Below are 72089 nucleotides of genomic sequence, written 5' to 3' on the forward strand. Positions count from 1 at the left end.
ATATCATATTAATTGTTACTTACTTATCTTGTAGTTTATTTATTTCCTTGTTTCCTTTCCTCACTAAGCTATTTTTCCCTGTTGGAGCTCTTTTGCTTATAGAATCCTGCCTTTTCCAACTGGGGTTGTAGCACGGCAACTAATAATGATACTATTAATAGGTGGACTTAACACAAAGAAGCAGTAAGACAAGGTTGAATATGATAGATTTAATAATTAAAAAAAAAGGACATCCAAATACGTAGGGTACGGACATGCATAAGGTACCATGTAAATCGCATTGCTAACTCTCTTAACTTTGGTATTTTCTTGTCATTTAAAATGAATTCTAAGAACAAATGACATCCATTGTCATGAGGAGGTGAACTACTGGACATTAAATATCACCCCCAAAAGACTTAAAATTTCAAACTCCTCCTGTATATCAGTAGACCTAGACATTTTTAAATACCTGTATGATTAAAAATGTGAATGATTTAGGAAGGTTGATGGCTGAACTTTACATTGAACAAGAGAACACTATCTGTTGATGAATCTACTTAACGTTATACCTAAAGCTTGTGTGAATCATAGCAGAAAATTTTGCACACACCAGCATTGAACGATGGTTTGAAGGCTACTGTTCTTTAAAGGTTGCTCATGAATGGCAGAGGCAAGGGACAGTGACAATGCCCTAGAGACTGACCTTATATACCTATGATCAGTGTCCAAGCCCCCTCTCTACCCAAAGGACAGGGGAGGGCCAGACAATGGCTGCTGATAACACAGCAGGCAGACCTATAGACACCCCTCAAACCATATATACTTACCTCACAAGGGTAGCGAGGTTGCAGACACTACAAAAAACTATCGAGGTTGAGCGGGTCTCAAACCCCAGTCCAACACATTACGAAGACAGGTTTGTTTTCAATAGGTACCGTTGAAGAAAATGTCTAATGACGTGAAAAACTGCTATGCTTTACTTTACGTAGGAAGATGACATAGTTTAAATTAAATAGCCATGCTAACAAATGCAAGCCTTGACTTGCACTACAGAAGGATGGCAATGTAACACCAGAAAATTTTATGGTGCCTTTTTGCAACTTGCTCTAGGCTTCATTTGCACAAGAAGAATTGCGTACCTGAAGGTAGTAGGCTGGCCAAGGCACCAGCCACCCACTGAGAAACTACCGTTGGAGAGTTATTGGGTCCTTTGACTGGCCAGATAGTGTTAAAATAGATTCCTTTCTGGTTATGGGTCAATTTTCTTTGCCTACACATACACTGAATAGTCTGGCCTATTCTTTACATATTCTCCTCTCTCCTCACACACCTGACAACACTAAGATAACCAAATAATTCTTCTTCACTCAAGGGGTTAACTACTGTACTGTAGTTGTTCAGTAGCTACTTTCCTTTTGGTAAGGGTAGAAGAGACTCTTTAGCTATGAGAAGGATACCTAAAATTAAACTAATGTATTGTTTTCTAGTCTTGGGTAGTGCTATAGCCTCTGTACCATGGTCTTCCACTGTATTGGGTTAGAGTTCTCTAGTTTCAGGGTACGCCCACGCACACTGTTCTATCAGTTTCCTTATTTCCTTTTCTCACTGGGATATTTCCCTTGTTGGAGCCCTTGAACCTACAGCATCCCACTTTTACAACTAGAGTTCTAGCTTAGCTATATATAAATGTACATGTTCCCAATTATTGGCAATTAGTTGTCAGGAAATTTATGACAAGAATTAGACAACAAAGATTGGTAGTCAAATCAGAATGCAGAGGACCATGATCACTCAATTTAGGCCTTACAGAAAGATCCCAACAAAATATACAAAGCATTTTATCAATTCCAGGATCTTTGCATTAAATACATCTATAACATAAAAAGCATTTCTTGCTAAACAAAATAAAAAACAGTTAACGCTACTTTAACATTACATAATTTACCAATAAACTAAAGGGACAACTTTACCACAAAGTTTATCAATTAAGAATAATAACTTTTGTCTTAAGAAACCATAGAAACTTGAGGTATTTCCATGAACCTTAGTGAAGTGGAACACGAGAATAAGCATCAGATGGGTTAACTGAAAATATCCCATCCCTCCCTTTGATTGCATCTCAGGACACAGGAGTACGAAGATATAAAAAGGGTAACATCACTCGAGAACAATTTTGGCTCTGAAACTCAGTAACAGTGGAATCATGACATCCTTATATTGAAGACCACTTGGACTGAGGCAACATAAAACTAACCTACTCTTCAAGCTGATGCTGAGACCAATATAAAGTGTGTCAATGTCTTAAAGGAGATCTTTTCTATAGCTTCAAATTAAGGAGGGAATATTTTCCAACTAGAAATGAATGACGACCGATTATGCCACAGTTCTGATAGGCACCGCTGCTATCTCGGGTCACCTTGGTTGGCGTTGAGGCAGCGGCAGTACGGGAATCAGCATATGAAGCTACATTTGCAATGGAAAACAGGGAAGGGTGGGTTGTAGCACCTTAAGTCTACCAACCAAACTCAGCTAAGTCCCTTATAAGGCTACCTCCCAAAATTGGGGAATATGCCATGGTAGATAGAATTGATTTTACAAAATAAATCTTGGCAAATAGGTGCATCACATATCTATATTTCACTATTACTGAAAAATTCCATCCACTGCCCTAACTTGAGGAAGTTGAGCTAGAGAAATAGATGGTATTTTCTTTCTCACCAAGTTACAAACATGTCTATCAATCGCCATCTCTGACCTTTCCTTATGTTCAGATTCTTCAGTTCCAAAAATTAATGCATTCAGGACTTGATCATCTTATCCAAACAGGTAGATGCTCTGAGAATGGCTGACAAATCCTGTATAAAAGATATAATATTCCCAGAACATACAATAAGCTCTGCATAAGAACAGTCAAAGAGTTTTTTAAACATCTATTTTCCTCTGCATTGGAGTAAACAATATTAAATGACAATCATGAGATTTGACTGCAATTCATGTGACAATTGCTAATAACAAGAAAAGAAACCATCTGCATTATATGTCTGTGGTAGTTTTCTTTAAATCGACGCAGACAGATAGATTAGACAGTGGGCCAACCCACGCCGTCTAATTGTCTCTATACTAGAGACTTGAAGCTTAAAAGGTCTCTGGTTTGAGTTCCAGATTTATCAGAATAGATGCTCACCTGAACGTCAGGCAGGCAAGCCCTAACCCCCAAACTGTGGTGCCCAACCACAGCAGTGGCCTCTCAAGTAAATAGCTTAAACTCCCGGTCCCGGGCGGGGATCCATCTGCCGCCAAGCGAATGCTAGGTAAACTCGCTACCACTGTACTAGCCAGGAAGCTATTAAGCCTATTAAAAGGAAAGAAAACAGGGAAATTTTCTAGCTTTTGGGGTAAGCATCAACGTAAGGAAGCAAACAAGATTTTGAAGTATATGTGAACATCAGGTGAAGTTTGGAAAAATAAAAAAAGAGAAAATGCTTAAAATTTACATTAATTTAGGATGGAAATAAATAAAATTAACTTATTCAATTTAAACAAAATTTATATATAGATTTGATACTGTTGATTGAGGCATAAAACATCTGTTCAAGAAGTGTTATTCATTCAGCGCAAAGGAAAATTCCCCAGTGAAAGAGACACTCATATTACACAATAACTGAAATTTTACATTTAATAGAAGACTGGCATGAGAAAATATTTCTTTCTATCTCTATATACCAAGGCACTTCCCCCAATTTTGGGGGGTAGCCGACACCAACAATGAAACAAAACAAAAAGGGGACCTCTACTCTCTATGTTCCTTCAGCCTAATCAGGGACCCAACCGAGTTCAGCCGGTACTGCTAGGGTGCCACAGCCCAACCTCCCACATTTCCACCACAGATGAAGCTTCATAATGCTGACTCCCCTACTGCTGCTACCTCCGCGGTCATCTAAGGCCCCGGAGGAAGCAGCAGGGCCTACTGGAACTGTGTCACAATCGCTTGCCATTCATTCCTATTTCTAGCACGCTCTCTTGCCTCTCTCACATCTATCCTCCTATCACCCAGAGCTTTCTTCACACCATCCATCCACCCAAACCTTGGCCTTCCTCTTGTACTTCTCCCATCAACTCTTGCATTCATCACCTTCTTTAGCAGACAACCATTTTCCATTCTCTCAACATGGCCAAACCACCTCAACACATTCATATCCACTCTAACCGCTAACTCATTTCTTACACCCGTTCTCTCCCTCACCAATTCGTTCCTAACCCTATCTACTCGAGATACACCAGCCATACTCCTCAGACACTTCATCTCAAACACATTCAATTTCTGTCTCTCCATCACTTTCATTCCCCACGACTCCGATCCATACATCACAGTTGGTACAATCACTTTCTCATATAGAACTCTCTTTACATTCATGCCCAACCCTCTATTTTTTACTACTCCCTTAACTGCCCCCAACACTTTGCAACCTTCATTCACTCTCTGACGTACATCTGCTTCCACTCCACCATTTGCTGCAACAATAGACCCCAAGTACTTAAACTGATCCACCTCCTCAAGTAACTCTCCATTCAACATGACATTCAACCTTGCACCACCTTCCCTTCTCGTACATCTCATAACCTTACTCTTACCCACATTAACTCTCAACTTCCTTATCTCACACACCCTTCCAAATTTTGTCACTAGTCGGTCAAGCTTCTCTTCTGTGTCTGCTACCAGTACAGTATCATCCGCGAACAACAACTGATTTACCTCCCATTCATGGTCATTCTCGCCTACCAGTTTTAATCCTCGTCTAAGCACTCGAGCATTCACCTCTCTCACCACTCCATCAACATACAAGTTAAACAACCACGGCGACATCACACATCCCTGTCTCCGCCCCACTCTCACCGGAAACCAATCACTCACTTCATTTCCTATTCTAACACATGCTTTACTACCTTTGTATAAACTTTTCACTGCTTGCAACAACCTTCCACCAACTCCATATAACCTCATCACATCCCACATTGCTTCCCTATCAACTCTATCATATGCTTTCTCCAGATCCATAAACGCAACATACACCTCCTTACCTTTTGCTAAATATTTCTCGCATATCTGTCTAACTGCAAAAATCTGATTCATACAACCCCTACCTCTTCTAAAACCACCCTGTACTTCCAAGATTGCATTCTCTGTTTTATCCTTAATCCTATTAATCAGTACTCTACCATACACTTTTCCAACTACACTCAACAAACTAATACCTCTTGAATTACAACACTCATGCACATCTCCCTTACCCTTATATAGTGGTACAATACATGCACAAACCCAATCTACTGGTACCATTGACAACACAAAACACATATTAAACAATCTCACCAACCATTCAAGTACAGTCACACCCCCTTCCTTCAACATCTCAGCTTTCACACCGTCCATACCAGATGCTTTTCCTACTCTCGTTTCATCTAGTGCTCTCCTCACTTCCTCTATTGTTATCTCTCTCTCATTCTCACCTCCCATCACTGGCACCTCAACACCTGGAACAGCAATTATATCTGCCTCCCTATTATCCTCAACATTCAGCAAACTTTCAAAATATTCTGCCCACCTTTTCCTTGCCTCCTCTCCTTTTAACAACCTTCCATTTCCATCTTTCACTGTCTCTTCAATTCTTGCGCCAGCCTTCCTTACTCTCTTCACTTCTTTCCAAAACTTCTTCTTATTCTCTTCATATGACTGACCCAATCCCTGACCCCACCTCAGGTCAGCTGCCCTCTTTGCCTCACGTACCTTGCGCTTTACTTCCACCTTTTTCTCTCTATATTTTTCATACTTCTCTATACTATTACTCTGCAGCCATTCTTCAAAAGCCCTCTTTTTATCTTCCACTTTCACCTTCACTCCTTCATTCCACCATTCACTGCCCTTCCTCATGCTGCCTCCAACAACCTTCTTGCCACATACATCACTTGCAATCCCAACAAAATTTTCTTTTACTAACTTCCATTCCTCCTCTAAATTACCAGTTTCTCTTACTCTCACCTCATCATATGCCATTTTCAACCTTTCCTGATATTTACTTTTTACCCCCGGTTTTATTAGCTCTTCAATCCTCACTACCTCCCTTTTACATCCACCTACTCTATTCCCCCACTCTTTTGCTACAACTAATTTTCCTTCCACCAAAAAATGATCAGACATACCGTTAGCCATACCCCTAAACACGTGCACGTCTTTCAATCTTCCAAACATTCTTTTAGTTACCAACACATAATCCATTAATGCCCTTTCTACTACTCTTCCATTTGCCACTCTTACCCACGTATACTTATTCTTATCTTTCTTTTTAAAGAAGCTAGCACCTATTACCATCTCTTGTTCAACACACATGTCTACCAGTCTCTCACCACTCTCATTTTCACCTGGTACGCCATACTTACCAATGACACCTTCTACCTCTCCAGCGCCCACTCTAGCATTTAAGTCACCCATAACAACTACATAATTCCTTCTACCCAGTCCTTCTACACACCTAGTTAAATCATTCCAGAACTCATTCCGATCTTCTTCACTTTTCTCACTACCTGGCCCATACGCACTGACAAACGCCCAACATTCCCTACCCAACCTAACCCTTACCCACATTAACCTAGATGATATCTCCTTCCATTCCACTACTTTACCTGTCATCCATTCACTCAGCAATAACGCCACACCCTCTCTCGCTCTTCCCCTTTCAATCCCAGACACTCTACCAGACATTTCACCAAACATCACTTCACCCTTTCCTTTCATCTTTGTCTCACACAAGGCCAATACATCCATCCTTCTACTTCTAAACATACTTCCAATCTCACATCTTTTACTCTCTATCGCACTACATCCACGCACATTCAAACACCCCAAAACTAGAGTGCGGGGAGCAGTCACTCTCCCCCCAGCTCCATCTCCTTGTCGATGTCTCGCAGGAATTTTTTACAGGAGAGGGGGTTCCCAGCCCCCTCGTCCCGTCCCTTTCAGTCGCCTCTTACGACACGCAGGGATAACGTTGGCGCTATTCTAATTTTTATATGCCCCCGCGGCATAATAGAAGACTGGCATGAGAAAATATTTCTTACTAATGAATATTCTTCTATAAAGGTCTCAGGGCTTAATACATTCTACCTCAAGTTAAAAAACATCCATACTTGTTTTAAATATTATAAAAGAGCTGTTTAGTTAAAAGATTCTCCCTCTTCAGGTCATTATACCAATCGAGATAGTCAATGACCCCTTTAATATCAAGATTTTGAACATAGCTGATCAGTGTACACATAAGCCTAAAATGCAAATATGATTGATAAATATATATATAAAAAACTCAAAACATTTAATATGGGTAAGCAATAATTATAATAAGTAAAAAGTAAACTTTTTGTTTCTTTTTTAAATGCTTGAAAAATACATTCGACTTTAATTGGGATTTGAAACTCCATATGAAAGGACATCCAAATAATTGAATCTCTCATAAATGAAGTAGTAGCACTATCAATGCATTACTTGGTGTTGTACAGTATCTTTTTGGCCACTAGCTGCCCTTTCATTTTAATCTTCACCTATATATGGGTGATGAATGAACTCCCAGGACCCATTGCTTGAGCCTTATATCCAAAATTCTTGTGGTTCCGTAACCAAAATACAAACCACGCTATTTAATATGGGTATTACTTTCGGCGTAGCTGAAATGACGAGCCATTAGAATTTTAACGAGGGTTTACTAGGGTAGGGAGGGGTAGCTAGCTACCCCTCCCCCCCTCACACCTGTGACTAGCTCACTTTGCTTTTGGCTCGGGTGATGAACAAACGTGTCTGCTCCCACCCTCGCTTATTGACAGCCTTGATCTTGTTTTGCTTTTTCTTTTCAGTGTGCTTGGAAGTTGATTTTAGTTTTGAGGCAGATACCAAGGTCTGACATCTGAAAGTATAAACAATATTAGACAAAGGAATTTAAAAAGAAAACAAACTGAATATCAATCTCGCTTCAACCAATCTAAAATCATTAATGAAATACCACCACAAGAGGCTCTGGCACCCTAGCAGTACCAGCTGAACTCGGTTGAGTCCCTTGTCAGGCTGGGAGGAACGTAGAGAGTAGAGGTCCCCTTTTTTGTTTTGTTTCATTTGTTGATGTCGGCTAGCCCCCAAAATTGGGGGAAGTGCCTTGGTATATGTATGTATGTATCACAAGAGGTAGTTATTTAAGCAAGTGTCAAAGTAGTCCTTTCTCTCCTGTTTTGATTGAAATTCTAAAACTTTATTAGGAAATCTTATCTAAAAGTATTTTATAAAGCTTTCTCAATTCCTACTTTTTGCTTTTTATTCAGAATTGATCCAAGCTACCAAAAACTTTTCAAACTCTAATTATTCTTTTTAACCTACTGTAGTTTAATTTATAAAAAAAACTTCTCAGTGTAATTCTAAAAGCAAATAAAACTAGAACTCTGGAAATAACCAATTCACTGAATTATGTAGAAAAATTTTGAGCAGCAGAACTACCAAGCATGGAATATCTATTGATTAAATTATTGATATTTAGGATAATATAAAAACTAACAACAGGCAGAAATTAAACAATTTTGTCATCCATGGAGGTCCGGAAATAGTAAATATATTGACTAAGGTCATTAATGAAAATGAATAAAAATATATCGACACAATCAAATATTTTTGGAGGCACATTTCAAATTCATTTATGGTGAAGGAAAATCTTATCAACAAACTATAGTCCATTTCTTTTAGCGAGGCAGATTTGCACCGACTCGAAGGAACGCCCTTTTAGCTCAGAAAAGTTTCCTGATCGCTGATTGGTTGGACGAGATAATTCTAACCAATCAGTGATCAGGAAACTTTTCCGAGCTAAAAGGGCACCGCTGCGAGTCGGTGCAAATCTGCCTCGCTAAAAGAAATGGACTATAGGACAACTGTAATCTCACTCCTCTTTTACTGAACCCTATTATTATCATTACTTGCTAAGCTACAACCCTAGTTGGATAAGCAAGATGGTAATTTATAAGCCCAAGGGCTCCGATAGGGAAAATAGCCCAGAGCGGAAAAGAAATAAGGAAATAAATAAACTACAAGAGTAGTAATTAACAACTAACATAAAATATTTTAAGAACATTATCAACATCAAAATAAATCTTTCATATATAAACTATGAAAACTTATAAAAAAAGGGGGGGAAGAGAAATAGGATAGAATAGTGTGCCCGAGTGTACCCTTAAGCAAGAGAACTCTAACCTAGGATAGTGGAAGGCCTTGGTACAGAGGCTATGGCACTACTCAAGACTATTTCGGAGTGTACTTCTCCTAAGAGAGCAGCTTACCACGGCTAAAGAGTCTCTTCTACCCTTACCAAGAGGAGAGTAGCCACTGCACAAATACAGTGCAGTAGTTAACCCATTGAGCAAAGAAGAATAGTTTTTAAAAATTTCTAGAAAGCCTAAAGGCTTAATTACTAGTTCTAATTATTACCAAGATTGAATTTAAAATAAAAAACTTTCCAGATTAAAAATTATAAAAATTAGCTACTGAAGAACAGCGACTTTCAGAAGGTCCTCAAAGACATCTGGTGATACAAACAAATCCAAAATACATACATACATATACCAAGGCACTTCCCCAAATTTTAGGGGGTAGCCAACATCAACAAATGAAACAAAACAAAAAGGGGACCTCTACTCTCTACGTTCCTCCCAGCCTAACCAGGGACTCAACCGAGTTCAGGTGGTACTGCTAGGGTGCCACAGCCCACCCTCCCCCGTTATCCACTACAGATGAAGCTTCATAATGCTGAATCCCCTACTGCTGCTACCTCCGCGGTCATCTAAGGCACCGGAGGAAGCAGCAGGGCCTACCGGAACTGCGTCACAATCGTTCGCCATTCATTCCTATTTCTAGCACGCTCTCTTGCCTCTCTCACAACTATCCTCAAATCCAAAATGAAATCATAAAATCTCAGTTATTGTATCAAAACCTCATAATGAAGTACTGTAATCAAACAATACAGTAAGCAAGACAACATTTGAAGTATGAAATTTGACTATTTGTTGACCTTTGCTGCTGAAAATTGTAGGCACGCAAGTTAACCCTTTTACCCCCAAAAGGACGTACTGGTACGTTTCACAAAACACATCCCTTTACCCCCATGGACGTACCGGTACGTCCTTGCAAAAAAAGTGCTATTTACAATTTTTTTTTTTTCTTTATAATTTTTTGAGAAATTTCAGGCATTTTCCAAGACCAACCTGACCTCTCTATGACAAAAATTAAGGCTGTTAGAGCAATTTGAAAAATATATACAGTACTGCAAAATGTGCTTGAATAAAAAATAACCAGAGGGGGTTAAGGGATGGAAAGTTCCAAATAGCCTGGGGGTAAAAGGGTTAAGAAGATGGTTGGAAAAGATGAGTAACTGACAGCGAAATCTAAGATTGACCTCTCCCGATGGCCACCTTGCCGAGACAACCTTATTCTGCACATTGGTTGAGTGAACCATCACCTTGCTATCTACAAGCGAGCGGATATTCCAATCTTCTGGTCTCCAAAGCCACATGACCCTGGACAAGTTTGGGAAAGAAATGATGAGGGTGTTTGGAGCCAGTGTGGTCATGCGGGCCAGTACTTCCCCCTGACCTGATAGATACAGTTGAGAAAACTACAGATATGGAACAGTGTGATGAGGACATTGATGAAGGACAGTATAGCCAGGATGGTGATTATGAAGAACATTGCAGCGATTATGATTATATCAAATTATGAACATAGTTTTGGGAGTCATCATGAAGCTTCAATAATAATCAGTTGTGAGTCTGTGCATTATATTAACCCTTTTACCCCAAGGCTCTTTGGAAATTTCCAACCCTTAACCCACAAGGGGTTATTTTTTCCCCAGCACATTTTGCAGTATATTTTTTTTTAAATTGCTCTAACAGCCTTAATTTTTGTCATAGAGAGGTCAGGTTGGTCTCATTCTCTTGGAAAATGCCTGAATTTTCTCAAAAAATTATCAAAAATATGAAAAAAAAAAAAAAAAAATTTATAGCATTTTTCTGCAAAGACGTACCGGTACGTCCATGGGGGTAAAGGGATGAGTTTTGTGAAACGTACCAGTACGTCCTTTGGGGGTAAAAGGGTTAACTTGTATCACTGGCATCTGCATGTAATATATATTCACATCAATTAGTTATTGGAATGATTGGAAGATAAAGTACCAAAGGAATATTACTTGACTTTATTCCAGGAATCTTTGGAATATGTAAAGTCTTTTTATCATTACAAAAATACTTTTTTGGCATCTGCAAACGACTGTCCTCTTTTCTTATGAGCCCAAAAAGCAGTTTGTCTTGGATTGTAATTCATTCAACCAATACTTACAGATTTTAAAATAATGAATCTGCATCTGTCAAATGTATGAGAAGCTGAAAGAGAATATGCAACTTGCTGCCTTCGATTTCAAAAATATCATTCTGTGGAAGACTTGAAGCAGCTTTAACTAAGGTAAAGTATTAACCCTTTTACCCCCAAAGGACGCACTGGTACGTTTCACAAAACCCATCCCTTTACCCACATGAACGTACCGGTACGTCCTTGCAAAAAAAATGCTATAAAAATTTTTTTTTCATATTTTTGATAATTTTTTGAAAAAATTCAGGCATTTTCCAAGAGAATGAGACCAACCTGACCTCTCTATGACAAAAATTAAGGCTGTTAGAGCAATTTAAAAAAAATATACTGCAAAATGTGCTGGGAAAAAAATAACCCCTAGGGGGTTGAGGGTTGGAAATTTCCAAAGAACCTGGGGGTAAAAGGGTTAAAAATACTGGAGGTTTTCAAAGACAGTAAGACCTCTATTTTCTTTTTTCAATTTTTCTTAGGACGCAAAAGTTATGGGTAGGGATAATAGAAAGCACCTTTTCATATAGAAAGAAATTAATCACAGGTGCAAATTAGGAATTACTAGAAAGGTTATTGCCTGTACAATCACAAGAACTCTTTAAATATTCAACTAGGGTATCCACGACATCAAATCAGAGGCCCAAGGGTAAAAAATTAGCCCATTTTTCATTATCTATAACTAACCGTATTAGTTTCAAGTTTGCAGGGAAGAAACTGTACATATATGGGCTGTTTTTGAAACTACAGGTACCATGAATTATAAAATGTTATTTTTATTAATAAAATAAATTTTTGAATATACTTACCCGGTGATCATATAAGCTGTCAGCTCTGCTGCCCGACAGAAAAACCTAAGGACAAAATACGCCAGCGATCGCTATACAGGTAGGGGTGTACATCAACAGCGCCATCTGTCGAGCAGGTACTCAAGTAAGGTAGTAGGTTGGCCAAGGCACCAGCCGCCCGTTGAAATACTACCGCCAGAGAGTTATGGGGTCCTTTGACTGGCCAGACAGTACTACGTTGGATCCTTCTCTTTGGTTACGGTTCTTTCTCTTTGCCTACACATACGCCGAATAGTCTGGCCTATTCTTAACAGATTCTCCTCTGTCCTCACACACCTGACAACACTGAGGTTACTAAACAATTCTTCTTCGCTCAAGGGGTTAACTACTGCACTGTATTTGTTCTGTGGCTACTTTCCTCTTAGTAAGGGTAGAAGAGACTCTTTAGCTATGGTAAGCAGCTCTTCTAGGAGAAGGACACTCCAAAATCAAACCATTGTTCTCTAGTCTTGGGTAGTGCCATAGCCTCTGTACCATGGTCTTCCACTGTCTTGGGTTAGAGTTCTCTTGCTTGAGGGTACAATCAGGCACACTATTCTATTTAATTTCTCTTCCTCTTGTTTTGTTAAAGTTTTCATAGTTTATATAGGAAATATTTATTTTAATGTTACTCTTCTTAAAATATTTTATTTTTCCTTCTTTCCTTTCCTTACTGGGCTATTTTCCCTGTTGGGGCCCCTGGGCTTATAGCATTTTGCTTTTCCAGCTAGGGTTGTAGCTTAGCAAATAATAATAATAATAATAATAATAATGTAAACACAGAACCAATTTTCTCCTCGGTCCACTGGGTCTCTATGGGGAGGAAGGGAGGGTCCTTTAATATGTTATTTTTATTAATAAAATAAATTTTTGAATATACTTACCCGGTGATCATATAAGCTGTCAGCTCTGCTGCCCGACAGAAAAACCTAAGGACAAAATACGCCAGCGATCGCTATACAGGTAGGGGTGTACATCAACAGCGCCATCTGTCGAGCAGGTACTCAAGTACTCCATGTAAACACAGAACCAATTTTCTCCTCGGTCCACTGGGTCTCTATGGGGAGGAAGGGAGGGTCCTTTAATATATGATCACCGGGTAAGTATATTCAAAAATTTATTTTATTAATAAAAATAACATTTTTCAATATTAAACTTAGCCGGTGATCATATAAGCTGATTCACGCCCAGGGGGGTGGGTAGAGACCAGCATTACATGTTTACATTATTAAGAGCTAAGTATTTTGTATTTCATTTTAGCAGTTATTCAAAATAACAAACATAAAATAAATAAGTACCTGGTAAGGAAGTCGACTTGAACAATTACTCTGCCTTTTTAAGTACGTCTTCCTTACTGAGCCTCGCGATCCTCATAGGATGCTGAGCGACTCCTAGGAGCTGAAGTATCAAGAGTTGCAACCCATACTAAAGGACCTCATCAAAACCTCTAATCTAGGCGCTTCTCAAGAAAAGAATTTGACCACCCGCCAAATCAACCAGGATGCGAAAGGCTTCTTAGCCTTCCGGACAACCCAAAAACAACAATAAAAAACATTTCAAGAGAAAGATTAAAAAAGGTTATGGAATTAGGGGAATGTAGTGGTTGAGCCCTCACCCACTACTGCACTCGCTGCTACGAATGGTCCCAAGGTGTAGCAGTTCTCGTAAAGAGACTGGACATCTTTAAGATAAAAAGACGCGAACACTGACTTGCTTCTCCAATAGGTTGCGTCCATTATACTCTGCAGAGATTTGTTTTGTTTGAAGGCCACTGAAGTTGCGACAGCTCTAACTTCATGTGTCCTTACCTTCAGCAAAGCATGGTCTTCCTCATTCAGATGGGAATGAGCTTCTCGTATCAACAGTCTAATATAATAGGAAACTACATTCTTCGACATAGGTAAAGAAGGTTTCTTTATAGCACACCATAAAGCTTCTGACTGTCCTCGTAAAGGTTTAGTTCGTTTCAAATAGAACTTAAGAGCTCTAACAGGGCACAAGACTCTTTCTAGTTCATTTCCAACCAAGTTAGAAAGGCTTGGAATATCGAACGATTTCGGCCAAGGACGCGAAGGTAGTTTGTTTTTGGCTAGAAAACCAAGCTGCAAAGAACATGTAGCCGTTTCAGATGAAAATCCGATGTTCCTGCTGAAGGCGTGTATCTCACTGACTCTTTTAGCTGTAGCTAAGCAGACGAGGAAAAGAGTCTTTAAAGTGAGATCTTTAAAGGAGGCTGATTGAAGTGGCTCGAACCTTTCTGACATAAGGAATCTTAGTACCACGTCTAAATTCCAACCTGGTGTGGCCAAACGACGCTCCTTCGAGGTCTCAAAAGACTTAAGGAGGTCCTGTAGATCTTTGTTGTTGGAAAGATCTAAGCCTCTGTGACGGAAGACTGCTGCCAACATGCTTCTGTAACCCTTGATCGTGGGAGCTGAAAGAGATCTTTCCTTCCTCAGGTATAAAAGGAAGTCAGCTATTTGAGTTACAGAGGTACTGGTTGAGGATACTGATACCGACTTGCACCAGCTTCGGAAGACTTCCCACTTCGACTGGTAGACTCTAAGAGTGGATGTCCTCCTTGCTCTAGCAATCACCCTGGCTGCCTCCTTCGAAAAGCCTCTAGCTCTCGAGAGTCTTTCGATAGTCTGAAGGCAGTCAGACGAAGAGCGTGGAGGCTTGGGTGTACCTTCTTTACGTGTGGCTGACGTAGAAGGTCCACTCTTAGTGGAAGAGTTCTGGGAACGTCCACCAGCCATTGCAGTACCTTGGTGAACCATTCTCTCGCGGGCCAGAGGGGAGCAACCAACGTCAACCTTGTCCCTTCGTGAGAGGCGAACTTCTGCAGTACCTTGTTGACAATCTTGAACGGGGGGAATGCATAAAGGTCTAGATGGGACCAATCCAGTAGAAAGGCATCTATATGAACTGCTGCTGGGTCCGGGATCGGCGAGCAATAATTTGGGAGCCTCTTGGTCATTGAGGTTGCAAAGAGATCTATGGTAGGTTGGCCCCATGTGGCCCAAAGTCTCTTGCATACATTCTTGTGAAGGGTCCATTCTGTTGGGATGATTTGACCCTTCCGACTGAGGCGGTCCGCCATGACATTCATGTTGCCTTGAATGAACCTCGTTACTAGAGACAGGTTTAGATCTCTTGACCAGGTGAGGAGGTCCCTTGCGATCTCGTACAACTTCATAGAATGGGTCCCTCCTTGCTTGGAGATGTACGCCAAGGCCGTGGTGTTGTCGGAGTTCACCTCCACCACCTTGCCTAGAAGGAGGGACTTGAAGCTTTTCAAGGCCAGATGAACTGCCAGTAGCTCCTTGCAGTTGATATGTAACGCTCTTTGCTCCGAGTTCCAGGTGCCCGAGCATTCCCGACCGTCTAATGTCGCACCCCAGCCCGTATCCGATACGTCCGAGAAGAGAACGTGGTTGGGGGTCTGAACAGTCAGGGGTAGACCCTCTCTGAGGTTGATGTTGTGCTTCCACCAGGTCAGTGATGACTTCATCTTCTCGGAAATAGGGATCGAGACCGCTTCTAGCGTCTTGTCCTTTCTCCAGTGAACAGCCAGGTGAAATTGAAGGGGACGGAGGTGCAGTCTCCCTAACGCAATGAACTGGTCCAGTGATGAAAGCGTCCCTATCAGACTCATCCACTGTCTGACTGAACATCGGTCCTTCATTAGCATGTTCTGGATGCATCCTTGGGCTTGACTTATTCTGGGGGCCGACGGAAAAGCCCGAAAAGCTTGACTGTGAATCTCCATCCCTAGGTACACTATAGTTTGGGATGGGACCAGTTGGGACTTTTCCATATTGACCAGGAGACCCAATTCCTTGGTCAGATCTAGAGTCCACTTTAGATTCTCCAGACAGCGACGACTGGACGAAGCTCTTAAAAGCCAGTCGTCCAAATAGAGGGAGGCTCTGATGTCTGCTAAATGCAGGAATTTGGCAATATTCCTCATCAGTTTCGTAAAGACAAGAGGCGCCGTGCTTAGGCCAAAGCACAGGGCTTGAAATTGGTAGACAACCTTCCCGTAAACGAACCTTAGAAAAGGTTGGGAATCTGGGTGGATGGGGACGTGAAAGTAAGCGTCCCTTAGGTCTAAAGAGACCATCCAGTCTTCCTTCCTGACCGCTGCTAGAACAGACTTTGTCGTCTCCATGGTGAACGTCTGCTTGGTGACAAAGACATTCAGAGCACTGACGTCTAGCACCAGTCTCCACCCTCCTGTCTTCTTTACCACTAAGAAGAGACGGTTGTAGAAGCCCGGGGATTGATGGTCCCGGACTTTGACTACCGCTCCCTTTTCTAGTAAGAGAGACACCTCTTGCTTCAAAGCTAGTCTCTTGTCCTCCTCTCTGTACCTGGGAGAGAGGTCGATGGGAGTCGTTGCTAGAGGGGGCTTGCGCAAGAATGGGATCTTGTACCCTTCTCTGAGCAACTTCACAGATTGTGCATCTGCGCCCCTGTTCTCCCAGGACTGCCAGTAGTTCTTGAGTCTGGCTCCCAATGCTGTCTGAAGAAGGTGGCAGTCAGACTCTGCCTCTAAAGGACTTGGTACCTTTCTTCTTGCTCCCACGTATCCCTTCGGCACGAGCACCTCCTCTGCTGGAGGCTCTGCCACGAAAGGGCGGAATGAATCTTGACGCTGGAGTATCCATCCTGGGTCTAGACACGGAAGGCAAAGGGGTGGTTTTGCGTGCAGATGACGCAACTAGGTCATGCGTGTCTTTTTGAATCAAGGAGGCAGCAATCTCCTTGATCAACTCCTCTGGGAAAAGGCACTTCGAGAGAGGAGCAAACATAAGCTCCGACCTCTGACATTGTGTTACTCCAGCTGACAAGAAGGAGCAAAGGTTTTCTCGTTTCTTGAGGACCCCGGAAACGAACGAAGCCGCAAGCTCACTGGAACCGTCCCGTATGGCCTTGTCCATGCAGGACATAATGAGCATGGAAGTTTCCTTGTCAGAAGGGGAGGTCTTCCTGCTCAACGCTCCCAAACACCAATCCAAAAAGTTAAACACTTCGAACGCTCTGAACACTCCTTTCATCAGATGATCTAAATCTGAAGGAGTCCAACAAATCTTGGAGCGTCTCATGGCCAGCCTGCGGGGAGAGTCTACTAGACTTGAGAAGTCGCCCTGGGCAGAGGCAGGAACTCCCAAGCCGAGAACTTCTCCCGTGGCATACCAGACGCTCGATCTGGAAGCGAGTTTCGCAGGGGGAAACAAGAAAGCTGTCTTCCCCAGGTGCTTTTTGGACTGCATCCAATCTCCCAACACCCTTAAAGCTCTCTTGGACGAGCGGGCGAGGACGAGCTTCGTAAAGGCAGGCGCGGATGACTGCGTGCCTAAAGCGAACTCAGATGGAGGTGAGCGTGGGGCCGCAGAAACAAACTGATCGGGATACATATCCTTGAACAGTGCAAGTACTTTCCTAAAGTCTAAGGAGGGAGGCGTGGTCTTGGGTTCGTCGATGTCCGTGTGCGGGTCGTCAAGGTGTGCAGCGTCGTCATCATCAGAGAGTCCATTGTCTGAATGCTGAGGAGGAAGCGGCAAAGGAGTAGGCATTGGCTGGTCAGCTGAGTCCGGCAGCACGGGTGCATACGTGACTGCACTGGACGCAACGTCATGGAACTGTTGGTCAGTCTGTGAGCTGGCAACAACCATAGCTGCGCGGGGGCGCAAAGCGTCTACTCCCGACTGTCTAGTCTGCTGTGGGCGAGTAGGGGTAACCACAGTGGGTTGCGGAGGTTGACGCACCGCGTCAAAACAAAACAACTTAGGTTGTTGTTGTTGTAACTCGCGGACGTCAACGGAGGGTTCCGTGCGTCGGCGAACGTCAACATGCGGCTGGCAGGGTACAGTGCGCATGGGTGGCGGGACTCTCACAGCTGGAGTGCGGGAGAAGGTAGCCTCAGCGTCAACTGGATGCACAACCGTGGTTGGTTGTAGGTTAACGGGTGCAGCGTCAACCTTCTCCGCACGAAAGTCCTGCATTAAAGATGACAACTGTGTCTGCATGGTCTGCAGCAAAGCCCACTTAGGGTCTACAGTAGCAGGTGCGGCAACAGACGGTGTTACTGCCTGTTGCGGTACCGCTTTGCCTCTCTTGGGAGGTGTGCAGTCATCGGAAGACTGCAGCGAGTCCGAACTGACCCAGTGGCTACAACTGGGCCGTTGGACTTGCGCGGAAGGGACCTTGCGTTTGAGAGGTCGTGAGACCTTGGTCCATTGTTTCTTCCGAGAAACATCTTCCGCAGACGAGGAATAAATGGGCTCTCTCGTCTTCTTGTGGGTGGGGCGATCTTGGTAAGATACGTCCGAAACCACGGAGGGAACGTCTGTCCGCTGATTAAAGCCTGTCGAACCCTTTGGTCGTACGACATTGCTTCTCCCCTGGGCTTGGGAGCTTGCAAGAGGTCCCGGACTGGGAGGACGACAGGCACGAACAGACGCACCTTCAAGCGCAACACTAACATTTTCCACAACACTTCCACTCATTTTGTCACTACCCACTGCACTCTTACCCTTCAACTCCTTGACGTCTGCCATGAGTTGATTACGGTCACTCGCCAATGACTCGACTCTCTCACCCAGAGCCTGGATGGCACGCATCATATCCGCCATCGAAGGTTGTTGAGTGCTAGAAGGGGGATCAGGAGCAACCACTACAGGGGAAGGAATAGGTTGTGGGGCATGGGGAGAGGAAAAATCAACGGAGCGAGATGAACTTCTCCTGACTCTATCTCTCTCTAACCTACGTGAATATTTCAGGAATTCGAGAAAATCGAATTCCGAAAGCCCAACGCATTCCTCACATCGATCTTCCAATTGACAGGTATTACCCCGACAATTGGAACAAATGGTGTGCGGATCGATAGAGGCCTTCGGAAGACGCCTTGAGCAGTCCCTAGCACTACACTTTCTGTATTTAGGGACTTGAGAAGGGTCAGCCATCTTGAATTAGTCAAAGGGGAATTCAAAATCTATCCAAGTCGTCAACAAATAATCCAAAATTCAATCAAAGAATGCAAGGAAGTATTGAAGATAACCTCTGCAAAGCGAAAGCTAATAACTAGAAATGAGTACTTCACCAAAATCTGTGAAAATCAATCCAGTAAGCAACAGCGTATTTAGTAGGTCTTGCCGGTGGCACGACAGAGAGAAAATTGGTTCTGTGTTTACATGGAGTACTTGAGTACCTGCTCGACAGATGGCGCTGTTGATGTACACCCCTACCTGTATAGCGATCGCTGGCGTATTTTGTCCTTAGGTTTTTCTGTCGGGCAGCAGAGCTGACAGCTTATATGATCACCGGCTAAGTTTAATATTGAAAAACGTGTATATCATTAGCTGTAAATATACAGTATATGAAAATATTGGAAAAGACATTTTTTTTAATGAGTTTATTGAGAAATTGCAATTTGACACAATGAAAGAGGACAGTCTTTCACATGTGCCAAACAAGCATTCCTTCTCTCTCGTTTTGAATTTAATTATACAAATGTTATTCTTAAAGTTCTATTTCATCTAAAATAGTTTAGAAAGGCTGACCCAATTCAAATTATCTGCTTTCTATTCAGAATTTATCACTGATAACTTCAACCAAAACAAATTCATTCATAATTACTATAAAAATCTTTATATTTTAAAAAAAATTCTCAAGCAGATTAAGCCTTTGCGTAAAAGAGAAAATGGCAGCAAGTAAATTGCCAACTCACTCTGGATTATGTATAAACATTTTAAGAAGGATGAACTACCAAACAAAATGTTATTTTCCTTAGTAAAATAAATTTTTGAATATACTTACCCGATGATCATGTAGCTGTCAACTCTGTTGCCCGACAGAAAAATCTAAGGTCGGGATACGCCAGCGATCGCTATACAGGTGGGGGTGTACATCAACAGCGCCATCTGTCGAGCAGGTACTCAGGTACTTCTTGTCAACAAGAACTCAATTTTCTCCTCGGTCCACTGGTTCTCTATGGGGAGGAAGGGAGGGTCCTTAAATTCATGATCATCGGGTAAGTATATTCAAAAATTTATTTTACTAAGGAAAATAACATTTTTCAATATTAATCTTACCCGGTGATCATGTAGCTGATTCACACCCAGGGGGGTGGGTGGAGACCAGCATACATGTTAACATTAGAAGCTAAGTATCCCGTATTTCATTTTAGCAGTTATTCAAAATAACAAACATAAAATAAATAAGTACCTGGTAAGGAAGTCGACTTGAACCATTACTCTGCCTTTTTAAGTACGTCTTCCTTACTGAGCCTAGCGATCCTCTTAGGATGCTGAGCGACTCCTAGGTGCTGAAGTATGAAGGGCTGCAACCCATACTAAAGGACCTCATCACAACCTCTAATCTAGGCGCTTCTCAAGAAAGAATTTGACCACCCGCCAAATCAACCAGGATGCGGAAGGCTTCTTAGCCTTCCGTACAACCCAAAAAACAACAATAAAAAGCATTTCAAGAGAAAGATTAAAAAAGGTTATGGGATTATGGGAATGTAGTGGTTGAGCCCTCACCTACTACTGCACTCGCTGCTACGAATGGTCCCAGGGTGTAGCAGTTCTCGTAAAGAGACTGGACATCTTTAAGGTAAAATGATGCGAACACTGACTTGCTTCTCCAATAGGTTGCATCCATTACACTCTGCAGAGAACGGTTCTGTTTGAAGGCCACTGAAGTAGCGACAGCTCTAACTTCATGTGTCCTTACCTTCAGCAAAGCATGGTCTTTTTCCTTCAGATGAGAATGGGCCTCTCTAATCAAAAGCCTGATGTAATAAGAAACTGCGTTCTTAGACATCGGTAAAGCAGGTTTCTTGATAGCACACCATAAAGCTTCTGATTGTCCTCGTAATGGCTTTGTACGTCTTAAATAGTACTTAAGAGCTCTTACTGGGCAAAGTACTCTCTCTTGTTCGTTACCAACCAAGTTGGACAGGCTTGGGATCTCGAACGACTTGGGCCAAGGACGAGAAGGAAGCTCGTTTTTAGCTAAAAAACCAAACTGCAAGGAACATGTAGCCGTTTCAGATGTAAAACCTATGTTCCTGCTGAAGGCGTGAATCTCACTGACTCTTTTAGCTGTTGCTAAGCAAACGAGGAAAAGAGTCTTTAATGTGAGATCCTTAAAAGAGGCTGATTGAAGCGGTTCGAACCTTGCTGACATCAGGAACCTTAAAACCACGTCTAGATTCCAGCCTGGTGTGGCTAACCGACGCTCCTTTGAGGTCTCAAAAGACTTAAGGAGGTCCTGTAGATCTTTGTTGGTGGAAAGATCTAAGCCTCTGTGGCGGAAGACTGCTGCCAACATGCTTCTGTAACCTTTGATCGTAGGAGCTGATAGGGATCTTACATTCCTTAGATGTAAAAGGAAGTCAGCTATCTGCGTTACAGAGGTACTGGTTGAGGAAACTGCATTCGCCTTGCACCAGCTTCGGAAGACTTCCCATTTTGACTGGTAGACCTTGAGAGTGGATGTCCTCCTTGCTCTGGCAATCGCTCTGGCTGCCTCCTTCGAAAAGCCTCTAGCTCTTGAGAGTCTTTCGATAGTCTGAAGGCAGTCAGACGAAGAGCGTGGAGGCTTGGGTGTACCTTCTTTACGTGCGGCTGACGCAGAAGGTCCACTCTTAGAGGAAGAGTCCTGGGAACGTCCACTAGCCATTGCAGTACCTCGGTGAACCATTCTCTCGCGGGCCAGAGGGGAGCAACCAACGTCAACCGTGTCCCTTCGTGAGAGGCGAACTTCTGCAGTACCTTGTTGACAATCTTGAACGGAGGGAACGCATACAGGTCTAGATGGGACCAATCCAGAAGAAAGGCATCTACGTGAACTGCTGCTGGGTCCGGAATCGGTGAACAATAAATCGGGAGCCTCTTGGTCATCGAGGTAGCGAAAAGATCTATGGTGGGCTGACCCCACAGGGCCCATAGTCTGCTGCAAACATTCTTGTGAAGGGTCCACTCTGTGGGGATGACCTGACCCTTCCGGCTGAGGCGATCTGCCATGACATTCATGTCGCCTTGAATGAACCTCGTTACCAGCGAAATCATTTCGATCTCTTGACCAGGTGAGGTCCCTTGCGATCTCGAACAACTTCCTCGTATGAGTCCCTCCTTGCTTGGAGATGTACGCCAAGGCTGTAGTGTTGTCGGAGTTCACCTCCACCACCTTGCCTAGAAGGAGGGACTTGAAGTTTCTCAAGGCCAGATGAACTGCCAATAGCTCCTTGCAGTTGATGTGAAGTGTTCTTTGCTCCTGATTCCACGTGCCCGAGCATTCCCGTCCGTCCAGTGTCGCACCCCAGCCCATGTCCGATGCGTCCGAGAAGAGAAGGTGGTCGGGGGTCTGAACAGCCAACGGTAGACCTTCCTTGAGAAGAATGCTGTTCTTCCACCACGTCAGTGCAGACCTCATCTCTTCGGATATAGGGACTGAGACCGCTTCTAGCGTCATGTCCTTTCTCCAGTGAGCAGCTAGATGATACTGAAGGGGGCGGAGGTGGAGTCTCCCTAACTCGATGAACTGGGCCAGCGATGACAGTGTCCCTGTTAGACTCATCCACTGCCTGACTGAACATCGGTTCCTTCTCAGCATGCTCTGGATGCATTCTTGGGCTTGACTGATCCTGGGGGCCGACGGAAAAGCCCGAAAAGCTCGACTCTGAATCTCCAAACCTAGATAGACAATGGTTTGGGATGGGACGAGTTGGGACTTCTCTATATTGACCAGGAGACCCAATTCCTTGGTCAGATCCATAGTCCATCTGAGATTCTCCAGACAGCGACGACTTGACGGAGCTCTTAAAAGCCAGTCGTCCAAATAGAGGGAGGCTCTGATGTCTGCCAAGTGAAGGAATTTGGCAATATTCCTCATCAGTTTGGTAAACACAAGAGGTGCCGTGCTTAGGCCAAAGCACAGGGCTTGGAACTGGTACACGACCTTTCCAAAGACGAACCTTAGGAAAGGTTGGGAGTCTGGATGGACGGGGACATGAAAGTACGCGTCTTTTAGGTCCAACGAGACCATCCAGTCTTCCTTCCTGACCGATGCTAGCACCGACTTCGTCGTCTCCATTGTGAACGTCTGCTTGGTGACAAAAGCATTGAGAGCACTGACGTCCAGCACCGGTCTCCACCCTCCTGTCTTCTTCGCTACCAGGAAGAGACGGTTGTAGAAGCCCGGGGATTGATGGTCCCGGACTATGACTACCGCTCCCTTTTGTAGCAAGAGAGACACCTCTTGTTGCAAAGCTAGCCTCTTGTCCTCCTCCTTGTAGTTGGGAGAGAGGTTGATGGGAGTAGTTGCTAGAGGGGGACTGCGCCAGAACGGAATCCTGTACCCCTCCCTTAGCAACTTCACAGACTGAGCGTCTGCACCTCTGCTCTCCCAAGCCTGCCAGTAGTTCTTGAGCCTGGCTCCCACTGCTGTCTGGAGAGGTAGGCAGTCAGATTCTGCCTTTTGAGGACTTGGAACCCTTCTACGTTTTGCCACGATGACTGTCGGCACGGGTACCTCCTCTGCTGGAGGTTCTGCCACGAAAGGGCGGGATGAACCTAGACGCTGGTGTGTCCATCCTAGGTCTAGGCACGGAAGGTAAAGCTTTGACCTTACGTGCGGAAGACGCCACCAGGTCATGGGTATCCTTCTGGATCAACGAGGCAGCAATTCCCTTGATCAGCTCTTCCGGAAAGAGACACTTGGAAAGCGGAGCAAACATCAACTCCGACTTCTGGCATGGAGTGATCCCCGCAGACAAGAAGGAGCAAAGATGATCTCTCTTCTTAAGCACTCCAGACACGTACGAAGCCGCAAGCTCACCAGACCCATCCCGAATGGCTTTGTCCATGCTAGACATGATAAGCATGGCAGAGTCCTTATCCGAAGGGGAAGTCTTTCTGCTTAACGCTCCCAAACACCAGTCGAGGAAGTTGAAGATCTCAAAAGCACGAAAAACTCCCTTCAACAGATGATCCATGTCAGAAAAGGACCAGCAAATCTTAGATCGTCTCATAGCCAGCCTGCGGGGAGAGTCAACCAGACTTGAGAAGTCGCCCTGGGCAGAGGCAGGAACTCCCAAGCCGGGTTCCTCTCCCGTGGCATACCAGACGCTAGATTTGGAAGCAAGCTTGGTAGGCGGAAAGATGAAAGCTGTCTTTCCCAGTTGCTTCTTGGACTGCAACCACTCTCCCATTACCCTCAAAGCTCTCTTGGATGAGCGTGCGAGTACGAGTTTCGTGAAGGCAGGAGCTGCTGACTGCATGCCTAAAGCGAACTCGGAGGGAGGTGAGCGCGGGGTTGCAGACACAAACTGTTCCGGATACAAGTCCCTGAACAGGGCAAGGACTTTCCTAAAGTCTAAGGAGGGAGGCGTAGACTTGGGTTCTTCTAAGTCGGAGTGCGGATCGTCCAAATGCGCAGCTTCGTCGTCATCAGATACTCCATCATCCGAATGCTGAGGAGGAAGTGGCAAAGGTGTAGCAGAGAGCTGAACGGCTGAATCCGGCAGCACGGGTGCATGCGTAGCTGCACCGGATCCAACATCATGCCGCTGCTGGTCAGTCTGCGAGCTGGCAACAACAAAAGCGGAGTGCTGGTGCGTGGGAGGGACTGCCGTGGGTTGCGGAGCATGCCGCATTGCGTCAAAACACGGCAGCTTGACAGCACCTTCCCACTGCTGATGCAGTAGCTCACGCATGTCAACGGAGGGTGCAGCATGAACATGCGTCTGGCAGGGTCGACTGCGCATCGGTGGTGGAGCTCTCACAGGTGGAGTGTGGGAGCAGGCAGCCGCAGTATCTGCTGAGCGCACAACCGTGGCAGGTTGTAGGTTAACAGGTGCAGTGTCAACCTTCTCAGCACGATACTCCTGCATGAAGGAAGCAAGCTGAGACTGCATAGTCTGCAGCATGGACCACTTAGGGTCTACCGTGGTTGGTGCGGCAACAGACGGAGTAGTTGCCTGCTGCGGAACCACTCTACCTCTCTTGGGAGGTGTGCAGTCTTCGGAAGACTGCGGCGAGTCCGAACTGACCCAGTGGCTACACCTGGGCCGTTGGACTCGCTCGGAAGGGACCTTACGCTTGAGAGGTCGTGAGACCTTGGTCCAACGTTTCTTCCTAGAAACTTCTTCCACAGACGAGGAATGAGTGGGCTCACTCGTCTGTTTGTGGATGGGACGATCTCTGACAGATACGTCCGCAACCACTGAGGGTACATCCGTACGCTGATCAAGGCCTGTCGAACCCTTTGGTCCTTCGACATTGCTTCTCCCCTGGGCTTGGGAGCTTGCAAGAGGTCCCGGACTGGGAGGACGACTGGCACGAACAGATGTACCCTCATGCGCAACACTGACACTGACACTTTTCACCTCACTTGCACTCACTACACTTCCCACTGTACTTTTCGCTTTCAACTCTTTGACATCGGCCAAAAGTTGATTCCGGTCATTAGCTAATGACTCCACTCTGTCACCAAGAGCCTGAATGGCACGCATCATGTCCGCCATGGAGGGTTGAGCACTAGTAGCAGGGTCGGGAGTCACCACTACAGGGGAAGGAGTAGGTTGAGGGGCATGGGGAGAGGAAAAATCAAACGAGCGAGAAGAACTCCTCCTGATCCTATCCTTCTCTAGCCTACGTGCATTCTTTAGGAATTCGTTAAAATCGAATTCCGAAAGCCCAGCGCATTCCTCACATCGATCTTCCAATTGATAGGATTTACCCCTACAATTGGAACAAACGGTGTGAGGATCTATGGAGGCCTTCGGAAGACGCCTAGAACAAGCCCTAACGCTACACTGCCTGTACTTAGGGACTTGAGAATGGTCAGACATCTTGAATTCTTGAATTAGCCAAGGGGGAAATCCAAAATCTAGCAAAGTTCATTAACAATTAATCCAAATCTAATCAAAAAGCTTGATAAGCTAATGATAAGTGTTCCTGAATAGCGAAAGCTAAAATCTAGAGCGAATACATCACCAAAATCGTGAAAAACAACTCCAGAAACAACAGCGTATCCAAGTAGGTCTTGCCGGTGGCACGACAGAGGAAAAATTGAGTTCTTGTTGACAAGAAGTACCTGAGTACCTGCTCGACAGATGGCGCTGTTGATGTACACCCCCACCTGTATAGCGATCGCTGGCGTATCCCGACCTTAGATTTTTCTGTCGGGCAACAGAGTTGACAGCTACATGATCATCGGGTAAGATTAATATTGAAAAATATCTATTAATGAATACAAATAAAAAGCTTGACAAATATGACACTTTTAATGTTGTTCTTCCACTATTGACCATTCTTTAACAACAATAAAAATGACATATTTGAAAGTAATTTGTATTTTTCTTAACACAAACCTAGAGCTCTTTATATAAATTTGGCCTGCCATCACCTATCCCCTCTAAGTCCTGTTTACAATCAAAAGTGATGAGACATCACTGATGTGTCTGTATGCGTGTGTGTGTGTGTCTGTGTGTGAGAGGGGTAGCCGGCTACCTCCCCTACCCGCCGCTAAGTAGCAGCGGGGGAGTTACCCCTCTCTAACCCTTTTACCCCCAAAGGACGTACTGGTATGTTTCACAAAACTCATCCCTTTACCCCCATGGACGTACCGGTACGTCCTTGCAAAAAAATGCTATACAAATTTTTTTTTTCATATTTTTTATATTTTTTTGAGAAAATTCAGGCATTTTCCAAGAGAATGAGACCAACCTGACCTCTCAATGATAAAAATTAAGGCTGTTAGAGCAATTAAAAACAAATATACTGCAAAATGTGCTAGGGAAAAAATAACCCCTTGGGGGTTAAGGGTTGGAAATTTCCAAAGAGCCTGGGGGTAAAAGGGCTAAACATCTTATGGCTAGTCTTCCAGTTTCGCTGGAAGTATATCCCTAATAAAGAACGAAAGGGTTTGTATATAGTGCTGGAACAAAGATGATTTGATCCTACCCGCAACACAATAGCCTATACAGTACAGAAACTCGAAGTAACCTATAAGGTTACTTGTTTTTCTAGCCAATAGCACATTTCCATTTGTGAAAAGAAAACACTTTCCCGATAATCCAAAACTAAAAGCAACCTACTTTTAAAGGATTTCCATCCAGTACAAAGAGATGCGACGTTTTATGAGTTCCTAAGGGAACTTTAAAGATAGGGTTGGTGAATCACGAGACGCATACTTTTCTTGACAAGTCTTTAAAGTCCACTGGGGCAGCCAGAAAAGATCTGGCTATTTCCATCGCATCGGCGTCATGATTAAAAGCCACGTTCATCTTGGGGTGACAGCAGCCTTACCTGGAATATTGTTCAATTCAAATAAATCATCATAAAAAAAGCCCTTTCCCTAATAGTGTCACTTGAAAAATGCTAAAATTTGATCTAACTTCAGAGAAATTCATTGCTAGGCACCAAGACTTCATTCAAAATTTACATAGTACATAAAATATATAAATAATTCCATTATGTTATAAATTAAACATTAAATATTTGTACGACCTTAGTAACTATTCTTAATAAAACCGACATAGCTTCAGTCGGGATAGAGCTACAGGCTTCAACCTGTACACAGTACTGAACAGCTTTGAGATGCAAATAGAGTTGTCAAAACATAGCTTATGATTTCGTTTATCACACTTCTGTACTTATATTTTCTCATTATGCTATGTATAATACCATTATACCATTATCAGAGAGGAGTATGTACTGTGTTTTTTAATTTCATGAATAAAAGTTTTTTGTAATTTTTAATCATAACTTCTTGTTGCAGAGCTCGCCGCAAGGTCACGTATATCAGCATAACATGTCAAATTTGAAAGTACTTTGTATTTTTCCTAACATCACAAACCTTTAGCTATTTATACGGGGATACAGTGAACCCTCGCTACTTCGCGGTTCGACCATCGCGGATTCACCACTTCGCGGATTTTTTCCATAACCCATATATATACAGTAATATATATATATATATATATGTATGCATGTATTTATGTATATATGTAGGTATGTATATGTGTATACATATAAATATATATATATATATACACACACACACACACACACACACACATATATATATATATATATATATATATATATATATATATATATATATATATATATATATATATATATCTAAAGTAGGAAGATGTGATGTAGTTCTAAGGGAAAAGTATGGGAAATATGTCTGGGTAATAAGCAAAGCTCTACCTCCAGTTTGTTTCTACATTATCATCAGAGATAAATGTAAACAAAACATTGGTTGCCATTTTTTATCGTGCTTTTTAGCATGTTTAGGAAATGCATGATATAAAATCACCTTTAATATTTGTGCCTTTTTTAGTTTAGGGTACTGTAGTACATGCATTAAGTGTTCTGTACATTAAAGGGTAGTTTGTTAACAGTACTACGTACAAGGGAAGGTTTTAAAAGTCTGAATATACATGTTGAATAAATAGGTAAATATGGTGTCACTACTTCGCGGATTTTCACCTATCGCGGCCGCGACTGGAACCTATCTACCGCGATAAACGAGGGTTCACTGTATTACTTTATGCGAAGCTGAAAGAAAACAAATTTTGAAGTAGGAAAAATCTATTTTTGGGTGAGATAGCCATGTCGTCCTGATGGAAGCTCCTTCCGGCAGCTTCCTACTGCATAATATTTCTGCGAGTGATATTACAAGAGAATTACTGTCAGGTATCACGGGGTTCTAACCCCCGGAACGACTATCCTAAGATATCGTGTGTAATCAGGGACGTATCCGTAGATAACCATAGATATCGTACCCCTAATAGACTTAACCCAGTTTAGGAATCTAAGAAGGATAGGTGAGGAGACTTTAAACGAGGGTTAAGCACCCATCCGCTTATTAGCAGGGTGGGGGGAGTAGTAGCTACCCTGCTCACTCACATACCTGAGCTGTTAACCTACTTTGCTAGGAAGTAGGACTTCAAGAGGGACAGGTACTGGCTGGCAAATTTATATAAATAGCTACAGGTTTGTACTGTTAGGAAAAATACAAATGACTTCCAAATTTGTCATTTGTTCCGTCACTAAATAACAGACCAAAGCTATCTATATGGGATGAGACTTACCCTTGAGAAAGGTGGAAGTCTGTGCCAATTGGCTTTTTGGCTTTGAGCCAGGGTTTTCCCCTTTATGCGTTTTGCACTTAATTGGCGGAAACCCTACACCTCGCTAAACCCGTGCTATGCATGGTCCGCGGCCTACACAAGCTGTGTGCTCGTGACACTAGCAATGTGACAGTCTAGCTAAGAGTTCTTCCGAGCCATAGGTATCTTCAGAGGTCACCAAGACATTACCTAATATCCCATCGTTAGGGTATGGGGACGCAACAAGTATTAAAACAATGCTAGGTTACACTAGGGAAAATGATTTACCTGCAGATAGTTGAGGTCAGCTTTGCAGAGGACCCTGAATGCTGATTCCCCAAGGGAGGGAAAGATGAAGAAAAGAAAGAGCCAGCCATTCTTGAACAATCACCCCAGACTACTCCAGGATAACTTATGCCCTCAACCCTCTGCTACTTGTCCATCAAGGAGCTTGAGGTGTTAAACAACTCGTGCAGCCACCACAGGACCAATGGAAAAAGTTTCCATGTTCCCATGGGTTACGTTTTGCAGGTAGTGGGTAGTGAAGGTCGTCTGATGCTTCCACATGCCCGCTTCTGGTACCTGCGCCACAGAGTAGTTTCATTTGAATGAAAGGGATGTTGCAATGCCCCTGACGTCATGAGCTCTCGGTCGATATGTTGGAAGAGGATAGGGATTCAGGGCCTTACGAATACAAACACAGATGGTGTTCTTCGTGATCCTTCTCTTGACATTCCTTGTGCTAACGAAGAGTGCTGACACTTGGGGGCCAGCTGCAGGTGTTCTTTTGACGTAATACCTCAAAACTTCTTGCTGGGCATAGTAACAGTTGATCTGTGTCATCGGTTATGGTACGAAGACTCTCAATTTGGAAGAAATCAAATCTAGGATCTGCTACCCCTGGATTTTGAGACTTTGCAATGAAATCAGGAATGAAGCTGAGGATTACCTCTCCCCATTCCTTTGAATGGGCGATGTCTTAAGAAAGACCATGAAGTTCACAAACTCTTATGGCCAAAGCCAAAGCGAGTAGGAACACCCTCTTCAGAGTGAGGTGGCGATCTGTTACCTGGCGTAATGGTTCATAGGGGAGACTGAAGGACCCAAACCATGTTCCAAGCAGTTCTAACTTCCAACTAGGGACAGTAAACTCATAACTTCTATGAGGAGAGAAAGTTCCAACAATAAAGAAATATCTACAAATTTCAGCTTAAATACTAGACTCAAGGCTGAGTGGTAACCTTATACTGCTGAAACTGAGAGGAGCATTACCTCCGAAGGTGTAAAAGAAACTCTGCTATCATTTGAATAGTAACATCGAAGGGAGAGATACCCCTTCCACGACACCAACCATAGAAGACAGTCCACTTAGCTTGGTAGACCGAAGCTGATGAGTGTCGAAGGTGTTGCGAAAATCCTCTCAGAGTGAGGAGGTTCTGGATAGTCTCCAGGCGTCAAGTCATGGCAAAGCTACAGCATTGTGGAAGATGTTCCCATGGGGCTGCTTGAGTAGATCATGTCGTGGAGGGAGTTCTCTTGGGAGCTTTGTTAGGAGCTGCAGAAGGTCCGGGAGCCATTCTGCGTGATGCCATAGCAGAGCTATGAGGGTTATCGAGAGATTGGTGGATGCTCTGGTCTTGTTGAGAACTCTTCTCATCAGACAGAACGGGGGAAAGACCCAAACGTCGATGTTGTCCCACCGTTGCTGGAATGCATCTTGCCAGAGAGCCTGGGGATCCGAGACTGGGTAGCAGTAAAGCGGGAGCCTGAAATTCGGGGATGTTGCGAACAAGTCCATAGTCGGGGAACCCCACAAAGTCAGGACTTTGTTAGCTGCTAGATGATTTAAAGACCACTCGGAGCCCAATATCTGAGTCGCTCTGCTCAGGTTGTCTGCGAGCACATTCCTTTTGTCTGGAATGAAGCATGCTGATAGGGTCACCGAGTTGTCTTCTGACCATCTCAGAATCTCTAATGCTAGATGCTAGGGCCTGCGAAAAGGTACCGGCTTGTTTGTTGAAGTAAGCCACTACCAATGTGTTGTCGCTCATCAACACCACCAAGTGGCCTGCCGAGAACTGCTGGAACTGTTGGAGGGTTAAGAAGGCTGGCTTCATTTCTAAGAGATTTATGTGCTGGTACTTTTTGGACTCTGACCATAGGCCTGAGGCTGTGTGGTGCAGCATGTTGGCCCCCATCCTTCTTTTGATGCATCTGAGAAGAGCATCAAGTCTTAGGAGAGGACGAGAAGGTCGACACCCGTGCGGAGATTCTCGTCTGCCACCCACCATCTGAGGTCTGTCTGCTCTTCTAGTCCTACAGGAACTCGAATGTCCGGGGAATCGTTAGACTGATTCCAGCTGAACTTTAGCCTCCATTGGAGAGATCAGATACTGAGACAGCCCTTGGGATCTAGACAAACCAAGGATGATAGGTGCCCGAGGAGACATAACCACCTCTGGGCTGGGAGTTCTCGTCTGAGGAATGGTCTTACTACCTTCGTCAGCCTCACTACCCTGTCATCTGATGGGAAGACTTTCTGTTGATCAGTGTCGATGATAATATCTAAGTATACCAGTCGTTGAAAGGGAAGTAGTGACGACTTCTTGAGATTTTCCATGATTCCCAGATCTTATCAAAACTTATGAAGTTTGTCTCGGAGATGAAGAAGGGTTGCCATCGAGTCTGCTAGAATCAGCCAGTTGTCCAGATATCTCAGGAAATGGAAGCCGATTCTATGAGCTCAGGATGACACTAGGGCGAATATTCTCGTGAAAACTTGAGGTGCTGTGGAAAGACCGAAGCACAGCACCTTGATCTAGTATTTCTTGTTGTCTGGAATGATCCTTAGATACTTCCTTGAAGACGGGTGGATTGGGATCTGGAAGTATGCGTCTTTTAGGTCCAGTTTGCACATGAAGTCCTGTGGTCTTACCGCTTGTTCGACTGTGTCTGCCGTCTCCATGCTGAACGGAGTTTGTTAGACAAACTTGTTCAGAGCTGAGAGGTCGATAACACCTTTTTCACAAGAAAGAGTCGACTGAAGAAGCCTGGGAGTCACCGAGGACCTCCTGGAGAGCAGCCTTCTTCAACATGGTCTGGAATTCAGCCCGGAGAGCCAGCTCCTTTGCGGATCCCTTCGCATAGAAGCTTGATGGAACTGGATCCTTGGTCAGTGGAGGGAGAGATTGAGTGAATGAGACGCAATACCCTAAAGGAATCATGGAGACTGTCCAAGGTTTAACCTTAAGCTGCAGTCACCTTTGCCAGTGGCAATGCAGGTAACCACCACTGGTGGACAAATGGGAGGATGGCCCATCCTAGCGGGTGCAGTCTCGGCTGCTTTCTCTAGAACTCTTACCTCCACATGAGGGCTTGGAACCCTTTCGCTCTTTGGCTGGAAAAGGCTTCTACACCTTGTTGTCGTTGTAGCTGCTGTCCTATTCGTTTATTCGTCAGCGGTTTTAGCTGTTTCTGTTGTTTCTTCTGCAGAGGAAGTGGTCTATAGGACGAGATGTTCGAGCCCTATGGAGGAGGGTGTCCTGTAGTAGGTTGGCCAGGGCACCAGCCGCCCGTTGAGATACTACCGCTAGAGAGTTAGGGGGTCCTTTGACTGGCCAGACAGTACCATATTGGATCCTTCTCTCTGGTTACGGTTCTTTCCCTTTGCCTACACAGACACCGAATAGTCTGGCCTATTCTTTACAGATTCTCCTCTGTCCTCATACACCTGACAACACTGAGATTACTAAACAATTCTTCTTCACCCAAGGGGTTAACTACGGCAATGTAATTGTTCAGTGGCTACTTTCCTCTTGGTAAGGGTAGAAGAGACTCTTTAGCTATGGTAAGCAGCTCTTCTAGGAGAAGGACACTCCAAAATCAAACCATTGTTCTCTAGTCTTGAGTAGTGCTATAGCCTCTGTACCATGGCCTTCCACTGTCTTGGGTTAGAGTTCTCTTGCTTGAGGGTACACTCAGGCACACTATTGTATCTAGTTTCTCTTCCTCTTGTTTTGTTGAAGTTTTTATTGTTTATATAGGAAATATTTATTTAAATGTTGTTACTATTCTTAAAATATTTTATTTTTCCTTGTTTCCTTTCCTCACTGAGCTATTTTCCCTGTTGGGGCCCCTGGGCTTATAGCATCCTGCTTTTCCAACTAGGGTTGTTGCTTAGCATTTAATAATAATAATAATAATAATCTGAAGCCCGGTCAACGTTTTCCTGCCTGAACAGAGGAATCATTCAGAGTAGAGTTTCTCAGTCTCGTTACTTCATTCTGGGGGAGCTGACGGCGGAATCTTTTTTTTTATTGAGTCCCTTCGCCGAAGGATCGTATTTGCCCAAAAGTTCACAACTTGGTGGGAAAGGAACTCAATGGTTTCATTTCCTGATAATAGAAAGGTCTATATCACCTTCCTCGAGGTCTTGCACCTGTCCTCGGTCCTTATGAGGTATCCCACTGATCCTAACCAGAGGTCTAGCCACAAAGTAGCCTGCATGGCGTACTTCGCTACTTTCTCCTGGTTAAGAATCTTCAATGCCGAGAACGAAACTCGAAGTCCTGATAGTCTCTCGAGGGAGATCCCTCTGGTAAGGGCCTCTATGGAGTGATCGAGAGGCAGGGGAGGAAGGGGCTCATAGGAGACCTCGTGATACTTCCTCTGCTGCACAAAAGGAGGTGGAAGATGTTTAAGGGAGGAGCAAGTGATCTGTGAGAACGCCTTCCGACAGGCACCGCTGGATCAGATAACCCATTAATGATCCTCATGCAGGCCAAGACCTGCTAGAAGGCGTGCTCCAACTCCTCCTGCTCTGCCTCCAATAGCTTTGGACTAGCAGGTCTTGGGAGATGGTCGTCATCGTCGTTAAGTCATCCACCCACTAGATCTCCTCTCGAGGTGAGTCGACGTCGTCCCTCGAACAATGATGACGACCCTGCAGGGTTTGGAGAAGATCATTTGGATCCTTTTTGTGAAGGCCTTGAAGTCCTTGCCAGACTCTATGACAGTCTTGGCATCCTAGACCCCTTACGGGATGGAAAGAATTCCTCCAGGAGTGAAGGTCTTGCATGCTCTTCTGTATGTCCATCATTTGCTGAAGGAGCGACGTCCTCCAGTAAAGGTCTGGATAACGGTAGCTGCTTCGAGGGAACCACCTTGATAAGGGAGGGGCAGGAAGACCCAGCCAAAGAATCCTCTCCGAGAGAGGGAGAATCTTGGTTCGGGAGATGCTGGGGGCGCCTACCCCCGGAGGAGTGGGGATGACGATGCTCAGTCTCCGCCTGAATATCCGTACAGGAGTCAGTTTGATCCGAGAGGAATCCTGCGGTTTAGCTATTACTCATCTCCACTTAAGAGAGATGGAAGATGATGAGGGCACCTCAGGAGGGGGGAACGTAGACTTACGTCTAGAGTCAGCCGAAGATGAAGACGACTTCTCCAAAGGAATCCTTGGCATACTGGTGGACTGTAGAGGTGAGACACCTTCCACAAATGCCTGGTGAACTGCTTTGACCGGTGCATTGAACCAAGGTTTCTTGCCCACTGAGGAGCTGGCCGACAGATTCCCTGAGAGGATCGATGCTGAAGGTCTCTGAAAAGATGGAACCAGGTTCCTGCCTGGATCGACTGATGACTGGACAGGCAAGCGGTGCGAAGAGGCGGACGGCTGCTACCTTGATGGTTCCCACTTAAGGGTGAATGGACAGGGCAGCTTACCCATCTAGGCTCCTTAAAGGCTGGTTCCTTCTGAAGGAGAGGTTGTCGGAAGTGGTCCTTCCAGGCGTGATGTCCTGGACACTTTGGCTGGGGAGCTGTGTTCTTGAGTCGACCTGTAAGAAACAGAAGACTTACGGTCTAGAGTTGGAAAACGGCGATCTAAGCCTGATGACTGTCATTTGTGAGCTGGTGAATGAGAGGGAAAACTCCTACAAGGAGCTGGCAAATGGCAAGTTGGCGAGTGCCGATGACTTGATGAGTGATGAGAAGCTCAAAGAGGAGAGTGTCAGGAAAATTGCTTTTAATCTGGAGATCTCCAACAGCCTGGCGAATGGCGAACGGCTGGTGAACGACCAGCCACAGGAGAACTAAGAACAGCTGGCGAATGACGAGCCACTGGCGATCGACGAGCAGCTGGGGAATGCCGAGAAGCTAAGGAACAACGAGCAGCTGGAGAACGACGAGAAACTGCCGAAAGTCTAGTAGTTGGTGATCGGTGAGTTACAGCCGAACGATAAGCTGCTGGTGAACGTCAACAAGGCAGGGAATGATGAGTCGTGGATGAGTGACAAGTAGCTGTAGAACTACGATCAGCTGATGAACAGTGGACTGCAAGTGATCGACAAGTGGTCGGAAAGCCTGAAGAATCTATGGCAGCTGACAAACCACAAACTACTGTCAAGTGACGAGAAGTTGAAGGGTGCCTATGGACAAACAAATACTTAGGGGCTGGCAAACGGCGAGTCCAATATAACAGATGAGGGTTGGGAACTAGAAGGCTGTCGGCGACTCTGATGTTATTCATCACGAGGTGAAGAGTGACGGTCTCTGGAAGAGGTCTGCAGTCAAGGTGACGAGTGACGAGGTACTCCACTGATGAGCGACGATCCTCCGGAGGGGATTGTCTGGCGAAGGAGATCGCAGTCTTTGGGTAAACCAAAGAGAGGTTTTTTAGACGGAGGGGGAGGAGAACGTCTGAAGCGTTAAGGAGAACCACTCACTCTGGGAGCTCGTTGAGGGCAGCGAAGATCTTCCGAAGGGGAGGAATGCTAAGCAGGAACAGGAAGATGTCTAGAAGACATTTGGATCTGGGATTCTACGGGGGGATCTCACTCTAGGCGAGAGCGATACCCACCCACAAGAGGGACCTGCCTTGAACTTTGCTCTACCCCAGATGGAAGAATTGGCTCAGCAAGGGGGGAGGGAGCAGTCTTTGGCAACGGCGGCAGCAGCGGAAGAAGAGGCAGGGTGGGAATCGTCAGCGGACACGGCAGACAAAACCTCAGGATCTTGTAAGCTCACACTCAGCAACAATAAGGGATCCACCTCTGAGGAAGTGTGATCGTTTCTGCTTCGAACCCAGTTGAAGTTCAAAAAACACGTTTATCTTCGGGAGCCGGTCAAATCCAGAGATGACCATACCTGGAAAACATCAGAAAAAGAGTACTGCAAGTCTCACTTAGGGAGAGGGGTGGGGCGGGGCCGCTTCACTAGGGGAAGCAGCACTATTCCTCGAGACCTGAGGTTGACCTGGAGTTAATTGGCGTACGTTTTTCTGCGATTGTTTCCCGGCGTAAACAGAATGAACAGGAGCTTTAGGAAGAGGTTGGGCGTGATCAGAGAAGTCCTAGATTTCTTAAACTTCGAGGAAGACCCTGAAGGTGAAGAATCCCTTTTGGACTTCTTATGTCGGGTCCCATACTTCTCCCACTGAGAGGCAGACCACTCTCGGCATTCAAGGCAGGTGTTGTCCTGGTCACCACGCCGCTCACAGCAGGCAGGACATAGCAGATGCTTATGACATAAACATCCCACAGGAGCAGCCATCAGGTCCCGGACAAGTCCGCATGTGGACGGCCAAGGAGAGAGCACACACACACACTGAAAAGAAAGAGAAGAAAGCAATTAGTCAGTAATGGCAAGTCAATAAAGGTGAGGGGGGAAGAGGGGCAACGTACATTCTCCACTCAAGCCAAAAACAAAGTGGGTTCACAGCCCCGGTGTGTGAGTGAGCGGGCTAGCTAGTAACCCTCCACCCACCCTCGCTAACTAGTGGGTGGGTGGTTAACGCTCGCATTCAGCTTCAATGAAAGTAATATCCCCTATGAAGAGCGTTGGTTTGTATTTAGTGACAGAACAAATGTAAATTGGTTTGCAAATATTAGGAAGACCTCAGGGGTAACATCTACGTATACAAAAATAAAAAGGATGGACACTACCTAACCTTACATAAATTACAACACCGAGCACAGCTTGACAAAGGCCTGCTTCCATCTCCATGGCTCACCTACTTAACCTGGCCTTGAAGGTATGGTTTCTGAATGAATTAAGTAAAATATTAGTCTATAATATAACAAATTTTTAAAGTACAGTAAATTATATTTACCATAACTAAACAAACCTGAGTCCTTCAATAAGAGAATGTATAATTTAAGTAAAATTTTAACTACTGCACATCATTCCATAAACTACTGGCTTTTGGCTTTCCCTGGGGACTCCTTATTTGAGTGTGTAAGCACTCAAGAAATAAGGAGTCCCTGCACCTCGCTAGAACCTTGCTACACAAGGTCTGCGGCCTACGCAAGCTGTGTGTGAAGGTATGAAGTGTGACTCATCCTAGAAAGTTGTTCTGAAGTTCTTTAGATGGAAACTTGTAGACTAGGACTTTCCCAATACCACCTCGTCAGGGTATGGGGACGTAACAGTATTAATATTAAAACTAGGAACACAAGGGAGCATGGTTTACCTGCAGTGGTTTGAGGTCAGCTATGCAGAAAACCCCGGATGCTGCTTTCCCCAAGAGAGGGGATGATGAAGAAAAGAATAAGGGCCAGTCAAAACTTTTCATCCATGCAGACTAAAACCGGGTAACATTGCCCTCAACCTTCTGCTAATTGTCCAATAAGGAGCTTGAGGTTTTAAACCAGCTGTTGTGCAGCCACCACAGGACCGATAGAGAACGTATCGAGTCTCCTGTGGGTCATGTCTTGCAGGTAGTAGGATGTGAATGTTGCTTGACGTTTCCACACCCCAGCTTGAAGAACCTGCGTCACTGAAAAATTCTTCTTGAAGGCTAGGGACGTAGCTACGCCCGACATCGTGTGCTTTAGGGCGACGTGACGGAGGAGGGTCTGGATGCAGTGCCAGGTCAAGGACCCTGCGAATCCATGCATAGATGGTGTTCTTGGTGACCCTCCTCTTAGTCCTTCCTGTGCTGACGAATAGTGCTGGCACATGAGGACGGACTGCAGCTGTTCTTTTGAGGTAGAGCCTCAAACTCCTTACTGGGCAATAGTAAGAGATGGTCTGGGTCATCTGTTACAAAACGGAGACTAGAAATCAGGAAGGAGTCGAATCGAGGATCTGCTACTCCAGGATTCTGAGTCTTAGCAATAAACTCAGGGACGAAGCTGAAAGTTACCTCCCCCATCCCCTTGAATGGGCGATGTCATACTAGAGACCATGAAGTTCGCTGACTCGCTTGGCCTAAACCAAAGCTAGCAGGAACACCGCCTTCCAGGTTAGGTGGCGATCTGATGCCTGACGTAATGGTTCATAGGGAGGTCTCTTAAGAGACCTGAGAACTCGAACCCCGTTCCAAGGGGGAGGTCTCACTTCCGACTGAGGGCAGGTAAGTTCATAACTACGTATGAGTAGAGAAAGTTCTAGCGATGAGGAAATGTCCATTCCTTTCAGCCTGAAGGCTACTTAAGGCTGAGCGATAGCCTTTCACTGCCAAGACTGAAAAGCGCATTTCTTCACGCAAATACACAAGGAACTCCGCTATTGTTGGAATAGTGGCATCGAGTGGAGAGATACCCCTTCCACGACACCAATCACAGAAGACTTTACACTTTGCCTGCTAAACTGCTGAAGATGACTTTCGCAGGTGTCCAGACATCCTGACAGCAACTTGCTGCGAAAATCCTCTCTCAGAGAGGAGATGCTGGATAGTCTCCAGGCGTGAAGTCGTAGCGAAGCTACGGCTTTGTGGAAGATGTTGGCATGTGGTTGCTTGAGAAGATTGTGTCGTGGAAGGAGCTCTCTTGGTAGCTCCGTTAGGAGTTGCAGAAGGTCCGGGAACCATTCCGCGTGATGCCATAGCGGAGCTATGAGGGTCATTGAAAGATTGACCGATGTTCTGGTCTTGTTGAGTACCCTCCTCATCAGACTGAACGGGGGAAAGGCGTAAACATCTATGTTGTCCCACCGTTGTTGGAAAGCATCTTGCAAGAGAGCCTTGGGGCCTGGAACTGGGGAACAGTACAGTGGGAGCCTGAAGTTTAGGGCCGTTGCAAAGAGGTCCACAGTCGGAGAACCCCACAAAGTCAGGACTTTGTTGGCTCCTAGATGATCCAAAGACCACTCGGTACTCACTATCTGAGATGCTCTGCTCAGGTTGTCAGCGAGCACATTCCTCTTGGCCAGAATGAAGCGTGTCGATAGTGGTATCCAGTGGATTTCGGCCCATCTCAGTATCTCTACTGCTAGATGGGATAGTTGCTATGAAAAAGTACCTCCCTGTTTGTTGATGTAGGCCACTACTGTGGTGTTGTCGCTCATCACCACCACAGAGTGACTTGCCAGGTACTAGTGGAACTGTTGAAGGGCCAGAAAGACAGCCTTCATCTCTAGGAGAATTATGTGGAAGTACTTTTCTGACTCTGACCAGAGGCATGAGGTCGTGTGGTGCAGCCCGTGGGCCCCCACCCTTGTCCGAAAACAGCATCAAATCCGGGGGGAGGACGAGAAGATCCACTCCCTTTCGTAGGATCTCGTCTTCCACCCACTATTGGAGATCCGTCAGTTCCGCAATTCCCATTTGGATCTGGATGTCCGGGGAGTCGTACGCTTGATTCCACCAGGACTTGAGTCGCCATTGGAGGGATCTCATCCTGAGGCGACCATTGGGAACTAGACGAGCTAGCGATGAAAGGTGACCGAGGAGACGTAACCACGATTGGGCTGGAAGTTCTTCTCGTCTGAGAAAAGGTCTTGCGACCCTCCTCAGCCTTGCTGTCATCTGATGAGAAGGCTTTGTGGAGAATGGTGTCTATAATCATGCCTAGGTATACCAGTCTTTGAGTGGGAAGCAGAGAGGACTTCTCGAGATTTACCATGATCCTCAGATCCTGGCAAAGTCTCAGAGAAGTTTGTCTTGGTGTTGAAGAAGGGTTGACACCGAGTCTGCTAGGATTAGCCAATTGTCCAGATAACGGAGGAGACGGATGCCAATCCTGTGTGCCCAAGATGAGACTAGGGTAAACACTCCAGGGAAGACTTGTGGTGCTGTGGACAGACCGAAGCACAGCACCTTGAACTGGTTTATTCTGTTGTCTAAGCTGAATCTTAAGTAATCCCTTGAAGACGGATGGACTGGGATCTGGAAGTATGCGTCCTTTAGATCCAGTGTGCACATGAAGTCTTGCGGTCTTACTGCTAGTCTGACCGTGTCTGCCATCTCCATGCTGAACGGAGTTTGTTTGACAAACTTGTTCAGAGCTGAGAGGTCGATGACTGGTCTCCAGCCTCCAGACGCCTTCTTTACAAGAAAGAGTCGACTGAAGAAGCTTGGGGATCCATTGAGGACCTCTTGGAGAGCGCCCTTCTTCAACAGGATCAGGACTTCTGCCTGTAGGGCTTGCCCCCTTGCCGATCCCATGGCAAGGGAGTTCAATGACACTGGATTTGTCGTCAGGGGAGGTAGAGATGTTATGAACAGGACGCGATATCCTACACTGATCACGGAGATTGTCCAGGAATGGGCCTCGAGTTGCTTCCACCTATTTGAGCAACTTTGTAGGTATCCCCCCACTGGTGAAAATGCAGAGGGACTGCCTATCCTAGCGTTTGCGGCCTTGGCTGCTCCCTCTAGGATTCTTGCCTCGAGAACATTTTGCCTTTCCTTTCTTTGACAGGAAAGGGCTTACACACCAAGGTCTTCGCTGCTGTTGTCGTCGTAGTGGTCTTGACTGGACGGGACTGCTGTGGTGCTGGAGGCTTATAGGGCTTAGATGTTAAAGCCCTATGGAGGGAAGAGTCTTGATGTGACTTCCTCCACCTCTCAGCAGCATGTTCCACATCCTTAGGCTTGAATAGAACAGACCCCTCCATGGAGGAAAGTCTGAGCTCTTGATCTCGGCGCTAGGGACCTTTTGGTGGAATCTCTCAGCTACTGCATCCCGACGTTTCAGGATGGTATTTGCCCACAAGTTCGAGACTTGGTGGGCCAGAAACTCGATCGTGCGAGTACCTGAGAGGAGGAAGGTTTCCATAGCTTTACTGGTACGTTCCTTGGAGAAATCCTCAGAACTTATCAGGATACCTGAGGTCCCCAACCAGATATCGAGCCACGAAGTGGCTTGCATAGCAACTTCACGACCTTCTCCTGGTTGAGGATCTCGGCTGCCAAGAACGAGACCTGCTGGTTGGAGTCTCTCTCAAGAGGGACTTCCCTGGCTAGCTCTTCCAGCAAGTGGTGAAGTGGGAGAGCTAAACATGGCTCCTCCAGGATCTCAAAGTACGCGAGGAGGTGGGAGGAGCTTGGTGGTACTGGAACGGTTGGAGGAGGACATCTCGGAGAGCTGCTGGGCGATCTTGTACCTGGTACTCTTTACCCCTTGAGACCAGGGCAGGGCTGCAATGGTCTTAGAGGGCTTCTGAGTACCAAAGACGCGGTCTAGGACCGTGTCTTTGCCCTCTCAAGGAGGGATCTCTGGGTTGGAAAACCCGTTGAGAGCCCTCATTAGAGTCAGAACCTGCGAAAACGAGTGTACTGACTCCTGCTGGTCTCCTCCTGTTGTAGGACTTGCAGCGAAGTCTCCTCCTATCCCCCAAAGACTCTTCTTGGGGAGAATCGCGGACATTCCCTGAGTGGCTGGCTGAATCCATCCATGCCCTAGTAGAGGACTTAGGCAATGTTTTGGAGTCTTTGGATTCCTTCCTGGGAAGGATGTAAGACGCCAACATTGATGAGGGTGGCATTTTCCTTCTAATCCCGGACTGTGTGGAACTCTCGGCGTGAAGAGAGGTTTCCTCCATTGGTGTGATGGGGGAAAATCTCTCTTCGCGTGATTCCCTTGGTGACGGGAGATCTTCGTCTGAAAGGGAAGGAGAGTCAGTCCGAGGAATAGGAGGAACTTGCCTTGAAGGTGTGCGTGGAGTCAGTTTCGCCCTCGGGGAAGTGACCGCGTCCAGAACTCCTCTTTTCCTCTTCAAAGGGGTAGAGAAAGCCATGGTTCCGTATCCTAGATCAGAGAGGACAGGCTTGAAACCTTGAGTTATGGCTCTAATCAGGGCACTGAACCAAGGCTGTTGGCTGACAGACGCACTGTCAGACATACCCCCCGAAGGGAAAGGGACTGAGGGATCCCTGGGAGGAGTCACTGGAATAGGTGGGTTCGCCTTTGGTAGCTTTGGGATCCTGAAACTCCTCTGGAAGTTTCCCTTCTCCCACAATGCGCGGTGGTATGCGCTTGCGGGGAGGGAAATGAGGCGATGGAGACCTTGCCGGACGTCGTTCCTTGTGATGCGCAGGCTCGCGCGTGGGGGAATATTGACGCTCGAGCGAGGGAGAATAATGGTGCTCGTGGGAGGGAGAATATTGAAGCTCGCGTGCGGGAAACTGATGGCGCGCGCAGGAGAATCACGATGAACGCGCGGGCGCTCGGGAGAGTGTTCGTGAGCATCTGTCAAAGCCTTAGGGCGCGCGCGCAGGAGAATGTCCCTTAGCGCGCAGTAGATTCATGATGAGCGCGCATCCCTGGGAGATGGATGGCATGCGCGCGTATCTTTGTGAGAGCTCGCAGAAGGCTGGCGCGTGGGTGAGGGCAGCATAGCTGTCTTATCTACAAACTTGCTTGCAGGAGAAAGTTGGCGCGCAGGTTTTACCCGGCGCGTAGGATGGCACGCAATATGGCACTCAGGAGAGCGTGATGTAGGGCGCGCATATGAGAGTTGGCGCGCAGGTGGGCGCTGGCGCAAAGGAGATCGTTGGCACGTGAGCGTAGTGGGCGCAGGGCACTCAGGAGATCGTTAGCGCATGTGCGCGCGCATGGTGGAGCTCTACTCTTGTTGGCGCGTATGCTCTTTAGGATGATGCCCTGTGTTAGAGCGAGCAGGATGAGCAGCGCGCTTGTAGTGATGGGTCCTGACGAGTTACTGATGAGCGCTGGTCACGTGGGTGCGTGGACTGTTGGCGCCCAATAGCGCGTTCAGGTGGAGCCTTGTTAGGCCAATGCAGGAACAGCGATGGCAGGTCGGCAGGTCTGTTGGGTGGAAGGTCGACGTGTCCTTTAAAAGGACGACCTTCCACCAAAGGAGATTGCGAACGATCTAGGACCAATGAGGTGCAGTAATGGAAGATCGGTCTACAGGCTCCTCTGCGGGGGACTGCATAGAAGACGTTAAACCAAAGAGGTGCCTCCTCATCGCAGGTGAAGGAAGGGCTCTATGGCGAAGAGGAAGGCGAGCCTTCCAACGGATGCGCACTCTGGGGGCCGTTGGATCAGCAAGCTGACCTTCAGCAGTCCTCCGAAGAGGAGTCTCTGTAAGTGAACTTCCCCAAGGGGAAGAAACACTAGCAGGAGAGACTGACGATGGACTTAGTTTCCCCCTCGTAGGATGGTCAGGAATGGGGGTTAACTAAGTCATTAGCTACCGTAGAGTCTGGAGTGGAAGAGGAGATGGGTGAAACCGCACGGGATACCTCTGACACCACAACGTCGACAAGAGACAGGGGATCAACCTCTGCCGGTGACGACGATTGCTTGACAGCAGCACCCAGGCGGATATAATCAAGCAAAACCTCCTTGGAGGGCAAACCCGTAAGCCCCAAGGAGGACCAAAGCTGAAAAAGGGAAGTTAGTGACATGTCCTGCTCTGGGGGGAGAAGTGGAGCTGCTTCGCTAGGGGAAGCAACGTCATCTCTCGAGACCCGAGATTGGTTAGAAATAATTCGATCTATGCTACCACTCGACAGTCTCTCAAAAGAGACCGACCGAGTGGGAGCTTCGGAAGAGGTTTGGGGAACGGAAGAAGAGGCCTTGGGTTTTTCTTTCTTCGAAGCAACCTTCGAAGGAGAAATATCCCGCTTGGACTTCTTATTCCGCCGTCGCGAAAACCTTTCCCGCTGGGAGGCAGACCACTCCCTACACTTGTTGACATTATCACACAGTTGGCCCCTAAAAGAAGGACAAAGGGCATGAGGATCAGTCTCGACCGCCGACATGAACGTTCCACAAGGGCGGTCGGGAAAACCAGGGTAGGTGCGCATGGTCGCAGAGGCCAACTTCACGTACACAGTAACTAGAAAAAGAAAGGACAAAAAGCGTTAATGGCTGCCAATATGACGGCGAGGATGAGAGCGGACACGTCCGACCACCATCCGAGCCAAGAGCAAAGTGAGCTCAAGCACAGGTGTGAAGGGGGGGGGGGGGGGGGGTAGCAAGCTACCCTCCCCTATCACCGCTAACTAGTGGTGTGGGTAGTAAACCCTCGTTAAAAATTAATGGCTCGTCATTTCAGCTACGCCGAAAGTAATACCCCTATTAAATAGCATGATTTGTATTCTAGTTACGGAACAAACTAGTTTGTTATATATACAACCAAAGGTTAGGGTAGGCAACATCTAGTCAAGATGTTTAGGAGGATTAAGCCAATGTCAATCAGCCCACCCAAACTAACCTTTCTTTTCCGTACGCTTGTAGGCCTGCTTTTGTTGGCCGTGGGATTTCAAACTTTTTAACCCACCCGCGACCTAAGATTGACCTGAGCGAGGTCGGCCTTTCCAGCGCTAACCTCCAAGATGGACAGACGCATATCCTATACTGTAGTTTTTCTTTGAGCGATGTGGTTGAATTTATTACTCATATAGGTCAGCTTGATACTTTGAGGACGATCGTGTATAATAGGAGATGCAGGAACCACAATTGTCGTAAAAAATGCACATAAAGGTAATCCCAAGTAATATTTTTATTACAGTGTGGTTAAGATATAATTTAGAGTGCTGCCCACCGTTTTATTGTGTAGGAGAGAGATTTATTTGTGATTCACTTTAACATAATGTAAGGATTTATTTTTTATTCCGTTTTAGTTTGTGACCTGGAGGGGGTCTGGGGCTTGCCCCCGGCTAGGGGTTATGCCCTGGGAACTATTAGGTTAGGTTAGGTGGGTTTGTGAGGTTCTATAACCTTTTACACATCTGGCTTGGGGTTGCGACCTGGGAAGGGGATCCGGGAGCTTAACCCCGCCTAGGGGTTGTAACCTGGGAACTATTTGGTTAGGTTAGGTGGCTTTTTACAAATCTGGCTAGGGGTTGTGACCTGGGAATTATTCGGTTAGGTCAGGTGGGTTTGTTAGGTTCAGTGGCCTTTTACAAATCTCACAAGGGTTAAATAATCACGTTTAGTCCTATTTAACCACACCCAAACCCCAAGGTTCCCACCTGTGTCCGTCGAGTGTTCCTAGTACAGTATGTAGAACGTTGGGACAAACGAGTAAAATTCCAGTTATTTGATATCGTATAAATGCCAAGCACAAAATTAGGGTTTTTTCGGTGTTCCAACACGTTTCTTGTTGGCTATTCTCTCATGTTTCCGACATTCAAGCGCAAAGTGGTCCTAATATGTAGATTGTTGAGACAAGCCTTCACAAAACTAGTGAATTCACTGATATCTCATTCGGTTATAATTCTAGTGGGGGTGTATGCATGATAGCGGCCAGCTGTATATATTATCATGTCTGACTTAAAATACCACAGTGAAAAGGGGGGTTCGCAGGGGGGCGTCAGCATCCCCCCCCCCTCATTAGGTAAGTAGGTAAGGACAGGGGTTGTAAGTTAGGTTAGGGGGGGGGAAAGTTTAGTTAGTTGATGTAAATTTTAAATCCACATGGAAGGAACTGGCCGCTGATATACAAAAGCCTCCTCAATTAGTTATAATTCCAGTGAAAAAAACAGCCAATTTCTGACATTTTTTACTCTATTTTCTAGTTATCCCAAACCTCTCCCAACAAACTACGAAATCACCAAAGTTTTACCTATCCACCATAGGTGGGCTAGGGTCTACCCTACAACCCTGTCAAAAGTGGGACTGAAATGGAACAAAACACGACATATTTCCGTAACAAAACAGTTTTTTCAAATATTGGATTAAATTTACCAACTGAAAAATCAAAGTTTTGAAACCCCAAGCAACACCCATAACCTACGATTTTACCGACCAAACAGTGCCGAAATAAAGGCCAAACACCCTGATTTTATTTAAAATATTAATGAAAATGGTGAAAATAATCAATGAAATAAGAAATAAATTAATTAAGATACATAAATATGGTACGTGACATTTAGTCAAAAACACCCCCAAATGATACGCCGACAAATCCTGTTTTATCGGTTACATAAAATAATTCCCGGCTAAATAATGTCAAAATAAACCATATTCAACACTTACTGTCTTCTGTTTCTTGCAATCTGAAACCGACATCCTTTTTAAAACTTCGAAATATGAACATATTTGACGACGGGAGAACTTGGGAGTCTTGGGGAGACTATAAACGACTGAATCTTGATATATAATGGATCAAAAGTAGCAATTTGAAGGTAGTTGAATCCCTTAAAACGATACTTATGATCCATTATACTTCAAGATTCATTCGTCTATACATGTAAACAAAAGCAGCAGTTGATTCTTCTTCTTCATACTTCTTCAACGACGTCATGACCAGTTTCTAGGATAAATATATCCCTTTTAAATTATGTAAATACATTTGTGTGATGTTGTTTAGGATGAATATATCCCTGTTAAATTATGTAAATACATTCGAGTGATGTTGTTTAGGATAAATATATCCCTGTTAAATTAACTAAATACATTTGTGTGATGTTGTTTAGGATGAATATATCCCTGTTAAATTATCTAAATACATTCGAGTGATGTTGTTTAGGATAAATATATACCTGTTAAATTACCTAAATACATTCGAGTGATGTTGTTTAGGATAAATATATCCCTGTTAAATTAACTAAATACATTCGTGTGATGTTGTTTAGGATAAATATATACCTGTTAAATTATGTAAATACATTCGCGTGATGTTGTTATGAATATATTATATTCTCAATAGAACTTAAATGAAATGGTTTAGATGTTTTTAGGCAACTTATAGTGTTTTCAAGCCATGAAATGACATAATATTATAGTTATATAAACTAAAACCATATATGTTATGTTTGAGTACATATATCATATTCTCAATATAGCTAAACATTTTACAATTTTGTACTTTTTATCCAATTTATAACTATTTTAATACATAAAACGACTTAATTTTGTGTTGTTAGACATTGGAATTTATATTGATCACTTACCAGTTCTTTTGTGGGCTTTAGAATTAAAGTCACGAGTATAATATGAAGAAATTGTGTTTTAATTTTGGACGATAAGGTAAATTAAAACGAGGAAAACCCCATAGTTGCAGTGAGAAGGACAAGGAAAGGAACCCAGTTGATCAGAATCCAACAAGAGCAGTCCATGATTATCAAACTTCACATTTAAGTTTGAAATGTGTCATCTCAAAGGGAAGTTTTAATGTGAAGTTTGAACATGGATCAAGAAAATGAAGATTGATAATGAGGTTTGAGAGTAAAGTTTGGACAAGGGTTTAAACCTGATGTATGAAAGTATCGCTTGAAAGTGAAGTTTGAAGGTAAATTTGAAAAAGGTTTGAACATATGGTTTGAAAGAGGTTTGAATATAAACTTTATGTTCAAACCTCACCTTCAAATTTCATGTTCAAATCTCAATTTTAAGCTACCTAAACTTCACATTTAAACCTCACTTTCAAACTTCAATTTCAAACCTCACATTCACGTTCAAATCTCAATTTCACGTTCAAACCTCACATTCAAACTACCTAAACTTACCGATTAAAACCTACTTTCAAACTTCACATTCAAACCTCGCTTACAAACTTCAAACCTCACTTTCAAACTTCATGTTCAACCTTGCTCAAAATACCCAAACTTCACGTTTAAACCCTACTTTCTAACCACATCCAAACATCACATTTAAACCTCATTTTTAAACCACACTTTTGAACTGTTCAAACCTTACTTTCAAACTTCACTCCAAACTTCATGTTTGAATCTTTCTTTCAAACTTTACTTTCAAACCTCGCTTAAAAACTTCACTTCCAAAGTTTAGGTAGCTTAAAATTGAGATTTGAACATGAAATTTGAAGGTGAGGTTTGAACATAAAGTTTAAGAGTAAGGTTTGAATATGAAGTTTGGAAATGAAGTTTGAAAGCGAGGTTTGAACACAATTTTGAAATGAGGTTTGACTATGAAGTTCGTGAGGTTTGAAAATGAAGTTGGTGAGGTTTGAAAATGAAGTTGGTGAGGTTTGAATATGAAGTTTGAAAGTGAAGTTTGAAATTGGTTTGGAAGTGAGATTTGAATGTGAAGTTTGAGTGTGGTTTGAAAACGAAGTTTGAAAGTGAGGTTTGAACGTGAAGTTTGAAAGTGAGGTTTGAACATGAAGTTAGAAAGTGAGGCTTGAACACAAAGTTTAAAAGTGAGGTTAGAACATGATGTTTGGAAATGTAGTTTGAAAGTGAGGTTTGAATATGAATTTTCGAAATGAAGTTTGAAAGTGAGGTTTGAACTTGCAAGTTGAAAGAGAGGTTTGAATGTGAACTTTGGAAGTAGTCTGAAACTGAGATTGGAATGTGAAGTTTGGAACGTGAGGTTTGGAAACAAGGTTTGAATGCAAACTTTGATAGTGAGGTTTGAACGTGAAGTTTGATAGTGAGGTTTGGAAGTGGTTTGAAAGTGAAGTGTGAACGTTAAGTTAGAAAGTAAGGTTTAAACGTAAAAATTTAAAATGGAATTTAAATTTGAAATTTGATTGTGAGGTTTTAAAGCAAATAGCCTAATGAGGAAAGAAAATAAGGAAACATAATAGATTCGTGTGCTAGACTGTACCCTCATAAGAGAACTCCAACCCAAGACAGTGGAAGACCATGGTACAAAGGCTATGGCCCTACCTGAGACTAGAGAACAAAAGTGTCCTTCTCCTAGGAGACTTGCTATAGCTAGAGTCTCTTCTACCCTTACCAAGAGGAAAGTAGCCACTGATCAATTGCAATATTAGAAAGGCCATGGATATATATATATATATATATATATATATATATATATATATATATATATATATATATATATATATATATATATATATATATATATATATATTTACAGTATATATATATATATGAATATCATGTTAATAATTTTTAAAGCTATATTTAAAGATAGACAATGAAATGACATTTTGTCGAAACAAATGATAATAATAATAATAATAATAATAATAATAATAATAATAATAATAATAATAATAATAATAATAATAATAATAATAATAATAATATGCTTTTAGATTGAAAATGCTTGCCAGCATATTATTATTATTATTATTATTATTATTATTATTATTAATATTATTATCATTATTATTATTATTATTATTATTATCCAAGCTACAACCCTAGTTGGAGAAGCAAGATGCTATAAGCCCAAGGGCTCCAATAGGGAAAAATAGCCCAGTGAGGAAAGGAAATAGGGAAATAAATGGTGAGAACTCTGTCTCCTGGAAATAGTACATTGAATATGTATAACATAAAATAAGATAACAAGAACAATAATTATCATTTTTATCAACTTTTTCATCTATTTTAAAGTTTTGTAGACATTTAATTCATGTTTTTCTATGAACTGGATTATTAAAGGAGAGCCGTTGCATAAGAAGAACCTCCTCCTGCACTACTACTACCACCACGTTGTTTACAAACCAGGGTTGCCAGATATGGGGATTTATACCCTAGATTTGGAGACTTATCCCTAAATTTGGGAATTTATCCTTAGGTTTGGGGATTTTGGATGACTAACGACTATATTCTATACATGTATCTATAGAAGAAACAGAGATGAGTAAACCTCTATATTGTTGCAATTAGTGTATTTATAATTACATGAAGTATAGCGAGTATTTTTTTGTATTAGAAGAAAATATATTTCTGGAAATGGGGATTTTTTATCAAGAGTTTTAGGGAATTTTACACTAACCCACCTGGCAACACTGTGTTTACCCGCCCAATCTTTGTGCAAGTGCGTGACGGACTGACGGAAATTACTCGAAAAAACGCCAATACAGTAAGTTAACTATGAATTATAGTAATTAATAGAATGCATAGCTTACTTTCAGGGTTAAGATCGGGTTTTAAGTGTAATTAATACGGGAATCAACTAATTTCATGTACTTAGTGCAGCCACCTGTAGCTTACGGTAGCGTTGTTAGTTTTCTACACTTTACGGGCAAAATAGACGTTGATATCTGCTTAAATTTTTCAGTTAGGTATGTTTATTTGTATTTGGAAATTGTCTTGTTCATAATTTTAAGGCCAAGATAATTTTTTTTATGTATAATTTCGTGAAATTACGTTAGTACAGCAACAGTGTAGCCTACGGTAGCGTTGTTAGATTTCCAGAATTCATATTATCCATGCGAGTGGCAGGCCTAGTGACTCAACGTTTGGAGCCTTTGTATATCAGCGGCCAGTTCCTCACGTGTTCTTTAAAAATGGACATCAACTAAACTAAACTTTTCCAATGTTCTACACACATATCCAGATAAGTGGTGCTTCAGTTGTAAGTTACTTGGGAGTCTTTGTATAATGATGGACAGGAACGCATACCTAGAACACCTAACCTAAACTTCCTTACCTAATTTAACCTACAAGTAGTGTCATTATTTATATACCTAATGGGGTCTATTGCCCCTATGTGACTCCCCTTAGACTGCCGTAATCTTAGCAATAAGATTGAAAATAAAATAGTTATGTAGTATGGCCGTCTTCTTATATACACCAGGTTACTTGTATTATTATTATTATTATTATTATTATTATTACTAGCCAAGCTACAACCCTAGTTGGAAAAACAAGATGCTATAAGTCCAGGGGCTCCAACAGGGAAAATAGCTCAGTGAGGAAAGGAAACAAGGAAAAATAATATATTTTAAGAAGAGCAACAATATTATAATAAATATCACTTTATAAACTATAAAAACTTTAACAAAACAAGATGAAGAGAAATAAGATATAAGATAGAAGAGTGTGCCCGAGTGTACCCTCAAGCAAGAGATAGAATGGATAGAATAAATGGCCCAACGTTTTATATTCTTTTATATTCTAAACATCATAATTATTTGTTTTCAATATTGGCTAACACTGTACAGTATAATTAAAGCTCTTCTTTTATTCATGGTGTTATAAATGATAAGGTTAGATAAGAAAATTATGGTGGTCAACCCACCATTACAGAAAAACTGGATATTTTGCCAGAAATCATTATCAAAGCCATTCAAAAGACCATAAAATACATTGTCTCATTTTTTACAAAACTGTTTTATTATTATTGTTATTACTAGCCAAGCTACAACCTTAGTTGGAACAGCAAGATGTTATAAGCCCAAGGGCTCCAACAGGGAAAAATAGCCCAGTGAGGAAAGAAAATAAGGAAATAGATTAATGATCAGAAAAAATTAACAATAAATCATTCTAAAAATAGTAACAACACAAAACATATGTCATATATAAACTATAAAAAGATTTATTCTATAATTTTACCCTTGTTTTAATCCCTTTCTTCCTGCTGGGTGCTCTAACATTCCCTAACCCTATTGTATACCTATTAACTAGCATATTGGAAAGAACCCCTTCGTGAAACGCAGTTCTTTAGGATTTTGGTGATTGATCCAGTCGATACTGTAATTAATTTGACTTTAGAGTAATAAGCTTAATTTTGATGAATTCCGATGTCATAGGGCTCTTAGGTTTTAAAATAAGAAATTAGAACACCCCTTCTTGTACATTACATGATGTAAAGAATAATTTTTTTCTTTTGACTATGTACTAAGATACGGTTGATCATTTTGTACATTACATTGTTAGCCTTACACTTGAGACAGTTGTTCATGATGCTTATGGAGGTTTTTCTCTTTCTTCACTGTACTAATATAGTGAGTTAATTTATTTTTTATTTGTGGCTTCATTATTTTCATGAACCACAAACCTGGAGTTATTTATGTGGATATTCTTTCAGTGGCAGCTGGAGGTAGCCATTAGACTTTAATTGGATGGTGGAAACCCTGCCTAACCGCTTAGTGGGGAGGGGGGGCGGCTGGAGGTTATCCAGCCGCCTTTTTCTTTTGGCTCATTAGAGGTCGGACGTATCCGCTTTCCTGACTGTCATTGGACCTTTTGATTTTTGCTTTCTCTATTGTCACGTGGCCGTGTGGTAACTGTGGCTTAACACATAAAAATATGCGAAACGAGGATAATGATAGATGTTACTCTGGATCTTTTTTTACAGTCTATATGCAAGAACGGGAGAATGCTTGATGCCTTACAACTCGGATATACGACTGAACACTTCATTTACAAATTCGGTTCCGTGATCTGGAACAATTTTTAGTACCGGATATCTCAATGAAAGTTCTAAGGGCTCTCGCGACTTCCTGTGCGGTTTTATCAAGCAAAGGTTGCACGAACGTGTATCTAAAACAAAAATACATTTTATGCCATGCGTATGAAAAAGGTAATGGGCCTATTAAATCAATATGCACATGTCGCCATTTCTCTTTAACTTAAGGCCAGACTCGGGCTGGAGGTACGTTTAATCTATGGGATCGGAACAGATTACAGAGGTGACACGAGTCTATATATCTCTTTATTGTTTGTTTCATGCCTTTCCAATAACAATTATCAGTAGCTCGTCTAAGAGTGTTTGCTACGCCCATATGACCGGATACTATTGCCTTACTTACCAAAGGAGTGGGTAATACAGTCGATAAACTAACTCGTTTCTTTTCGAATCAGTTACGTACAAAATGGTCATCCTCTATCACAAATCTGTTAGGAGGGAGCGAGACGTTGGTAGGAAATTCTTCAGTTTCCTTTCTAAGGTAGGCTTTGACTTTACCCCATACAAGATCTTCATTCTGTGCGCTCATTATCTGTCCTACATCCCAGTCACAATCACTCTGAACGTTGTATGCCTCAAGGACAGGTTTATTTTCACGCTGCTCATCCCTTTACCCCCATGGACGTACTGGTACGTCCTTGCAAAAAACTGCCATTTACATTTTTTTTTGCATATTTTTAATAACTTAAGAGAAACTTCAGGCATTGTCCAAGAGAATGAGACCAACCTGACCTCTCTATGATGAAAATCAAGGCTACTGGAGCGATTTAAAAAAAAATATATTGCAAAATGTGCATGAAAAAAAACGCCTTGGGGTTAAGGGTTGGAAAGTTCCAAATAGCCTGGGGGTAAAAGGGTTAATATAGTAGAAAAACATTTCTATTAACCAGATCTATTTCATATGAAACCCGACTATTTGTTGACTTTTGTAGCTGGAAATTATAGGCTTGGTATTCAGGTTAGGCCAAAATGTAATGAAATTTAACTAGTCTTGGGTAGTGCCATATCCTCTGTACCATGGTGTTCCACTGTCTTGGGTTAGAGTTCTCTTGCTTGAGGGTACACTCAGGCACACTATTCTGTCTTATTTCTCTTCCTCTTGTTTTGTTGAAGTTTTTATAGTTTATATAGAAGATATTTATTTTAATGTAACTCTTCTTATAATACTTTATTTTTCAATATTAATCTTACCCGATGATCATGTAGCTGTCAACTCTGTTGCCCGACAGAAATCTACGGTCGGGATACGCCAGCGATCGCTATACAGGTGGGGGTGTACACAACAGCGCCATCTGTGAGTAGGTACTCAAGTGCTTCTTGTCAACAAGAACTCAATTTTTCCTCTGTCGTGCCTCCGGCAAGACCTACTAATACGCCGTCCCTAACTGGATTTGTTTTCACAACTTTTTGGTGAAGTACACTATTCCAGTTTTGAGCTTTCGCTATGCAGGGGTTTTATCTTCATTTCAAAACTTGAACTCGTTTTGGATAGATTTTATTATGGTGACGAAGAGAGTATGGACTCTCTTTCACTTTTAAATGGCCGACCCTTCCCTTAGACGGAAGTGTTGGTGTCGAAGAGAGTATAGACTCTCTATCACTTTTTATGACCCACCCTTCCCTTAGACGGAAGTGTGTTTAGGTTTTTGGTAATTTTTATGTTTGTTTATATGCGACCTTTCCCAATAGTAGACGGTCCTTACTTGGAACCGAAGTTAATTAACATTGAGCCCGTCATATCGTTTTTCCTGTTAAGAATTTATGCTATTTTAATTTTAATGTTTTTGAAAGAATTTCTTTGATAGTCTCGTACTGTTTTCAAAGTTGAACTAACGTTTTGTTTAGTCTCCGCAGTTGTTGACGTTCAGAACGTTCAACTTGCGCTCTATCATTACGATAGAGAGAGAGTATTTCACGGTTTCACGTTGCAGTAAGAGTAAACCGATTCTAGCGTTTCGTTCATTCTTTCTTAGCTTAAATGGTTTTAATTCTAATAAAGGAACTTTTTATTTGGGAAACCTTTCAGTTTTTTTTTTTCCTTTAACAAATAATATGTTTTAACGCTATATATAATTGGGCTCATCTCTCAGGTTCTAAGTCAAGAGAGAGAGAGAGAGAGAGAGATAGAGACGGAGGGAGAGAGAGGAGGATAAACGTTTCGTTCAAGCGGGTAACGTTGTTCTCGTTTTTTGCTCTTCTCCCTAGTCGCTATAGGGGAAGAAGGTAAAACGTTTCTAGAGTTTTATTCTTGTTCCCAGGCTTTATGCGGTGAGAGATTTTAAACTTAGTTTATTTGATCTAGTGTTTAGTCTCTTTTCCAGCCACTGAATTCTTTATCTTTCATTATGTTTTTCTGTTACATTGTAATACTGTTTTCGCAATTACTACCTTTTAATGAAGGATAGGATTGCGTGTTTCAGGTACAAACCACTTAAAGTTTCGAGTTCAGTGAAATAAGTGCAAACAGAAAATCAAAAGTGATAAAGTGATATGCGCAAAGTGTTACAGTGTTGCGTTCGAGGGTTCGTCTGTTCGTGCCAGTTGTTCACCTAGTCCGATACCTCTTACAAGCTCCCAAGCCCAGGGGAGAAGTAATGTCGAAGGACTTATGGGTTCCACAGGCCTTGATCGACGAACAGACGTTTCCCTCCGTGGTTTCGGGTGTATCTACACACGTTGCCGACGTGATCACCCCACCCACACAAAGACGAGAGAGCCCATTTATTCCTCGTCTGCGGAAGAGGTTTCTCGCAGAAACCATGGACCAAATCTTGCAGCTTTTAAGTGCAAGTCGGTCCCTTCCGCGCAAGTCCAACGGCCTAGGTGTAGCCACTGGGTCAGTTCGGACTCGCTGCAGTACGACAACTGCACACCTCCCAAGAGAGGCAAGGTGGTACCGCAACAGGCAGTAACTCCGTCTGTTGCCGCACCAGCGGTTTTAGACCCTCAGTCACAACGGACAGTAGCTCCGTTTGTTGTTGTCTTTCATAGACCCTAGTGGTCCATGCTGCAGACTATACAGTCTCAGCTTGCTCCTTCATGCAGGAGTATCGTGCTGGAAGGTTGACAATGCACCTGTGAGAGCTCCACCACCGATGCGCAGTCCACCCTGCCAGACGCATGTTCTTGCTGCACCATCTGCTAACATGCGTGAGCTACCGCATCAGCAGTGGGAAGGTTCTGTAGAGCTGCCGGGTTCCAGCACTATGCGGCATTCTCCGCAGCCCATGCAGCATTCTCCGCAGCCCATGCAGCATGCTCCGCATACCATGCAGCATGAGCCGCATACCTTACAGCATGCTCCGCATTCCATACCGCATGCTCCTCAACCCACCGCAGCCCCTCCCACGCACCAGCACTCTGCTTTTGTTGTTGCCAGCTCCCACACTCCGACTGCGGAGAAGGTTGACGATGCACCCGTGGGCCTACACCTCCCACGGTTGTGCGCCCGGCATGGCTTCCTGCTCTCACACTCTTGTTGTGAGAGCTCCTCCACCCATGCACAGTCAACCCTGCCAGATGTATGATGACTCCCACACACAGAGCACTCCGTTGCCGTGCGTGAGCTACCACAAGCTGCCGTGTTTTGACACGGTGTGTCAGCCTCCGCAACACACTGTGGTTACCGCCACTCGCCAGCAGCAAACTAGTCAGTCAGGAGTTGAGGCTTCCCCACACAACTTTGGTTGTTGCCAACTCACAGACTGTCATACAGTTACATGACGTTGCCTTCTGGTCTGCTACTTATACACCAGTGCTGTATGTCCTCACGCTCCTGTTGTGGTTGACAGTTCAGTTTTTGACAGTTCACAGACTGTCAAGCAGTTTCATAACGTTGCCTTCTGGTCTGCTGCTTTTGCACCAGTGAAACCCTCACTGAGAGAACCTAGCTTTTCTCGGATATGGTTCCTGTAGATGAGAAAGTGCTGTTCTCCCTCCTTCTGATATTCCCTTGAGGACTCTGTCATTTGGAGAGGAGCCTTAAGCTGCTTAGCCTCCTATGGACTTTTATTTAAGCATAACATGCTTCCAGGGAGGGTAAATGGTTCCGCTTCAGTCGCTAACCCCGTCTGTTGCCACACCTGCTCCCATAGACCTTGGGCTTTGTTGCAAGACATGCAGTCCAAGCTTAGTCCTTGATAGAGGATTTTTTACGGAGAAGACCCTTCTTGCCAACGACCTTCCTACCGGTTGGTTGTACGCCCTGTTGACGCTGAGGTATCCTACTCACGTCCGCCAGTTGAGATGGTTCCTCCACCGGTGCGACCCAGTGTGGGTTGCCAGTCGCACGTTGATGTTATGCTACTCTCGGAGGTGGTTGTGGACGTTCAGTGTGTCACTGGGAAGACGTTCAACAACCAGCAGAGGTGACTTGTTGTGACGCAGTGCGGCAACCTCAGCAACCCGATAAGGGGTTGTCTGTACTACCCAGACAGTCTAGACAGTTTCGGGTTGTCGCTGTACTTCCTCGCTTCCCCATGGTTGACAGTTCACAGACTGTGCAGCAGTACCATGATCTTGTGTCCGGCTCCGTCACGCATCCACCAGTGCGACCGGATTCAGCGAGTCAGACGTTGCCCACTCCGTTGCCGTTTCCTCATCAGTTTCAGATGAGGAACCCTCTGATGAGGACATGGCTGAACAAGAAGATCAATCCCCAGCTCTGCTATCCATCCAGAAGATGCTGAAGAAGGAATACGGCCCTGTCAGGCTGTGGATGAGTCTGGTTAGGACACTGTCATCCGTGGTGCATTTGGTGTCACTTGGAAGACTACACCTCCGTCCTCTTCGGTTTCATCTAGCTCTTCACTGGAAAAGGACAAGACGCTAGAAGCGGTCTCGATCCCGGTTTCCGGAAGATAAGTCTGGTCTAACCTGAGGAAAGGACTTTATCAACCTTTTATAGGGTCTTCCCCTGACTGTTCAGACTCCCAACCACGTTCTCTTCTCAGACGCATCGGACGTAGGCTGGGGTGCGACCTTAGGCGGTAGGGAATGCTTGGGATTATGGAACTCGCGTCAAAGGACAATGCATTTTAACTGCAAGAAGCTTCTGGCAGTAAGTCTGACCTGGAAAAGCTTCAGGTCTCTCCTTCAAGACAAAGTAATGGAGGTCAACACGGACAACTCCCTGCTTTGATGTTCATCTCCTAGCAAGGAGGGACCTACTCTCTGACATGGTGCGAGTTCGCTAGTGACCTCCTCTCCTGTTCAACAGGTCTAGACTTTTCACTAGTAACAAATTTCTTCCAAGGCAACTTGAATGTCTTAGCAGTTTGTCTCAGTAGGAAGGGACAATAATTCCAACATATTGGACCCTCCACAGAGATGTATGCAAGAGACTTTGGGTCACCTGGGGCCATCCAACCATAGATCTCTTCGCAACCTCGATGTCCAAGAGGCTCTCAACAGACCCAGCAGTGGTTCTTTTAGATGCCTTTCTACTAGATTAGTCTCATCTAGATCTATATGCATTCCCTCCGTTTTAGTTTGTCAACAAGGTACTGCAGAAGTTCGCCTCTCACGTTGGGACAAAGTTGACACTAGTTGCTTCCCTCTGGCCCGCGAGAGAATAACTTACCGAGGTACTTCGATGGCTAGTAGACGTTCCCAGAACTCTTCCCCTAAGGGTGGACCTGCTACGTCTGCCACGCGTAAGAAGGTACTCCAAGGCCTCCACGCTCTTCGTCTCACTGCCTTCAGAGTATCGAAAGACTCTCGAGAACTAGAGGTTTTTCGAAGGAGGCAACCAGAGCGATTGTTAGAGCAAGGAGAACATCCACCCTTAGAGTCTACCAATCAAAGTGGGGAATCTTCCTAAACTGGTGCAAGTCAGTATCCGTATCCTCGACCAGTACCTCTGTAACTCAAATAGCTGACTTCCTCTTATATCTGAGAAAAGAGCGATCTCTTTCAGCTCCCACTTTCAAGGGTTACAGAAGCATGTTGGCATCAGTCTTCCGTCACAGAGGCTTAGATCTTTTTAACAATAAAGATCTACAGGACCTCCTTAAGTCTTTTGAGACCACGAAGGAGCGTCGTTTGGTTACACCTGGTTGGAATTTAGACGTGGTTCTAAGATTCCTTATGTTAGACGGGTTCGAACCACTTCAATCAGCCTCCCTGAAAGATCTCACCTTTAAGACTCTTTTCCTGATATGCTTTACCAGCTAAAAGAGTCAGTGAGATTCATGCCTTCAGCAAGAACATCGGATTTTCATCTTGGTTTTCTAGCCAAACACGAGCTGCCTTCTCGGCCTTGACCAATATCGTTCGTTATTCCAAACTTATCGATATGGTTGGAAATGAACTAGAAAGAGTATTATGTCCTGTAGAGCTCTTAAGTTCTATTTTAAAAACCTTTATGAGGCCCGTCTGAAGCTTTATGGTGTTCAGTTAAGAATTCATCTTTGCCTATGTCAGAGAATTCTTTATCCTATTATTTTCAGACTGTTAATACGAGAAGCTCATTCCCTTCTGAATGAGGAAGACCAAGCTTGGCTGAAGGTAAGGACACACGAAGTTAGAGCTATCACAACTTCCGTGACCTTTTAATAAAATAGATCTCTGCAAAATATTTTCGACGCAACCTTTTGGAAAAGCTAATCAGTGTTCGCGTCTTTTATCTTAAGAATGTCCAGTCTCTTTACGAGAACTGCTACACTCTGGGACCATTCGTAGCAACGAGTGCAGTAGTGGTGGGGGCTTCACCACTACAATTCCCTAATTCCAGAACCTTTTTAATCTTTCTCTTGAAATATTTCTGGGTTGTCCGGAAGGCTAAGAAGCCTTCCGCATCCTGGTTGATTTGGCGGGTGGTCAAATTCTTTCTTGAGAAGCGCCTAGATTAGAGGTTGTGATGAGGTCCTTTAGTATGGGTTGCAGCCCTTAATACTTCAGCACCTAGGAGTCGCTCAGCATCCTAAGAGGATCGCTAGGCTCAGTAAGGAAGACGTACTTAAAAAGGCAGAGTAATGGTTCAAGTCGACTTCCTTACCAGGTACTTATTTATTTTATGTTTGTTATTTTGAATAACGGCTAAAATAAGATACGGGATACTTAGCTTCTTTGTTAACATGTATGCTGGTCTCCACCCACCACCCTGGGTGTGAATCAGCTACATGATCATCGGGTAAGATTAATATTGAAAAATGTTATTTTCATTAGTAAAATAAATTTTTGAATATACTTACCCGATGATCATGAATTTAAGGACCCGCCCTTCCTCCCCATAGAGAACCAGTGGACCGAGGAGAAAATTGAGTTCTTGTTGACAAGAAGTACTTGAGTACCTACTCACAGATGGCGCTGTTGTGTACACCCCCACCTGTATAGCGATCGCTGGCGTATCCCGACCGTAGATTTCTGTCGGGCAACAGAGTTGACAGCTACATGATCATCGGGTAAGTATATTCAAAAATTTATTTTACTAATGAAAATAACATTTTTCCTTGTTTCCTTTCCTCACTGGGCTATTTTCCTTGTTGGAGCCCCTGGGTTTATAGCATCTTGCTTTTCCTACTAGGGTTATAGCTTAGGAAGTAATAATAATAATAATAAACAGTTCAACTTACAGCCTCTTGGAACCAATTAAGTTTGTAAGTTAAGGACCTTCTGTGCTTTACTCCTGGTGCTGTCAATTGGCTGTTTTAATTTCTTTCCATCCAGTTTATGGTTAGCAATTAATTGTGTGCAAGGGAATTTAAGGAAGATGAAAGGTTTTGCAGATATCCCGAGAAATGTAGTCGACTGACAGTTTCTGTGTAACCTTCCGATGCACACTTTTTGTTTCTGTCGCTGTTTATCCCCTCGCTGTGTTGAGTAGTGATGACGATGACATCGTATTTTAGAAATGAAGCTTCATTGCATACTGTCGATAGAAGGAGAACAAAATTATTCCTTTACTTTGATCTCTTAGTGCCGACATTGAATCCACGCATTCGTTGAACTTAGAGCACACTGCCGGTTGGAAGGAAAAAAGGGCGCTGCCCTTCCTTTACCGTTTGTGGAAGATGAGTCCTTTAAAACCTATTGATAGCAGTTACATATAAGTACCATGGGGAGAGAAATATTAGGAGTCACTCAAGTGTAGTATCTCAACGGGTGGCTGGTGCCCTGGCCAACCTACTACCTGGCATGTGGCTCAATACTACGCAGTACTCTAGAAGTTTTATTCCAGCTGTTACCAAGTTGTGGAATGATCTTCCTAATCGGGTAGTTGAATCAGTAGAACTTCAAAAGTTCAAAGTTGGAGCAAATGTTTTTATGTTGACCAGGCTGACATGAGTCTTTTTATAGTTTATATATGACATATTTGTTTTTGACGTTGTTAATAGTTTATATGTATATGACATCTCTTTTGACATTACTCTTTTAGAATGATTTATTGTTAATTTGTTCTCTTCATTTATTTATTTCCTTATTTCATTTCCTCACTGGGCTATTTTTCCCTATTGGAGCCCCTGGGCTTATAGCATCTTGCTTTTCCAATTAGGGTTGTAGCTTGGATAGTAATAATAATAATAATAATAATAATAATATCCTTAGGCTTATCAAAGTCAGACTTTGTCTTGTTTATTGTAATTGCGTCTGTCGACTAAGTAGGAGAGGTTATATTTTCGCCCAATGTTTGTCTGTTTGTGAAAAACTTCCTGGCCACAATTTTACTCATAGTTGTAAAACTTTCAAGAATTAATTGTTGTCGAAATGTGCTAGTGATTTAGATTTGAAAGTCCTAGGTCAAAGGTCCAGGTCGAAGAAAAGCTCGACCGAATTAACCCTTACCTTGAGAAATAAGCTGCTTTGGCGGAGGTATGCTCTCTACTGAGTATCCCTCTAGTTCCCTTTGCTATTGGAGGATTTCGTTGAGGTTTCTTCCTACACCTTGTAACTATTTTGAATTTCATTGAACTTTATACATTGGTCTTCTTACATGTTTATGGGCCCTGCTTGAAAAGTCAACGAGTGTCGATAAAACAAGTTGTCTTGGGTCGTGTCATAGCCTCTGTACCATGGCCTTCCACTCTCTTGGATTAGAGTTCTCTAGCTTGGGGGTACACTCGGGCACACTTTTCTATCTTATTTCTCTTCCTTTTGTTTTTGTTTTTTTAAGTTTTTATAGTTTATATGTGAAGGAACTAAATTAAAGTTGTTACTATTTTGTGAACTATTTTATTTTGGTTGTTTATTATTCTCATGTAGTTGTGTATTTCCTGGTTTCCTTTCCTCACTGGGCTATTTTTCCCTGTTGGAGCCCTTGCCCTTATAGCATCTTGCTTTATGAACCAGGGTTGTAGTTTAGCTTGTGATAATAGTAATAATAATAATAATATTAATGATCATAACATGTTTATTTGTTCCAATGACCAGAGTGGAAGGCTGGTGCCAAAATGAAAATGAAAAGAATTTCACCTTAAAATCAGCTGGAATTTGATTGAAAATACAACCGTGAGAAGAAGGTCTATTCCTATTCATATCTATTGTTCAAGCTTAAGTAAAAAGACTTCTATCTAGTTCTGTGACTTATTTGATTTTATCATCCACGGTGTCCCTGTGGAATAATGGCAAGAGGTGACCTACTATGTCGGTGTTAAGAGGTTAAAGGTGTCTGGTTTCAGTTCCAGTTTCATTCGAATAGATGGTCACCAAAACGTCAGCCATGCAAGCCCAAACACATCAGTGGCCTCACAAGTAAACAGCTTGAACTCGCGGTCCGTGGCTGGGATCAATCTGCTGCCATGTGAATGCTAAGCAAACACGTTGCCATTGGCTGGCCAGTGGTGTTGAATTGAGAACATTTGGAGGAGGAAGTTTGCATAAGTCAAGTTGCTTTCTTTCTCGGGCTGCATTTCTCATTTTTATGAAAATTAATGGAACTTGTTTTTACTTTCGCCAACAAAGTTGGTTATATTTTACCCCCTGTTTGTGTTTGTTTGTGAACAGTTTCCCAGCCACAATTTTATTGGTAGAGTAATGAAACCTGCAGGGATTAACTACTATGTAAAAAGCTGGAAATGATTAAATTTTGGAAGGTCAAGGTCAAAGGTCAAGCAAAATGTCCAATTCACGTTATCAGCCATAAGATTGGACATCGTTGTCACAGAGACTTCAAACCTGGTTCATATTTGAGGGTATGAAAATCCACACCAATGAAGACATTTTAGGTCAAAGGTCAAGTTCAAGGTTGAGATATAAGCTGCCATGTTGGAGGTCTGCGCTCTACGGAGTGCCCTTCTAGTTGGTACTTTTACTGAATGAAATTGATTTCAATGTGAAGTTGTAGCGTCACTAGTAAAAAGTTGGACTGAGTTTTTTCCTTAAATCACTTAAAATGTCACGTCATTTTGACTTTACGGTTTCTGAAGGTAAAGTTCAGTGTTTTATTCAGGTGTATAAATTTGTACGATTTATGCTTAGTTATAAAAGTATTTGTAATTTTACTTGATTTACGTTATTTGTTGACTTTTTTATCTTTGAAAAGGGATGCTATGTGAAAAAAGTTAGTTATCTCGTGACATAATTCTCTTAATTTTTTTCTACAGCCGACTATTCCTGGTAGAAAAGGCGAGGGGGGGATGGAGACCGGTGATAGACCTGTCAGCTCTCAACAAGTTTGTTTGCAAGACAGATTTCAAAATGGACACTCCGCAGTCGGTCTTGCAGTCCTTGAGGGAGAAAGACTACATGATGACCATAGACCTCCAGGACGCATGCTTCCAAATCCCGGTCCACCCCTCAAGCCGAAAGTTTCTCCGAGTGAAATGGGGTACTCAGATCCTGCAATTCAAGACCCTCCGCTTCGGGTTGTCGACAGCTCCCCAGGTATTCACACGCAAGAACACAAGGGATAAGCACAGAGATACCACGCGGGACACAAAGGGTCGTAAGAGAATGAGAGCGGCGTGATGGTATCACGACGCGACCAGAGAACTTACTGACTAACGGGACCCAAGCTGACGCCGACCTAGCTCAGGTCCACCCTCGGGGCATGTTCTCATTACTCCCGGGTTAGTCCTCCATAGAAAACAGACGTAGGGTATACTACACAAAACTCTGGTCGGTTGAGAGGAGATTACAGGTAACTCCTAAGAAAGTAGTTCTCGGTAAGTATGTGACGAAAAATAAAAATTACTTAAAATTTTTGATATTCTACTTTTCATTTACTGGTAGATTTGCTAAAGATGTGCTATGTTTTCAAAAGATCCTATACAGTATAGTAATGATGATAATAATAATACTTTAAACTTTCTTGTATAAGAGGCTAAATTCATTACAGCAACATTTGTATGAAAATTAATCTTATAAGAAATTAATGTAAATTTATTTCTCTACAGACGAGGCATCACTTCAAGACCTAATGCGGACGCTATCATTCGTCATTTAAGTTCATCATTGAAGTTGATTCAATACAACTCGAGTTTATTCTAGAAAAAGTGAAGTAAAGTTGGGTCGATAGAACCTTAAAATTGATAATGTTGCATTTTTCAATATTTAACTTAGCCGGTGATTATATAGCTGCAACTCTGTTGCTCGACAGACAACTCTACGGAAAAACTCGCCAGCGATCGCTACACAGGTTGCGGGTGTGCCCAACAGCGCCATCTGTCGACCAGATACCCAGCTCTCAATGTAAACAAAGACTCAATTTTCTCTCTGTCGAGGTGTCGACAAGACGTACTTTACTCGCTGTTGCTAAACTGGAGTTTTTCACATCTATTTGGTGAAGTACTATATTCTAGTTTTGAGCTTTCGCTATGCAGGTGTTTTATCTTCATCTTAAATCTTGAACTCGTTTTGGATAGATTTAATTATGGTGACAAAGAGAGTATGGACTTTCTTTCACTTTTAAATGGCCGACCCTTCCCTTAGACGGAAGTGTGTTTAGGCTTTTAGTAATTATCTTATCACGTTATAGATTTTCCTCTATATATTTTATATCTCTCCGCCTTTATTAGGCCTCTTCGATTAACTTTCCATTTATTATAAACATATAAAAATAAATTTTAATGTTTTGTTTATATGCGACCTTTCCTGAGAGTAGGCGGTCCTAACTTGGAAACCGAAGTTAATCAACGTTGAGCCCTTTATATCGTAATTAGCTTTTAAAGAGCTAAGGATTTAAAACTTTTTAAATGTAATATTTTATGAAAGAATTTCTTTGATAGTCTTTGTACTGTTTTCAAAGATGAACTAACGTTTATTTTTTTTTTATGCTACGCAGTTGTTGACGTTCAGGACGTTCAACATGCGCTCTATCGTTACGATAGAGAGAGAGTGTATCACGGTTTCACTTTGCAGTAAGAGTAAATCGATTCTGACGTTTTGTTCATTCTTTCTTAGCTTAAATGTTTTAAATTCTATTTTAAAGGAACTTTTTATTTGAAAAACCTTTCAGTTTTTTCCTTTAGTCAAATAACATGTTTTTTTTTGACGAAATATAATTGGGCTCTTCTCTTAGGTGCGAAACCGTGGAGCAAGGTTTCAAGGCCCTTGAAGCGAAAGTCGGTCCCTTCAGGACAGGTCCAGCGTCCTGGTTGTAGCCATTGGGACAGCTCTGACCCTTTACAGTCATCGGAAGACTGCTCGCCGCCTAAGCAGCAACGTTACACAGGCTCAGAGAGTCTTGGTGTAGGCAAGGTTGTGCAGTCTCAGACGTTAACCCCGTCTTTTACCGCACCCATTCCCGTTGATCCTAAATGGGTTGTACTGCAAGACATGCAGATCAAGCTCGCCTCCCTTATGGAAGACTATTCTGCTGAAAAGGTTCACGATGATCCTCGCCGCTCAGCTAATCGAGATCCTGGCCTTCAGCCGCCAAAACGAGCCTTTGCTCGTCCTGTTGACGTTGGCGTTGCTAAGTCATGTCAATCACGCTTTGTAGAGCCTCACTCGATGCAGTCACGTGTTGACTTTCAGCCGCATATGGACGTTCAGCCACTTCCTAATGCTCTTGTTGACGTTCAGGACGTTCGCCAACCAGCGGAGTTGACTTGTTTTGACGCTGAGCGTCAACCACCGCAGTCTAGAGTTGTTTTGACTGCTCAGTCTAGGCAGTCAAAACAGTCTCGTGTTGACGTCGAGCGTCCTCCCGCTCCTGTTGTTGTTGACAGTCAGGCTGTTAAGCAGTTATATGACGTAGCGTCCTGGACTGCTACTGATGCACCAGTGCGTGTGGACTCTGCGTGTCAAGCATTGCCAACCCCTTTGCTTGTTACTCAGCAGTTGTCGGATGAAGATCCTTCAGATGAGGACGTTGCTGACCCTCATCATGACGATCATCCTTCGGATGTAGACGAACCTAGAACGGTTCCTCCTTCAATGGACTTTAAGAAAGTCATGTTAATTTTCAAGGAGCTTTTTCCCGATCACTTTGTTACCGTTGCTCCTCGTTCGCCACCGTCTGAGTTTGCTCTAGGCTTACCTGCTAACATGCCAGCCTTTACTAAGCTAGTGCTTTCTCGCTCTTCCAAGAGAGCTTTACGACTTTTAGGCGACTGGTTGGATACCAGGAGGAGTTTGGGGAAGACGGCCTTTGCCTTCCCTCCGTCAAAGCTCTCGTCTAGATCGAGCGTCTGGTATGCCACGGGAGAAGTTCTCGGCTTGGGAGTCCCTGCCTCTGCCCAGGGTGACTTCTCAAGCCTCGTAGACTCTCCCCGCCGCCTAGCCATGAGACGCTCGAAGATTAGTTGGTCCTCCTCGGACTTTGACCATCTTCTGAAAGGCGTATACAGGACCTTTGAAGTTTTCAACTTCCCTCACTGGTCATTAGGAGCTTTAAGTAGGAAAATCTCGTCGGCTGATAGAGATGTTTCCTTACTGATAATGTCTTGTATGGATAAAGCCATCCGCGATGGTTCCAATGAGCTCGCTTCCTCTTTTACGTCGGGAGTCTTAAAGAAGCGAGAGTCCCTTTGCTCTTTTCTTTTGGCAGGAGTTACTCCCTGTCAGAGATCAGAACTGCTCTTTGCTCCCTTATCAAAGTCTTTGTTTCCGCAACAATTAGTTAAGGACATAGCTTCTTCACTTGTGCAGAAGGACACCCATGACATGATGGCGTCCTCTGCTCGCAAAGGGACTCCTTCTACATCCTTTGCTGTAAGACCCAGGATCGAGACTCCGGCATCCAGATTTATCCCGCCCTTTCGTGGCAGAGCTCCCAGCAGGGGAAGTACTCGTGCCGAGGGAAAGAGAGGGAAGAAGAGAGGAGCCAAGTCCTCACGTGGCAGAGTCTGACTGCCCACAGCCTCAGACAGCGGTAGGAGCCAGATTGAAGAGCTTCTGGCAGGCCTGGGAGAAGAGGGGCGCAGACCAACAGTCTGTTCGGTTGCTCAGAGAGGGGTACAAAATTCCGTTTGTACGCAAACCTCCTCTAGTGACAACTCCCATCGACCTCTCTCCCAGGTACCGAGAGGAGTCAAAGAGACAAGCCCTAAACCTAGAAGTGTCTCTGTTGCTAGAGAAGGGAGCGGTGGTGAAAGTCTCGGACCTTCAATCACCGGGGTTTTACAACCGTCTCTTCCTAGTCCCAAAGAAGACAGGAGGTTGGAGACCAGTGCTAGACGTCAGTGCGCTCAACGTTTTTGTTACGAAAACAAAGTTCACTATGGAGACCACGAAGTCAGTCTTAGCAGCGGTCAGAAAGGGAGACTGGATGGTCTCTCTCGACCTACGAGATGCGTACTTCCACATTCCTATACACCCAGATTCCCAACCGTTTCTGAGGTTTGTTTTCAGGAATGTGGTATACCAGTTTCGGGCCCTGTGCTTTGGCCTAAGTCCTGCTCCTCTCGTGTTTACGAGGCTCATGAGGAATGTGGCAAAATTACTCCATTTATCGGGTATCCGAGCCTCCCTGTACTTGGACGACTGGCTTCTCAGGGCTTCGTCCAGTTATCGCTGTCTGCAGGATCTTCATTGGACATTGGATCTGACCAAGGAATTGGGACTTTTGGTCAACCTAGAAAAGTCCCAGCTGATTCCATCCCAAACTATACTGTATTTAGGGATGGAGATTCGCAGTCCAGTTTTTCGGGCTTTTCCGTCTGCCACCTGAATAGATCAAGCCCTGCTCAAAGTCCAACTAATGTTGAAGAGAGAACGGTGCTCAGTCAGGAATTGGATGAGTCTAGTAGGAACTCTATCATCCCTGGAGCAGTTTGTCTCGCTAGGAAGACTACACCTTCGGCCTCTCCAGTTCCATCTAGCCTTTCACTGGAACAAGGACAAGACGTTAGAGACGGTCTCAATCCCGGTCTCCGAACCAGTAAAGGCATGCCTGAAATGGTGGAACAACAATATCAGTCTGAGAGAGGGACTTTCCCTAGCAGTTCAGAACCCAAACCACGTACTATTCTCAGACGCGTCGGATTTGGGTTGGGGTGTGACCCTGGACGGTCGGGAATGCTCAGGTCTGTGGACCTCAAGTCAGAGGAGCATGCACATCAACGGCAAGGAGCTTTTGGCAGTCCACTTGGCCTTGATGAAATTCGAAAGTCTCCTTCGAAACAAAGTGGTAGAGATCAACTCCGACAATACCACAGCCTTGGCGTACATCTCCAAGCAAGGAGGCACACACTCCCTCACGCTGTACGAGATCGCAAGGGACCTGCTCATTTGGTCAAGAGATCGAGGCATCTCCCTGTTAACGAGGTTTATCCAGGGCGACTTGAACGTCTTAGCAGACTGTCTCAGTCGGAGGGGTCAGGTAATTCCTACGGAATGGACCCTCCACAAGGACGTGTGCAAGAGTCTTTGGGCGACTTGGGGTCAACCCACCATAGACCTCTTTGCCACCTCGATGACCAAGAGACTTCCAATCTATTGCTCTCCAGTCCCAGACCCAGCAGCAATACACATAGACGCATTTCTCCTAGATTGGTCTCATCTGGACTTATATGCATTCCCACCATTCAAGATTGTCAACAAAGTACTGCAGAAGTTCGCCTCTCACGAAGGGACAAGGTTGACGTTGGTTGCTCCCCTCTGGCCCGCGAGAGAGTGGTTCACCGAGGTACTTCGATGGCTGGTAGACTTTCCAAGAAGTCTTCCTCTAAGGGTAGATCTGTTACGTCAGCCCCACGTAAAGAATGTCCATCAAAGCCTCCCCGCTCTTCGTCTGACTGCCTTCAGACTATCGAAAGACTCTCAAGAGCTCGAGGCTTTTCGAAGGAGGCAGCCAGTGCGATTGCAAGAGCGAGGAGAGCTTCTACCATTAGAGTATACCAGTCGAAGTGGGAAGTCTTTCGAGACTGGTGCAAGTCAGCATCTGTGTCCTCGTCCAGTACCTCTGTAGCCCAAATCGCCGATTTTCTTTTACATCTGAGAAAGGTTCGCTCCCTCTCAGCTCCCACGATTAAGGGCTACAGGAGCATGTTGGCTTCGGTCTTTCGGCATAGAGGCTTAGATCTTTCCAACAATAAAGATCTCCAAGATCTCCTTAAGTCTTTCGAGACCTCTAAGGAACGTCGTTTGGCAACTCCTGGATGGAACTTACACGTGGTCCTAAAGTTCCTCATGTCAGACAGGTTTGAGCCATTACATTCAGCCTCCCTGAAGGATCTCACCCTCAAGACACTTTTCCTAGTGTGCTTGGCTTCGGCTAAAAGGGTCAGTGAACTTCATGCCTTCAGTAAGAACATCGGCTTTTCTACAGAAAAAGCCACTTGTTCACTTCAACTTGGTTTCCTGGCCAAAAATGAACTGCCTTCTCGTCCTTGGCCTAAATCTTTTGATATTCCTTGCTTATCAGAGATCGTAGGCAACGAACTGGAAAGAGTATTATGTCCTGTTAGAGCTCTTAAGTTCTATTTAGCTCGTACTAAGTCATTACGAGGTAAATCTGAGGCATTATGGTGCTCAGTTAAGAAACCATCATTGCCTATGTCAAAGAATGCTTTGTCATATTTTATCAAATTTTTAATACGAGAAGCTCATTCTCACTTGAATGAGAAAGACCGATGTTTGCTTAAGGTTAAGACGCACGAAGTTAGAGCTATAGCAACCTCCGTGGCCTTCAAGCAAAATAGATCTCTGCAAAGTATTATGGACGCGACTTTTTGGAGAAGCAAGTCAGTGTTCGCGTCATTTTACTTAAAAGATGTCCAGACTCTTTACGAGGACTGCTACACACTGGGTCCATTCGTTGCAGCGAGTGCAGTAGTGGGTGAGGGTTCTACCACTACATTTCCCTAATTCCAATATCCTTTTTAATCTGTCTCTTGAAATGTTTTTAAAATTGTTTTTTGGGTTGTACGGAAGGCTAAGAAGCCTTTCGCATCCTGGTTGATTTGGCGGGTGGTCAAAGTCATTTCTTGAGAGCGCCCAGATTAGGGGTTTGATGAGGTCCTGTTTGTATAGGTTGCAGCCCTTAATACTTCAGCTCCTGGGAGTCTTTCAGCATCCTAAGAGGATCGCTGGACTTCGTGAGGAAGACAGACTTACAAGGCAGAGTAATCGTCTAAGTCAACTTCCTTACCAGGTACCTATATATTTGGGTTTTGTTATATTATAACTGTCAAAAACTCTAAGCATATACGCTGTAAACTTAATTAACTCTGGTCTCTACCCACCACCTTGGGTGTGAATCAGCTATTATATATTCACCGGCTAAGTTAGATATTTAAAAATGATATTTTAATTATAAAATAAATTTTTGAATATACTTACCCGGTGAATATATAAATTAAAGGCCCTCCCTTCCTCCCCAATAGAGACGCAGCGGGACGAGAAGAATTGAGGCTTGTTTACATGCATATGCGGTATCTGGCCGATAGTTGGCGCTGGTGGGCACACCCGCAACCTTCATAGCGATCGCTCGCGAGTTTTTGTGTGTTTTTCTGTCGAGCCGCTGGAGCAGCAGCTATTATATATTCACCGGGTAAGTATATTCAAAAATTTATTTTATAATTAAAATATCATTTTATGTATCAATTTAAATATCTACTGCCTCGATGACAAGTTTTCTCTCACCCTTTTCATTCCAAGCCTAGACCATCTCACTTTTGTGTTCTCTGCCGTGTTTTCCCCAGTTTATCGTTTGTAATGTGATAATCTTGCCATATGCCACTCATGAATCTTTGCATTATGAACCATTTTTTAAAGGTCTTAACATTTTTCTGTACCATCGGCCATGTTTCTGATCTCTGTGCTCCGTAATATAAATTTTATATGTGATTAAGAAAAATTTATTTGAACAGAGTAGTCTTTGTCAGTGGGAGGCCGTATTCCAAGTGAAGTCATGAAGAGATGAGGGGAAAATTCAATGGAAAATAAGTTTAAAAGGTTCAAGGAAAAGAATGTAAATTTTTATTATAGAATACAGTAGTGAAATTCGAGATGGAATTTAGTTCTTGTGTAGTATGAAATGGAAAGGGACTGTTATAGTAGTTAAAGGCTAATGAATTCTAAACGTATACTTAAGTATTTTGGGGAGAATATTGTTTTGGAAAGAAGTTTAACAAGAAATATCACTTTTCAAATTGGGGTTACATTGAATTCTATAGGTAATTTCCTGGAGGAAGTGATGGCTAGACAATGACAGACATAATATCAGTTTATTAAACCAATCTTTGAATTTAAGGAAATTTTTTATTTTGTTTTGTTCACCAAAGTTTTAAGTCTTAAATGTTCAACTTATGATTTAAACTAGTCGTTAACCTTTCGGGCCAGGCTTGAGAGTCAAGATTTAGACCTAAGAAAGGATTTATTTAACAATAGAATTTTGTGTCGATGAAAGTAGAACTTAGTGTTGCTCAACGTATTTGCAAATGTTTAGTATCCAACACACACATTGTTGGTTGGAGAATTGAGGAAACCGAGCAATAATTTTGGGTAGGAGGAAGGAAAGGCATTATCATCTATTGTAGAAGATCGTTTGGAACAAATATTTGTAGGCTATAGATAGTTTTTTTTTGGAAGGAAATACAAATTACTTTTTGAGGCTCCTGAGTGATGTGGTACTTGAAATGACTGACTTTTCAAATATTAGATCCAGGGAAGAGAGTATCGTCTCACTACTGTGGTACAAGTTATAGAAGCATTTGTTTTCCCAAAAGATATTTTGAGTTCTTTTATATATACAGTATATTGGCCTTGTGTGAGACAAAGATGAAAGGAAAGGGTGAAGTGATGTTTGGTGAAATGTCTGGTAGAGTGTCTGGGATTGAAAGGGGAAGAGCGAGAGAGGGTGTGGCGTTATTGCTGAGTGAATGGATGACAGGTAAAGTAGTGGAATGGAAGGAGATATCATCTAGGTTAATGTGGGTAAGGGTTAGGTTGGGTAGGGAATGTTGGGCGTTTGTCAGTGCGTATGGGCCAGGTAGTGAGAAAAGTGAAGAAGATCGGAATGAGTTCTGGAATGATTTAACTAGGTGTGTAGAAGGACTGGGTAGAAGGAATTATGTAGTTGTTATGGGTGACTTAAATGCTAGAGTGGGCGCTGGAGAGGT

The 72089-nt window shown here is 43.7% G+C and overlaps 2 long non-coding RNA genes across 2 annotated transcripts; one reads left to right on the forward strand and one right to left on the reverse strand.

Annotated features, from left to right (window-relative positions):
* Window positions 1–7666: 7666 nt before the first annotated feature.
* LOC137636113 (uncharacterized) lies at window positions 7667–46675 on the reverse strand. The gene is made up of 4 exons (XR_011042943.1): window positions 46552–46675; window positions 37326–37418; window positions 27350–27560; window positions 7667–7931 (listed from the first exon to the last, which is right to left on the reverse strand). It is a non-coding gene; the product is annotated as an uncharacterized lncRNA (long non-coding RNA).
* A 3576-nt stretch (window positions 46676–50251) lies between these two features.
* Window positions 50252–64135, forward strand: LOC137636111 (uncharacterized). The gene is made up of 3 exons (XR_011042941.1): window positions 50252–50313; window positions 63186–63746; window positions 63978–64135. It is a non-coding gene; the product is annotated as an uncharacterized lncRNA (long non-coding RNA).
* Window positions 64136–72089: the final 7954 nt, after the last annotated feature.

This window comes from Palaemon carinicauda, unplaced genomic scaffold (assembly GCF_036898095.1).
Source record: "Palaemon carinicauda isolate YSFRI2023 unplaced genomic scaffold, ASM3689809v2 scaffold231, whole genome shotgun sequence".
NCBI lineage: Eukaryota > Metazoa > Arthropoda > Malacostraca > Decapoda > Palaemonidae > Palaemon > Palaemon carinicauda.